This window comes from Papilio machaon, chromosome W (assembly GCF_912999745.1).
Source record: "Papilio machaon chromosome W, ilPapMach1.1, whole genome shotgun sequence".
Taxonomy (NCBI): domain Eukaryota; kingdom Metazoa; phylum Arthropoda; class Insecta; order Lepidoptera; family Papilionidae; genus Papilio; species Papilio machaon.
Window position 1 is genome coordinate 588,768 of NC_060015.1, and position 72,089 is coordinate 660,856.

The following is a 72,089-nucleotide window of genomic DNA, read 5'->3' on the forward strand; positions in this document are numbered from 1 at the left end:
AATTCGGAAAAAAGGAAAATCGATTTGTTACTTTCGATTCCGACATTGAAATATATATTTCAGAAAAAGTATTAACTCTCAAACGATTTCTCTTTTCTCTCAATCACTCTCTTACCATTCTCTACCTACATAATAAATTTGAAACGTCCAAGTGCATGATTGCCATATTTAATTAGGAAAAAAAAGAAAATCGATTTGTAACTTTCGATGCCCAGAATTAAAATATTTATTGCAGAAAAAGTAAAAACTCTCAAACGATATTTCTTTTCTCTTAATGTCTCTCAAACGACTCTCTAACGATTCGCATTGAAAAAAATAAAAAAAAGTAAAGTGAGGGGGCCAACTTAACACTAGAATTTGAAATTGTTTTTACGGAGAAAGTAGGAACTCTCAAACGATATTTCTTTTCTCTCAAACCCTCTCAAACGATTCTCAAACGATTTGCGTAAAAAAAAGTTAAAAAAATGAAAGTGAGGGGGCCAACTTCACGGAGCGGAGGTACATTCTCTTATGTCACACTCTCTTATGTCAAAGAGAAGAAAGGGATGTGTCAATGAAAATGTCACTGCAATGGAATTGTGCGGAGAATGTTCATTTTAACGGTCGTTTTTTTAACGCCGCGTTAAAACTTGTTCGTGTCGACGCTTTGAAAATCTTGGTCCTGTTCACCCAGAGCTCAAAATGAAACGCTGCGTGATAGTGTTGCGTTTTAAAAGCGCTGCGGTATAAACAGATAAACGCTTTTTTAACGCGCGTTAGAATAGCGCCTGTTAAATATTTAGGTTGAGTCAGGAAGTTATCTATTTTTTTTTATGACCACACATTGTATTATGTTTTTGATATCTGTTAACACTTTTTATATTTTTGATATCTGTAAACACTTTTTTTATCTGTCACTCTTGGGAAAACAGAAATAAAGAAAAGGCGAATTGTTGGAAATAATAATGGTGTTTTAATTAATAAAATCATCCAAACAAGAAAAGAGAAAGTCCTAGATAAACTCAGTTTTTTTACACGTGGCGACCCTGCTTAAAAAACCAGAAAAAAGGCTGAGATGGCGGAGGAAAAAGGAGATATCCCAGATCTAAAAGCCAAGGTGAGGACAGTCTCGAGACGCCATTTTTCTAAATCTGCAAATGTGTTAGAGTCTTTAATAAATGCTTGTCGCATGGACGTCAGCAAACAAGAAGAGATGCAAGCATGTCATAGAGTTGTGAAAGATAACTACATTCAACTCACGAATTACGACACCGAAATTCAGCATGCAATCATTTCATCGGAGCCTTTCGATGAGGTTCGGTTAGAAAATGAAATATCTGACGCTGGAAAATACCGTGCAAGGTGGAGCTTACTTGACACCAAGTACAGCAATTTATTAAAAACATTCACGAAATCGAACCACGAGGCAAATGAAAATAGACGCTTCAAACTACCAACGTTAGATGTCAAAAAATTCGACGGCCACATAAAGAATTGGTTACCATTCTGGGGTCAATTTAAGAAAATCGATGCTGATGATTCCATTGACGAATGTGACAAACTGCAATATCTGTGCCAGAGCATGGAACCCGGCACAGGTGTAAGGAAGTTTGTCGAAAATTTTCCCATTCAACAAAAAAGCTACATAAGTTGCTTGGAGGAACTAAAATCGAGGTATGCCAGAGAGGACTTACTTATACAGCTGTATGTTAGAGAGTTGTTAACACTGGTTTTGAAGAAGGAGAACAATTTAACCTATTTGTATGACAACATCTGCAGCCATCTTAGGTCCCTTGAAGTTCTAAATGTTACCAGCGACAAATATTCACCTTTCCTGCTGCCAATTGTGGAGTCAGCTCTACCCTCTGATATTTTAAGAGTTTGGGAGAGACAGAAGCCTGACAAGGTAGGTGATGAACTCAGCAGTCTGTTGGAATTTATTAAAAAGGAAGTAGAGACCAGCCAACGCATTACACTGGCTAATGATTTTGATGTAACTTCCACTAAAGCTGAACCAACAGCAGCATGCTTGACAGTTAATAATCAACCTATGGCCAAGAAGCAGGTTGAATCAAAATGTATTTTCTGTGATCGAGGACATCCAAGCACTGAATGTTTTAAAGTAGCAAATATGTCTGTGGAAGAACGGAGAGAATTATTAAGAAAGAAAAAAGCATGTGCATTGTGTTTAAAAATGGGACACCATGCGAAACAGTGCAGAAGCTTTGTAAAATGCTTCATTTGCAAGCAAAGACATTCAGCTTTACTGTGTACCGGCAGACAGAAACCTAATGAAGAGAAAGTTCCAGAGCCTGCAACTACAGTTCAGAATTACTCAGCTAACACTACTTCAGTGACTACACTTCTTCAGACAGTTGCTGTGAATATCTGCCAAGGAGAAGAGTCAGTGACTGTCAGAGCATTATTCGACAGCGGTTCACAACGGTCATACATCAAGGAGGAAGTGATGAAGAAGCTTGGAGTGCAACCAGTGGGAACTGAAGGACTGACACACTCTTTGTTTGGTGGTAATAGTATGTCATTTAAGAATTATAATAATTATGGTATAACAGTACAAAGCATTGATAAAACTTTTAATGTAAATTTAACGGCCTTAGGCCAAGAAACAATTTGTAAAAATGTACCTAAAGTCAATATGAATAATAAAACGTTATGTGAATTGTTGAAAAGAAACCAAATCATATTGACAGACATAAATGAGAGTTCAGACATAGGTCTTCTGATAGGTGCTGATTATTCAGGCTTGTTACTCACTAACAATTTTATACAGCTGGGGTCTGGTCTGACTGCAATTAAAACAAACCTTGGATGGACATTACAGGGTAAGATTCAGGATGCAATAATAAACACGAATATGGTTTCTTCTTTATTATGTTTGCAGAGTGTACCAGATTTTTGGAATCTTGAGATTTTAGGCATTCAAGACCCGGTACACATACAATCCAAGCAGAAAAAGGAAGAAGAGGTCCTGAAGAGTTTCGAAGACAGTGTCCGAAGAAATGAGGAGAACAGGTATGAGGTGCAGCTTCCATGGAAAGATGGACATGATTCTCTACTGGACAATCGTGAGATAGCCTTTCGACGTTTGGAATCTGCAACAAATAAATTAAAAACATGTGGTAAGTTCCAAGATTATAACGATATTTTACAGGAATGGGAACGTACTGCCATTATTGAACCTGTACCTCCTACAAGCAATAAGAAGAGTAATGTACACTACTTACCTCACAGAGCTGTATCAAAGGAGTCAAGTCTCACCACTAAGTTGAGACCAGTATATGATGCATCTGCAAAAGATAAAAATGGTAAGTCATTAAATGCTTGTTTAGAAAAAGGTATGAATTTTATTGATAAAATACCTGATTTGTTAATTGGATTCCGCAAGGGTTTGATAGGTGTTTCTGCTGACATAGCAAAGGCCTTTCTACAAATTTCAATAAACCCAGATGATAGAGACAACCTTAGATTCCTATGGTGGAAAGACTTCGAGAGACGTGAGATTATAGAGTACAGACATTGTAGAGTAGTTTTTGGTCTGACTTCGAGCCCATTCTTACTGTCAGCAACAATTCAACACCACCTGGAACAGATAAGAGGTAAGTATAAAGAGACAGCGGATATATTAGCTAGCTCCTTCTATGTTGATAATTTAGTAATAAGCCAAGACACAGAAGAAGCAACATTAAACTTCATTAATGAGGCAAAAGAGATAATGCAAGAAGCGAAGTTCGATTTGAGACAGTGGGTTACTTCTCCCCTGAAAATTAATGAAACTGAAAAAAGGGTAATTTCAGTTTTAGGTATAATGTGGGATACTGTCACTGATGAACTTTTATGCAACCTTCAAACATTACCCCATCCATCACAGATAGGTAAATTAACTAAACGAAGTATCCTATCATTAACACAAAGAATTTTCGACCCTATAGGAATTCTATGCCCTATAACACTAGTTCCACGATTAATATTGCAGGAGATATGGAACAAAAAATTAGCATGGGATGATGAGCTGCCCTCCAATATTGAAACTCAATTTCACGAATGGTATGATAATATGTATTTACTGGAAAATTGCAGAATACCAAGAAGTCTGTCAACCGAACCGCTACAGGAATGCAGTGATGTGAGTCTCCATTTGTTCGTTGATGCAAGCAAAGATGGATATGCTGCTTGTGTTTTCTTGAGAACTGTGGATAGCAAAGGTAATGTGACCATCCGTTTAGTATCTGCAAAGTCAAGGATATCAACACCAGAGAAAATTACTATACCACGTTTAGAGTTGCTTGCGGCTCTTATCGGCTCACGATTAATAAAAGGAGTGAGAGAAAAGTTAAAATTGAATAATAATTATAAAGAATATTGTTGGAGTGATAGTGGAGTAGCACTATGTTGGATAAAGAGACAATTACTGTGGAACAACTATGTAGGAAACCGGGTCAAAGAAATCCGTCAAAATACTGAGATTGATAATTGGCATCACATTCCAGGCCAAGCTAACTGGGCAGATCTGCCATCCAGAGGTTGCAACAGTCGCCAACTGCTCGAGAGCAGATGGTGGGAAGGCCCCCCATGGCTACGACAACAGGCCGAGCTATGGCCGCATTCTGCGCTGGTGGTGGACGAGAAGGAAGCCTGCAAAGAACTCAGGAAAACTGTACATGTTAATACATGTTGTAACGAGGGTATGACACAGGACTTATCATATTTTTCCAAATATTCAAAGATTGTCAGAGTGACAGCATGGATGTTACGATTTATTTACAATACTCACAACAAGAAAGATAAGAAAAAAGGAGAACTCACCTTTGACGAATATGAAGCTGCTGAAAAGAAATTATTACAGATTATACAAGCAGAAAGCAAAGATGATATACAAAAGCATATCAAGAAACTGACTACATTCAATGACAATGATAACATACTCAGGATAAAAACAAAATTGATACTTACAGATTTTCCAGAGGAGGTGAAAACTCCAGCTGTTCTACCAGCAGAAAATGTTATCACGCGAAGATTAGTTGAGCAGAGACATTTACAACTGCTACATGCTGGCACCAATATTATGATAACAGATCTGAGGAAACGATTTTGGATCGTAGGTATAAGGAGATTAGCAAAGGTGGGCATTAACTCGTTAATCCGTTAATCGTTAATTAACGAAGTTAACATTTTCCTTAACGGATTAACTTTTAAGTTAAATTCAAAAAGTGTTAACGCTCTTGTTAACTTCCGTTAAAATCTACTTCCGTTAATCTAGTCCGTTAATTGTTACAATAGACACTTATAGACGTGTTGTCATTTTATTTAAATTATGCATCAGGCTACATTCGTAAATTCGGCTATGTTCGGGGACCGTCGGCGAGTCGAATGGTGACCGAGAACGAGCGAGTGCGAGTGTTTTGCATGTTATACAATACACCGAGCGGCCGGGAAAGACGTGATCAAAAGAGTACCGCAGAATCCTTGTTAGAAAATAGTGACGATTTAACATAACTTACCTCTATCAAATATTGCGAAGTTTAGGCGCTAGACACCTTCAAAGTTTATTAATTATTTCACATTTACACAAATATCTCGAAAAGTCTATATTACATTTTATTCACATTAAAACTAGTTTTCATTTATTTAACATCACTTTTTTTAGAACAAGATTTTGTTAAAAAATCAACATAAGATTCGAAAGCACTTTATTCTAAATACAATAATTATACACTTTGTCTTATACGTGAAACGCAAAATCTAGTAAAAAAGATAAACACTGCTTTGAATTACAATCAAAATAATCAATTGTGCATTACTCTTCAACGTCGTAACTAAATTACAACTAAACTTTGTTGGCGACAAAAATGTTTATTTTAATATTGAAGTTTAAAGACAACAGAAAATATTTAAAAAATCGTTTATGGTTCATTTGAAAAAGCGTACAAATAGGATTTTTTTGCCATTGCGTAGATAAGAAACAAACAATGAAAAATAAATTTAAAAATACGAAAGACGAAATGTGCACGCAATAAACGTTCCTCAAAAACAAAAGGGATTTAGGTGTTTATTACCGTCGTTTGTTTTTTTGGGGCTTCTTCATAGTCAACGAAAAATAATTTTAACAACAACAAAAATATGAACAAAGGATCAAATGGACAGCCGCACAGAGAATGCGATAACGAACTCGATGGATTTATGACCCCAACCCTTCTAATGGTCGGGGATGCACGTGCGCTGCGCAAAGACAATAGCGAAGATAATTTGTTTGTTTACAAAAAAAGTATACGACAAAACGAGAAAGAATGAGGAAAAAGATAAAATAATTATGTTAGTGAAATAATGTTAAATTGTGTTATACTAAAATTAATATATGAAATGTCGGCACAAGTGACCTTTACAATAACATAAAAAACAATCTCAAACAAAATGCACTAAAAAGTAACAGAATAATGTCATGAAAACTCTCTAAACTCTAAAGAAAGTTCTCTTCTTTCTTGTAACATGTCTATATTGTATAATTATTGTTATTTCGCAGTCGGTGTCGGCCGAAGTAAATAGGTGACATTTTATATTTGAGATGTATTAGACGTACTAACGTTTATGTCCCTTCTTACTGCATTTTGTTTGAGATTGTTTTTTTACGAAGTCGACTATTTTTTATTTCTTATTTTTTTTTTATTTCTTGTTATTTAAGTGAATTTGAAGTTCGATTACAAATTTCCTTAATACGTATGAGGACGGAAATAAGACAAATAAAGAAAGGGATTTTCATATTTAATATGTGTGTACTTCAATTCAAAAACTAATTTAGAATGCAGCAGATAGCCTTATATCCTTTAACCAAAAAAATAATTATTAGCATCGGTATACAAATTGTCGCATTAGCATTTTTCGAATGCGCGTAGTTTTTAATCATTTAATATCTTCCAAACTATTGATCAGAATTACATAGTTTAAAGGCTAATGTAATCTGCATTTAATACTCTAGCCATCAAACATATTTATTTGGATAAGGATTCATATCGAATATAATATAATAGCGCTGTAAGCTTACGACGCTGTTTTTCGTGTGCGTTTTAATCGTCTTTTGTTCACAATAACATGGTTTTTGTGAGAAAACCATAGATGATAGATATATGCCGCCACAGACTTTTATTTAGCAAATTTAAGGATCTATAATTACTCCATACATCATTTTTATGTAGGTCATATAGTTTGACCTACGTAAGCCCAGAAAGCAAAATTGTGCTTTTCATTGTAACGCGATGTAGCATTTTTATCTCCGCGTTATTTCATTCTTTCGATATCTCCTAAACTATTAGACAGAATGATACATATTCAAAATCTACTAGACTTCTAGTTATTTAAAAAAATGGGACCCATTTGCAAGCACTTCCTTTCGATTAAAATAATTTTTATCAAAATCGGACCACCAGGGGCGGAGCATCGGTACACGGTAACACACATAAAAAAAATGCAGTCGAATTGATAACCTCCTTCTTTTTTAAGTCGGCTAAAAATAGCCTAAGTTCTATTGAAAGTCTCGACAAAATCAGTCCATATGATTCGGAGATTATTCGTATGGATATTTCCCGCTTGCGCCTTATACTCGTAATATAAACAAAAATTAACTTTAACTGTTAACTTTAACTTGCGTTAAATTTTCGTAAATTAAACGCTTTAACGATTAACGAAGTTAAATTTTTATTTAACGAATTAACGATTAACGAAGTTAACTTTTTGATTAACTGTGCCCACCTATGGAGATTAGTAAAATCGGTCATAGACAAATGTGTGATATGCAGAAGACATAGAGCAAAAGCTACTCAAGTATCCACGGCACCATTACCTATTGAGAGAATACAACCCCTAGCACCTTTTGAGGTAACAGGAGTAAATCTAGCAGGCCCGATATATCTGCGCGGCGATCTTAAGAGCTGGATTGTGATATATACATGTGCCGTATATAGAGCGATACATTTAGAACTGACACTATCATTGTCAACGGATGCCTTCATCAGAACTTTTCGCAGATTTATCGCTAGACGAGGCCGCCCTAATCTTATGATTTCAGACAATGGGACGAACTTTACGGGCACCAAGAATCTGCTGACTAACTTGGACTGGGATGAAGTGCAACGCGTGTCATCTATAATGCGTATAAAATGGAAGTTAAACAGTCCTACTGCTGCATGGTGGGGAGGATTTTTTGAACGCATGATAAAAATCGTAAAAAATATTTTGAGACGTGTTTTAGGTATGTCTACTGTCTCCTACGATGAAATGGAAACCCTTCTCTGCGACTGCGAGTCTGTGGTGAACGACCGACCGCTCACATATGTCGAGGCGGACGACGCTGACGCACTTGAGCCGTTGCGGCCGTCATGTTTCATACAACCTTTACCGCAATCGCAGGTAACCGATTTTGATATTTTAGATGCAAAAAGCATGAACCATCGCCTGAGATATCTGCACAAAATACGGGGTGAACTCCGTACAAGATTTAATAACGAGTACCTGACTGAACTCGTCCAAAGAGGAAGAGAGAAGTGCGGCGGTATAAAGGTTGGAGATGTAGTTTTGGTTGAGTCGGAAGAGAGGAGGGTAAAATGGCCACTTGGTTTAGTTGTCCAGGTTTACACAGGTAAGGATGGAGTGGACAGGACTGCTAAGGTTAAAACAATGGCTGGGTTTAAAGTACGCCCTTTCCAAAGGTTGTACCAATTGGAACTTTCTTCTTCTGAGGTGGAAGAGAGACAAGAAGTCGCAGACGGACACAACTCATTAGGTAAGCAATATTATATTGTTTTAAACCCTAGCAGCACAGTTAGCAACAAGAGAGCTGCGGTTGCAGAGCTGGATGACGGGCCGACCATCAGACAGAAGGCAGTCACGGCAACCAGACTTGGCCGAATTATTAAATTGCCAAGCAAGTATAGTATTTAATTTTTCCTTTACATATTTTACTGTCCATATTGTAATCTGTTGTGAAACAAATTTTGCTGTCTGTCAATATGATTTGGTTATATTTTAATACAATAAGGTTGTAACATGGTTAAGTAATTTGTCAGGTGACAAAGTTTGAATGAGGACTTGTTTTAAGTGTATAAGAATTCAGAGGCTGACTACAAAAAAAAAAAAAAATTGTAGACTTGTGTTTTTTTTCGCTGTAAGATTCTGGATGTTTGGATTTGTTATAGAACTATTAATATGATTACATTAATGCGACATGATTTAGTGTAAGTTATGCACAATGTTTGTTTCGATTGATATTGTACTTGATTATTAGTTTGAGTGATTTTGTAGATTGTTTAAGTTAAATTGTACTTAAGAAAAAGTTATTTTCTGATGTTTAAAAAAAAAAAAAAAAAAATTAAAAAAAAAATAGTTGTAACCTTTTGACAGTTTTCATTTTCTTGGTGTGGAGAATGTTAAATATTTAGGTTGAGTCAGGAAGTTATCTATTTTTTTTTATGACCACACATTGTATTATGTTTTTGATATCTGTTAACACTTTTTATATTTTTGATATCTGTAAACACTTTTTTTATCTGTCACTCTTGGGAAAACAGAAATAAAGAAAAGGCGAATTGTTGGAAATAATAATGGTGTTTTAATTAATAAAATCATCCAAACAAGAAAAGAGAAAGTCCTAGATAAACTCAGTTTTTTTACAGCGCCCGTACGAATAATGGCTAAGTGTGGAGTTGTCCGCCTCACACAATGTCCCCTTTGTCTAACATCAAATACGGTCCTCATTCTTGTATATTGTAAGTGTTTATTTTGTATTGGAAGTAAATGAATGTTTATGGTTTGCGTTTGTGTGTTGCGTATACGAGGCAGGCCGGGAGTCGCGCACTGTTTGTCTCTGCTGTGATATCTATTGCGTGCGTGACACCGACACCGACACCGACACCGACACCGACAGCTCGACAGTAAACAAAATAGCTACCCCACGCGCTCTACTAGACCATTTAGACGGGACAGTTTACAACAAGTAATGATAGTAAAGATTGTAGATATTGGTATTTTTATGGAAGAAATGTTTTACATATAAGAAAATCTTGAGAGAATAATAAAACTCATTTGTAAAACTTGTCACTGAGGTAAACATTCAAAAATGTTCATATTGCAGTTACGTATGATTTAATGAAAATGAAGGTTGAATAAAACTAATTTTACTTATTGTTGCGTTTTATTTAAACATTTTAATTCCTGACGCTCCGACAATGTTACGAGTGCGATTCAATGACACGACATTGTCACATGTCCTGGTTGATATTAGAGGTAGGTATATGAACGAATCTATTTAAGTAAAGGGTACTCTCGTCATAGGATTGTTCATCTCGTAACTCTTTCGCCATACTTTAACTACACCCCAGTTATTGTCTACAAAACAAAACTCATAAATAATAAAATATTCTACAATATAATCTTTCAGAACAAAATGTCATTATCTCAAATGTCCTAACGATGGGAGTTCAGTCTGAGGGTTGTGTGAGCAGTGCGGTGCCGCGCAGGATCCAAAAGTCCGAGGGATGATCTGCGGGCAGCAGTATGGCGATGACAAAGTTGGTGCTGTGTCCAGTGGTGGCGAGCACGCCAGCGCGCGCTGCCGTGCGGTACAGCGGCGCCTCGTACCTCCCGCCCGCCGGCGGTGCGCCCACTCGACAGCTCACCCGCACCGCCGGCAGCCACGACCATGTCTGACCTGCACACAAACGTGGTATACTAATACTGCGTCAACCTACTTCGCCTTATTTACAAAAAATGTATTTAATAAGGTAACAGACGAGGTCCAACAAGCTTACGATTGTTATGGTAGCCGAGCTTGTACTGTAGAACCAAGACATACATATTACTAACATCTACTAAAAGTAAATTATATCCGAAGACTTTAACCGAACGGAAATTAAAATATTGCGATTTATATTGACCCTATAGCCATCTTGTAACTGAAAATGTAAACACGAAAACAACAGTAAAAGCTGTAGTCATGGCGACTTTAAGTAAGCTGGTAGAGTCAATGTGAATGTGTACCTGGCAGAGCGTCTGCGAGGCAGGCGTTGGGTACGTCCCAGCGGCCCACCTCAATATACAGACCATGGATGATAATGCCCTCGTCCGGCGCCTCTAGCCCGCTGTACACGTCCACTTGCTCCTGCACAATGCACACGCATCCTCTGCAATCAATGCTGCCATATTTCATGTGCTTACATTGCATTGCTATGATCATTTTTTATTCTTCGAAAAATATATAAACAGTTGTGCAAACCTTAGGGTGCTTGTTAAAAGCATAAATATCGTCTTGGTATATAAAGACGGAGGTGGGTTGGAAATCGAAGGCGAGCACATCAATGGGCAAACGGTTGCGGCGTGCGTGAGTCTGCAGCGAACCCGTCAGTAGACCTTGCGGGAAGAACAGCCCCGGTAGCCAGCTGCTCGCGCCGCGCCCCTTGCGCCACCACGTCTGTACCACATCATTTAAAAACTCACGTCCCGTATTAAACTTAATGAAATAATATATAAGTCAAGCAAGAACACTGCCTACATCGAGAAATATCTAGCATCTAGAAAATATTTGATAGGCAAATGTAACTTACCTCTATAAAGTCAACGCGCAATGCGAGGTCGTGCAGCCAGCTGCCCAGAGACTTGAGCGAGTTGTAAGCGCGCGCGTGCCACATGGCCGGCACACGCCCGTTAGCCAGCGCATTGAACACTTCCTCCAGCGCCTCAGACATCACCACCACGCCCTGCGGCATACAACAATATTGATCAGGTTTATGTCGTGTCAATATTTTAGAAGTGTTAATCAGTATAAATTGCGGGTAGTCGGAAACGGGTACCTGTACAGCGCGCTGCAGCTCACGCAGGCTGGAGTGCAGCAGAGTGAGTAGCGTGTCATACTGCTTGCGCTCGTGGTGCAGCACTGTGGCCAGCGACAGCGGCTGCCCGCGCTCGTCCACCGCGAACACCGACTCGTGCGTTATCGACGTATCCACCTTACATCACCAGTACACATGCAATCAGACAGTATTACACATACGCAAGTCAAATATAGGCAGTCTACGTGTGGATACAGGTATTAGGTGTTGTTGGCGACGAATATGTTTATTTTGAAATATAGTAATTTAATACATCGATTAGAAATGCGAGATCAAGACATTTCTGGAATTTTTAAAAAGAACGGGCATCAAAAGGATTTTTTGTAGTTGAGCAATAAACCAGTAAAGCAAATTTAAAAATACGAGGAACGAAATGTGCCTTCCTTACAACAATGGAGCTGCAGATTAGCTATTTTATGACGGTCATTAGAGCAAGGATTTTTTGGCTTAAAAATATTAAACGAAAACAAATTCAACATTTCTGGAAATTAAACAATAGATTCAAAGGAACGGCCGCGCTGCGAGAGTCATAAAATATTTAAAGTTTATTGCACCTAATCCTTACAATGGCTTGCAATGTGCAAGAACCGTGAGACCAAATGTCGACGATCGAAAAAGGACGGAATGTCGATAAAGTAATTAATAAATATGTGATAACATTGTGAAATTAATATGTGATGTATGTGTCGCCACAATTTTCAACTTTAGTGCCAGTGTAGAATAGGAGTGCGTGTAACTCATATAAGTCGTAGTAGTAAGTGTTTGTACGTATAGGTTATAAGTTTTAAGTGTAACCGATTATTGTATCTAAATATTACCTCGATGTTTCTTTATACTCAGCAATACACATGTTACGTTTGATATTTCTGTATATGTTTATCTTTTACTTTCTGAAATGTGTCTAGTATAAGTTGTTTAATTAATCTATACTTGTAAAACGTATGTTTATAATGAATAGTGTTGCTGTTGATACTAAATTTGTAACGCATGTGTGAATTTTTTATTATTGTTTCGTTACGTGTAATATGTATGTGATTTGATAACATCGTTCTTTATGTGTATAACTGAGATTATGGATATTTGATAAATATATTATATTGTAATGTTTTATGAACCATAGTCTCATGTGTTTGTTGATGTGGTTAATATCGATGTGTCATGTTGTAATATAAATGTAAATTAGCGTTAAGATAATTGTTGTATTCCAACAACTTGTCTTAAAGGAACACATGCATGTTTGTAAGGACGTATTTCAATCTTTGTGTTTTTAATTATTATTGAAGTACGTATAATTTGTAAATATTTTTATATACTGTTTTTCAATAAATATAACACCAAAGGGTCAGTCTAAACAAGCCGTGCTCCGAGCGCTACCGAATTTCCATCGGCCTTAGCGCGCTTATAAATACGGCGCCGTCCGGCGCAATCGTCTCAGTCGCATCTCAACCTCTGTCGAGACCACACGCACGTATTAGACTGTCCCCGAGGAATTTCACATTTTATCAGTGTTTTTCTTGGAAGAGTTTTTCTGCTTGTTGGTCGTAATAATCATTTTGGCTAACCGCTTTTTTTGCGGGTCTTGGATCGGTGTTACCGGCGCAAGGTGGGGTCTGAGTTGCGTGCCGCGAGGCGCAAGGCGAGGTCCTCCCTTTGTTTTTATCACCGGTCACCCAATTGGGAGCTTGTCCCAGGCGGCGGTAGGTAGTACCTTTTTTAAAGTGCTACCGAGTCTTTTCCGCAGCCGAAACAGGTGTGTAGTTAGACAAGTTCACCTTGTGGGGCACGGAGGCGCGCGTGGACTCGCAAATACGCCACACGAGCCGCTCGGGGGGCTCCCCGCCCGCTCCTCCTGATCGTGGCTGCACCTCCGCTATCGTCTGCAGCAGCGCGGTCGTCTCTTGCCGCTACAACACATAAGTAGACAAACTTCAAGACTACCTTTTTTTGAATTCGGTTAAGAAAGAGAAATAAACTAAGACACAAAGTATGCGACACTGTTGAAGCTCCTGTAATTTGGTGCTGACCTCGTATGTAATATTGGCGTTGTCATGCAGGCCAAAGAGGCCGGGCGGCTCGTTGTCGGGCAGGCTGTCGACGTAGCGCTGGGCGTCGGCGAGCAGTGGGACACGCGGACATGCGTAGCGACCGCACGGCGAGTACGAATGTTCGGGGCTGAGCGCCGCGCGCGACACCACGCGCCGCAGCGCCGCTGCCAGGCACCGCTGATCCCACATATCCGTCACTCGACCGCCATATGTTATCTCACCTATACGTGTATACGTGTATACGCATATACGTGTTCACACCATAACGACTTTCATTTGCACTTATAACTATAATATAGCATTCATTAACAATTACAATCTTAAAAATGATGACATGTTTGTGATGTTTTTGTACGATTTCGTACTAACTGGTTATATACTCGAGCGCGTCCCAAGGTATCTCCCCGCCGGCACAGAACATCTGCAGCGTGAGTATGGCGCACTCGCGGTCGCTGTCGCTGAACTCGTACGAGATGTTCCAGCCGAGCGGCCCGAACTTCTTGCGTTCCTGCACCAACGCGTGGAAGATGCAGATGCCGAATACCAGCGTGCGCCAGTCCTGCTCCAGTACTGAAAATAATATTAACAGTAGAAGTTAGTAGAAAAAAAACAAGTGTACCTCCAGAAATATCCCTATTACAAGATATAATTTCTTACCGTGATTTTCATAGAAATCTGTATCCATTTCAATGAGGGCTCTCTTTACATTTGCTTTTAGACCTTTAGGTGGTTCGTTTGTGACTTTAACTGAGTTCTGTAGCACGGACACTGGGAATTTGGGCGTTGGCATAGAACTTAGATATAAACGAAATTCTTCATGGATCGGAGACTGGTCACTTGTAAAACTTTCTACAATCAACTCCAGATTTCGCATCCATGATGCTGCCAAGTGACAATTCTGTGGATTTCATTAAGAAACGCTTTAAAAGAGAAATCAAAGCTACTTAAATAAATAATTACGATTCCACAATAGATAATTATATTGAGAGATCACAAGTTATCTCGCCTGCAAAAACACCCAATCTCCTTTTGGCTTGGCATCGCTAATCATCTTTTCGGCGACCGGCCCTTGACCCTGACCCAGCGAAATGAAGTTAACTCGGTCGCGCATGCCCTTGTCCGTGGCAAACTTCTGGAACGCGCCAAACGGATCAGAACCAGTGCTCAGAACAAACACTTCAATTTTATCGAGTCCATTGATCATCAGTTGTAGATCTTCAACTCGAGTTTCCTTCAATGACTTACAGTGTAGGCAGTTGCACTGGCGGAGACTCGATGAAGGCGGGACCCAGCGTAAGCGATACGTATTGCGAACTCGCAAACACCAGCTTTTCTTCGCGCAAGCATTTGAGCAGCATCAGCTTCTCAAACGGCGATAGCCGCTTGTCCCAGTCCACCGTTGGCGTGCTCGTGTTCGTCTTGTCTACATGAATCTCCTGTTTTACATTTCACACATTCTGAATAGCATAGATATTTTTTGGTAAAATTGTTGATGTCTTTTCTGAACTCCTATTTCAAGTGACTATTTTTGACAAGTTTGAGATGGTAACAAGACAGCAGCAGTATTTCCACTAAGTTACATGAAACTTAAATGTAAGAGATCTGTGAAAAATGAGGAGTCTTACAACAAAATATTCTCCAACATTGAGCGGGATACACTTGAGACAGTCGTCAGGTAGGCCGGTGAATGCGGGCTCGTGCTCGTGTAGAAAATTCACAGCCGCCCACGTCTGCTCGGTTATAGCTTCCGTCGCAGGCTTCTTGGGCATTCCCTATAATCCGAACACAAATACCGTAACATTGGTTACATAAAACAATCGTCGTAATGTTAGGTCAGTATGAAAGAATGTCGGTACTGACGCCGGCGGGCGCGCCCGCTCCATGCATTAGGTAGTGCCAGTAGGAGTGCGGCAGCGCACCCGAGTGCAGCTGCACGGCGGCGGTGAGCAGCATAGAGAGTGCGAGCCTGTGTCGCGCGAACAAGGCACGTGACACCGCGCGCTGTGTCGCCAGCGTGGCGCTGTCCACCAGCGCCGCCACGCGCATTTCTAGCGTGTCGCCCTCCTTGGCCGGCTCCTCCACCACGCGCTTGAATATCTGCAACACATCGCAACTGATATTGTTCTTTTCTTTTCCAAGTTGAACCCATTTTCCCACATTGACTTATTCCTCGGTGGCTGACCTGTGTGAAGTACGACAGTGAAAACTGGTACATAGGGTCAAGGTCCGCGAGCTGTGCGATGGCGAAGTACAACAGTGCACCGCGCGCTGCTACCTCGCGGTACCGCTCACGCGCCGCACCTATGCTGCGTTCCGTAATCTCCGCCTCGGCCAAACGCGCCGAGATTATCTCCGAAGTTTCCTGTAGAATAACACCATGTTCTGTATTATTCTATCACTGGTGCCTTCAATATGTGGTGTTGAGTGCGATGGCGAAACTGAAGCGAAGATATTGGCGCTGCGCCGTGAGGTGTACCTTGCTCTCGTTGAGCGTCTCGATGAGGACCTCGTCGTCAAGAATGTTCCCAGTGGAGGCGTGCAGCAGGTGCAGGATGCGCTCCTCGATATCAAGTAGCAAGGTGCGGTCGGCGGCGATGCGCTGCGTCAGCTGCGTGCGCTGCAGCTCCAGCTCGGGACGCTCCAAGCTCACCACCTCACTTCACAACATAAACTAATTATTTTTACACTAACTATTTTACATTTTTTTTGCCATGTTTTTAAACTAAGGCAACTAAGTTTATTAATGCTCGGGCGATAAATACGATGATAGGAGTGTTGTTTTAAGTTTGACGATTTTTGTTTTAGATTTAAGAAAGACAAAGTATGGTAGTTACGCGAGCAGTTGTTCCTCCAGTCCGGAAAGCGTCACAGTAAAGTTGACCAAGGTAACTTGGATGCAGATCTCGGGCAAGTAATACGGGTTACCGAGCTTTGTGGTAAGGTACAGCCGGAAGTGCGGGTCATACTCTATGTCGCTGTCGCCGAGGTGAATCAGCAGATGACCACCCTGATATCGAAGTCATAACATTTTTGAGCTAGTTGCAAAATAAATGCGGTCAAAATAAAGATTTTATGAATATGAAGTCTATAGTAGTTTAGTTAATAAAATCCATGCTAGAATTTACCTCTATATTCCATTAAAACAACGTGTTATCATCGAAATGCATAGTACACGTAATGACCTGTATGAAGGTTTGTTTGAGCAGTAGCGGCGTAAGTGCGGCGTCCAGTTCCTCGCCCACGTCCTCCAGCAGCATCGGCCAGCCGAGACGCACGCAGCTCTCCAATATGCGCAGCAGATTCGGCGCCGTCGGTTTGGCCACGTGCAGCCCGTTCTCCCGTTCCATGTTCTTTATCCACCGATTCGCCTGTAAATCGCACAGCGACAATGTCAGTGGTAGTGATGCAACGGATGTCTGTTTCCGTTTCCGCAAGTGCGGAAGTTCCGCGTTCTTTTCAACATCCGTTTCTGCTTCTGTTTCCGCAACTTTTATAACGGAGATAAAACGGAACTTTACGACGGCTGAGATCCAAATGCGCGGCGCGAGACGCGCAGTTCGTGCGCGGCCTTTCGGCACTTGTCGCATTTGTTTGTTTACGTACTTTTTCGTGAATTTAAGCGCGTAATATTTTCTGCTGCTGTTTGAAACAATCAGTTTCTCTTGCTGGAGTAAACTGTCTAGTTGTTGTCCATATAAAATTTGACAACTGGCAAAATGTGACTATTTCATACTTACGAGTTTTTAAAAGTACTTTTGAATAAGTGATAACCATGTAATATATCATCATCATTATTATCATCAGCTCACTATACATCCCCACTGAGGGGCTCGGAGCCTACCCCAAATTAGGGGTGACTAGGCCATAGGCAACCACGCTGGCCCAGAGCGGGTTGACTTCACACATATCATTAAATTTTTTCTCAGCTATGTGTAGGCAGCATCACTATGTTTTCCTTCACCGTAGGAACGTCGGATAAATGTAAATATCTAAATCGAAAAACACATTGGTACATAGCGGGATTCGAACCCAGGCCCTGCAGATTGCAAGTCAAGTGCCTAATAATTATATCTTTTTCTAATCTAGATTTGGTGTTTTTGATACTTAACACATTCATTGTTTACAAAATAAAAAAAGGTAACAGCTGGGAGCCAAAACTTTTTATGGTGAATTTTTATTTAGTATATATCTGGGAGTGTTTGAACATATAGATAAATTAATAATGTTTTTTGTATTTGAGCGCTAGGGATCATCATTTTGAGCGCTAGGGATGGCAATGGTTTAGTTCACTAATATGTAGATATTTGTTCCACGATTGCATTTCTGTGTACTAATATGTTACAAGATTTTGACAAAGTCAAGTTTTTCATCAAATTCAAGAATATTGAGTAAAACATGTAAGGATACTAATCAAAACCAGCTTTTATCTTCTCGGTTCAAGATCTTGTAACATTTCATACACACCCACACATACACACACGTATACACACACACACATAAACATAAACGCATACACACACACACGTACACACACATACATATATTTAAAAATATACATACATAACACTAAGTTCAGCCTTAGCTTCATGTGATACAAGATATTTGTATGTTTGCCTCCGTACGAACGTGGTACAAATCACTACAACACTGTAAGAATGAAACTAATACTCTTTTTCGTTAGTTGACTATATTGCCAGAGTGGCCACACAAAGCAACATGGACTCGCTTCAAATGCCGGCGGCTTACTGGCTACTACAAAGTGAACGGGCCCCTCGCTCGGATCCGAGGGGGAGGCGCCGCTACTAATAGCTCTGCCCACTCGGATTCGAGTGGTCAGCAGTGAATGTATTAATAAAGAAATATATTTGTCGTTTATCAACACGAGTGGTTTGGCGAACATTAATTTGTAAATAGTGTAATTTTGTTTCCTGAAAATAAATTAAAAAAAAAAACGTATTTTAACTTATTGCAGCACAGTAAAAATACATAATATATTGAAGGCTAAAGGACACCGATATCCAATGCCTTAATAAATTAAAAACGAATACAAACTGTTCTTTCTTTCTTTTTCTTGATTATGGCTCTCCCTCAGCGGATTGGGCCAGTGTCGAGTGATTATAGTTTTATTCTTGTATTAAAGAGACTGGCAACACTCTACTTATGGATAAGTCTCGTGAGCATACAAGTGTTACAAACTCTAGAATTATCTACAAACGTTGATTTACCTAAAAAGGACGAACACAATAATATACATAGTATTGTTAGTAGGTTATGGGACAAACAACTTATAATCTAATATTATTTTTGTTAATATAATCACATAAAATATTTACAAACGGGGTATGTACGTGGGTTAAGAGGGTCTTAAAGTTAGTGGGGCGAGGGATATAATTGGGGAGGACATCAATTAGGGAAGAAAGTTCTGTTCGGGCAAGAGAAAAATATATGGTCCACCGTTCCTTCGTCTAATCCGCATTCACATAGCGAGCTATCCTTAACCCTGATTTTTGCTAAGAAAGTTGGAGTGCACGCATGGCCTAATCGTAGTCGACAGATCGTCGACGTGGTCTGCTTATTTGCATCAGGGAACCTAAAAAACCATGGCCTCACTGGTATGGATTCTTGTATGTCTGCAAAGTATTTTCCTTTGCTAATAGAAGTCTCGGACCACACAGATTTCCAACTAGACAAAAGATGTTCCTTAGCCAAGGACACCAGGTCATGAATGTATAGTTTGTGGTGACTCATTGAGCCACACGATGTGGCTTCTTTAGCTAAATGGTCAGCTGACTCATTGCCCTGGATCCCAGAATGACCCGGAATCCACGCAAGAGTGACCTGGAGACCTTGCAGAGAACATCTGTACAAAATGTTTTTAATTTCCATAATAAAAGGGAATCTTGATTTACTTCTAAATTGATTTGATAAAATTGCGTCTAAACAGCTTTTAGAATCCGAAAATATTATTGTCTTTCTAATCTTGTGTGATTCGATGTACATTAAGGCTTCTAAGATGGCAACCGACTCTCCAGTAAATACTAGTGATGCAACGGAAGTGTCTTTCCAGAACCAGAAACGGAAACAGATGTCAAAAATAAATTTTAGCAGAAACGGAAACGGAAACGGAAGCGGAAACAGAAGTGTAAATAATAAAAAAAAAAACATATTTACAAAAATTTTTTTTGGTAAGAACAGTTTGTATTCGTTTTTAATTTATTAAGGCATTGGATATCGGTGTCCTTTAGCCTTCAATATATTATGTATTTTTACTGTGCTGCAATAAGTTAAAATACGTTTTTTTTTTAATTTATTTTCAGGAAACAAAATTACACTATTTACAAATTAATGTTCGCCAAACCACTCGTGTTGATAAACGACAAATATATTTCTTTATTAATACATTCACTGCTGACCACTCGAATCCGAGTGGGCAGAGCTATTAGTAGCGGCGCCTCCCCCTCGGATCCGAGCGAGGGGCCCGTTCACTTTGTAGTAGCCAGTAAGCCGCCGGCATTTGAAGCGAGTCCATGTTGCTTTGTGTGGCCACTCTGGCAATATAGTCAACTAACGAAAAAGAGTATTAGTTTCATTCTTACAGTGTTAGTGATTTGTACCACGTTCGTACGGAGGCAAACATACAAATATCTTGTATCACATGAAGCTAAGGCTGAACTTAGTGTTATGTATGTATATTTTTAAATATATGTATGTGTGTGTACGTGTGTGTGTGTATGCGTTTATGTTTATGTGTGTGTGTGTATACGTGTGTGTATGTGTGGGTGTGTATGAAATGTTACAAGATCTTGAACCGAGAAGATAAAAGCTGGTTTTGATTAGTATCCTTACATGTTTTACTCAATATTCTGGAATTTGATGAAAAACTTGACTTTGTCAAAATCTTGTAACATATTAGTACACAGAAATGAAATCGTGGAACAAATATCTACATATTAGTGAACTAAACCATTGCCATCCCTAGCGCTCAAAATGATGATCCCTAGCGCTCAAATACAAAAAACATTATTAATTTATCTATATGTTCAAACACTCCCAGATATATACTAAATAAAAATTCACCATAAAAAGTTTTTGCTCCCAGCTGTTACCTTTTTTTATTTTGTAAACAATGAATGTGTTAAGTATCAAAAACACCAAATCTAGATTAGAAAAAGATATAATTATTAGGCACTTGACTTGCAATCTGCAGGGCCTGGGTTCGAATCCCGCTATGTACCAATGTGTTTTTCGATTTAGATATTTACATTTATCCGACGTTCCTACGGTGAAGGAAAACATAGTGATGCTGCCTACACATAGCTGAGAAAAAATTTAATGATATGTGTGAAGTCAACCCGCTCTGGGCCAGCGTGGTTGCCTATGGCCTAGTCACCCCTAATTTGGGGTAGGCTCCGAGCCCCTCAGTGGGGATGTATAGTGAGCTGATGATAATAATGATGATGATATATTACATGGTTATCACTTATTCAAAAGTACTTTTAAAAACTCGTAAGTATGAAATAGTCACATTTTGCCAGTTGTCAAATTTTATATGGACAACAACTAGACAGTTTACTCCAGCAAGAGAAACTGATTGTTTCAAACAGCAGCAGAAAATATTACGCGCTTAAATTCACGAAAAAGTACGTAAACAAACAAATGCGACAAGTGCCGAAAGGCCGCGCACGAACTGCGCGTCTCGCGCCGCGCATTTGGATCTCAGCCGTCGTAAAGTTCCGTTTTATCTCCGTTATAAAAGTTGCGGAAACAGAAGCAGAAACAGATGTTGAAAAGAACGCGGAACTTCCGCACTTGCGGAAACGGAAACAGACATCCGTTGCATCACTAGTAATTATAAGTACAAAAACAGATTTACTCGAAAGTGGGAGAAGCGGGTATCTTGAGTTCCGCGCAATGGGCCACCCACTTGTGCTCGAGCTCACGCCGATAGTGTGCAAGAAAGTCGCCGAAGTACGCAATGCAGCCGGCCGCCACCAGCACGTTGCCGGTAGCGTCGATTAACTGCAACGACCATTCCTGGAATACATCAGAGAAAAGTTAAATGTTAGTTTCAACTTGAGGGCTAACTTAAGAAGTCTGGATAATTTTACGCCGAGTGCCGAGATGTTACTTTATCAATATCGAAAATTATTAATATGATTGTATAGCTACAGGTACGGCTAGAACTCCCCCAATTAACTGAGCAAGGTGACCTTGACGCTGTTCTCCCAGCGCGACTGCTCATTGGCGAGCGCCTGCGTAAGGCTGCCTGCCCGCGCCAAGCGGGCGGCGGCCAACTGCACATCCGCCTGCAGCCGGTCACGTTCCTCCTCTACAATCTCCAGTTCGCGCTGCATGGCCGCCAGCTGCGCCTCCACCGCTTCCACCTGCTTCTGCTTGGCACGTAACTCCGCCATTACGCTACGCAGGATGCCCGCAGCCTCTTTATGTCTGTAAACGGCATCCAACATCCGTGTAACTCGCAATTAACGTCTTAATGATAATGATGAGATACAAAACTGTCTTCAAAATATTAAAATGGATAACTTACTTAAGGATCTTGGGCTCCACTACGCGAAACACCTTTGCTTACATGTCGATGGCCTGCACCCACAGCACCATGGAGCGGCAAACCTACGCAAAGCAAAACTTCCACTCACTTCTACAGCATGATACATCCATTCGAGTACTAAGTATTTGCACTTGGCATATTTAGTATATTCGACATCTGTTGGTTAGTATTTAATCTATGGGTTAGTAATAAGTCACCTTGGAGACTTTAACGACAGTATCGGGATTGAAATCCTTGTGCGTGAGATAAGTCTTGATCTTTTTAAGGGTGGCGTCGGGGATGTGGTCCTTATCGTACTCTTGCAGGTTTCGGATAAAGTTCACATCGGCCAGAAGCTTTTTTGTTGAATCCCAATCGGGCCTGCAAATAAGTTTCTTGTATCAGTCGTAGATTTTGGCCGACGTTTGGTTCAGTCAAATAAGTTTATTAATTAATTAGAAAAAACTTGTCGTAAACTAAACTGACTACGCTCCTAGCAAAATGCAAACTGGCTCCATGACGAAGCGCACGAGCGTGGGAGGCTTCTGAAATGCTTTCAATTCATTGATATCGGCTTTATTCAACGCCTTGAGCGCGTCCTGCGCAGCCTCCATGGCGGGCATGGCCAGCGCCAGGTCCGCCTTCGCTTCGTCTGCGATCTGCCTCACCTCGTCTGCTTTCATCTGTCGAGGTTGAAATCGATGTGTAACACAGAAAATTATAATATATTCACAGCATATAAGTTGTACTACTCGTATTTGCATAACATTTTGCGGCCAGAACCTAAACCTCGACTATTATGGTAAGTCTATAAATCCCACCTTGGCGTTAGCCTCATCGACGAGTAAGGCGCTCCGCACGAGATCGGCTGCGCGGCGCTCGTTTTGCAGGCGCGCCGCCAGCGCTGAGCCCTCCGCCGCCTTGCGCGCCAGCAGCGGCTCCATTTCTCGTACGGCTCGCTCCATCGCACCCACCGACTCATATGCGCTGTACAGCTTCTACAACATAAAAATGAGGTAAGTACAACCTACATTATGTCAAGACTGAAATGTTGTACAACCTGTATACATTACAGTCTCACAATGAAACACAAATTATATGTATAGGTCAACGAGATCTGAGAACAATATACCTCGAGGCCACAGGAGGCGCGGTCGCGGCCGGAGATGATCTCCTGTCGTTTGGCATCCAGCAGCGAAAGGTAGAGCAGTAGCAGGTCGAGGTAACTGCTGGGCGTCGAGTAGAAGTGTCGCCGAAGCTCCGTAAATAGGCGCTCCGACATTACGTCCACGTCCTGATACAAAACACACAGGAATATGTTATCAAGTAATACTATAGTGTTCAATGTCCTATTAAAGATTTATCGTAGACAAGGTAAAAGTTTGACTTCACGTACCTGATGCATGGATACGCAGACTGTGGATACGTCATTGATGAGCTTAGCGTCGCCGAGCGGTGCCAGTGACTGGCGTGCCACCGAGTGCAGCGCTCCCGGTGGCCACTTGGTCAGCCAGTCGATAGTACAACAGTTCACCAGAGAAGGAAACATGCGACAGCGCCGTCTGAATGCACCACACACCACCACATTGTAATTTAACATTAGTGAGCAAAAAAGGTTTTGCTTATTAACACACAAAAAAGCAATGCGAGGAACCTAAAACGTTTTTACTTTTACGGGACAATGTTACGGCTCATGCATTTCAACCTGAAACCTTCGCCAACGGGGCTCATACAAATGCAGAGGTGGAGCTTGGCGCGCACGCGGTTGATGAAAAATCGGTAGAGAGCGTCGCGGTCGGAAAGGTTGACCCCGGCCTTCGCAGCATCTTGTCCACATCCTGACTGCATCTGCTCGTACGCATCGCCTTCCAGCAGGTTGTTTACTTCACCTGCGAAAATCAACTTGCCAACGTACTACTTAAAAACCGTAAATGGCCAGTCGTCTGCATTAGTAAAACTAAAATACCCTATACTTTCGGTACTATGGAAGGTCTACTAATATTACCATAGACTGAAGTTTTCTCCAACGGTGAATAATATTGAATGGACGATTATTTAGTACCCGTATTGAGCATATTGTTGATATCTTCGAGAAAGTCGTCACGAGAGAGCTGCGAGTCGGTGCAGAGGAAGACGGTCTCCCGTAGAGCCACGCCTGCGCTCATGTACATCTTCACCAGGTCCTCATGGAACTCGGGCACGTCGTAGTTTCGCTTTAGCTCCATCCCCATGCATCTGCGGCGAAAACCATTCCATCAGTTTGGAGTTCATATAAACTTTTCCTTATTGAATTCTTTTTCGTTTTTGTCAACATTTTATAATATATAAGTTATCCATCGTCTACGATTCATAAAATCTGGTGCACATAATTTGCAAGACACGATCGTGACATTGTATGAATTGTTAGTTGTTTCATAAAGAAGCAGGTTGGTATGCCGTGCGGCCGTATCGTTACCGGCAGTCGTTGAGGTGAGCGGCGAGCGCGGCAACGCTGCGCCGGCCTGAGCCCGCTGGTCCCACGAGCAGCGCGTGCCCGCGCTCGGCACGCAGCACGCGCGCCACGCGCGTCACGTGCTCCGCCATCTCACTGAATACAACCAGTCGCATCTCCGTACGCGCACTAGCGTTATACTCGTCTAGGTATTCCTGAATATAGAGGAGTATTTTACTATGGCCGATAATAAATTTTTATAATTGTTGAACGTACATTTTTTTTAGACTAAAACAAACCTTGAGCACTGCCATGAGTTTTTCCATGTCTGGAAGTTCCCGGTACACCCTCATTTCTTTTGGCAATGAGGGATTTATGAAGTCTCCAAATAGGAGCATTGACGGCTCTTCAATAAGCTCTCCTTCAGGCAAATCCAACACCGGGTCTTTGAAGTTTTTCTCGCAAACATCACACATTAGCCTGTAGAAAAAGGTCTTGTCTTCTACGCAAATGAGCCTGTCATGAAATACTCGCAAGCATTCATGATAGAACAGCCAAAAAGAAAATAATAAGATTGATTATTCTTTCAATTTCTAAATAGATACTGATGTACTTCGGAGACGATTGAACATGTGTCACTTTTTTATGGATTAGCTAACATATAGAAATATATTAAAGTAAATACACACACCGTAGCATTTCGCGTGGGACGCGCATGTACGCCGCCCGCGCCTGGACAGATCTCGCAGATTAAAAACGTAGTGGGCGCGTGCAGGAGTCGGCAGCAACTGCGCGCACACACGTCCGTACACCTCCACCGCCGCGCGCACCAAGTTGTCCGCTAGCGATGACACCTCCGTCACGAAGTCCTCCATGTGCCCGCCCAAGATCGACTGCAACAAACACGCTTAAAGATTTCTGTCTAACTTTGTCTATTTATACCGGTAGATGCTGGCATCGAGCATATAAGGGTTTTTTTTATCAATGTTTTAACGGGTCAAAGGACGGTGAATGTTTACTTTAAATATAGTGATCATCGCGGAAGAGTCCGGTGCGGCGAAATGCAGCATGGCGAAGTGCCTTACGAAGCGCGCGGTGAGCGGATTGCGGCCGCCGCCGGGCGGGGCGCACGCCGCCACCACAACCACGTCGATGATCTCCTTCCAGTACAGTTTGTCGCGGTCGTGCCACCCGCCGAAATCAAGGAACTGTCTACAAATATAACCAGACAAAATAACTTAACAAATGCAGGTTGAGTACGGTAGCAGATCCATTGATAGCAATAGTTTACCTGAGCAGTTCGATGGTGGGCTGAGCTCCGAACACAACTATGCGGCGGCCTAGCGGCGCGCCTAGGGCACGCCGAGGTCGCTTTTCCCGCCGCTGTTCGATCGCCTCCTACCATCATAAGCATCATAGTAGACATCAAAGGTCTACTTGGTCAGAGGTGACATAACTCTAAATGAGTTGCTCTAAAAACAATTGTCAAACATTTCCATAACGTCTCGATTGACTAGGCTCTGAATTTAAAATTAGGTGTATTTATGTAAGTAAATTTGATGGAAATATGTTTCCGTAATTTCAAATTTATGGATAGACTAGCTGTCGACCATAACTCCGTTCGCGCGGAGTTAAAAAAAAAGCTTAATTTGTTGCCTATTTGTTCTTGCATACTATATTCTACATCTGTGCCAAATTTCATCAAGATTCGTAGACTCATTCCAGAGTTACCTTTAAACAAACATTCATTCATTCATCATTCCATCTAAACATTCGCATTTAAGTTCGCATTCGCAAGTAGCACAAGTAGTTCGCAGATCTCACAAAGTTTTATCTGAGAAGCAATATGGGTTTCAAGCTGGAAAAAGTACTACTCTCTTATTATCTAAATTCACCGATGATATTAATGCTTGCCTTAATTCAAAAAAACATGTCATATTAATATTTATTGACTATAGCAAAGCCTTCGATATGCTTAAACATGATCTGTTAATTGAGAAGCTAGATAATAATGGCATAAGAGGAAAACTGCTACAGTGGTGTAAAAATTATCTTAATGATCGCAGCTACCAAGTAAAAGTCGGAACGTCGTACAGCGATAGTGTACCTGTTACGTTAGGAACAGCACAAGGTTCTGTTATCGGTCCGCTTCATTATCTGACCTACGTCAACGACATCACCATGGTCATTAAACATTGCACTGTGTACCAGTTTGCGGATGATACATGTCTGATGGCTGCTGACAGAGACATCGCGGTGGCTGAACGCCAGATACAATCGGATTTTGAAGCGCTTTGTAAATGGTCGCATGATGCTGGTTTAGTACTCAATGCTGACAAAACTAAATTTATGCATGTGCATTCGAGCCACAATCGGTGCTCTCCGAATAAAATTATTAAAATTTTAGCACACAGTCACACGTGTCTCCACAGTGGAAAGTGCACATCTAATTGTGTGCCTCTTGAGCAGGTCCACGAGCATAAATATCTTGGCCTGGTTATAGATGATAGGTTTAGTTGGTCGCGACATATAAATAAGACATGTGATAAGCTAAGGGCAATCATGGCTAAATTTCATATAATAAAAGATAGAATACCTTACAATGTTCTAATCACTATGTATATGGCGTTTGTAGAAAGTATAATATCATACGGATTAAGTAGCTACGGACGAACTTATAAAACATACCTAAATCAAATATATAATATACAATATAAAATTTTAAAACTAATAACACCACCGAAAATAAAACAGAATTATTCTAAAGACCCTATAAAACTATTTAAACATTGTAAAGTAATTCCAGTACATAAAAAAGTAGAATATAACTTGTTAGTAGAACAATATTTTCGGACTGAAATTCAGCTTCCAATTAATCATACACTTACAACTAGGAGTATAACAAATAAAAAATTGTCAATTCCAGAACATGTCAATGTCTATGGTATGCGTACATCAGAATATATAATTCCAACATTAATAAATAATTTACCTTCTGAAATTAAAAATAACATAAACTACAAAAATTTAAAAAACATACTTAAAGACTACTATCTTAAATCCTGAGCGTTATATAATTATTACCCGTTGTGCACCCTGTATATGACGGTATGAGCGATCTCACTTAGTTGCTGTTTAAAAAATTAATCTAAACTTACCTTCAGTTATATTTCATAGCGTAGTACCAAAGTGTCTGGACAAACCCACGATGGGTTTATAGACACTTTTAATATAACTTTGTATTTTGTACCCTGTTTAATATAAATAAATAAAAAAAAAAAAAAAAAAAAAAAAAAAAGTAAGATTAATAACGTAGATTTATGAGTAGATTTATGAGTAGATTTATGGTAGATAGATATTATGAAAGTTGAAAGCTACTGAAGTATATGTTACAGCATGTTCAACCTGTGTTTTATTACTGCTGGTCTGTGCAGAGAAGTTGAGTGTGACCGGTATGAAAGAGTCTGTAGTCTGCATGTTGTTCAACACTTCCAGGATGATGCAGGTTTTGCCGACTCCTGGACACTGCTACGGGGTAAGCCCGTGCAAAAAAAAAAATATTCCGAAATTTTTAGGTAAATATCATAAAAAAAATAAAAAAAAAACAACAACAGTTACCATATTGTTAGATATTTGATGCAAAAGTATTTTAAAAGAAATAAATTAACAGCGAAATAGTGAATTTAACTCTACTTCTAAATAATCCTCGCAATAGGATAAACTCAAACCGAACGTAAATAAACAAAAATGTCAGACGTTCCGCAATGACGGATGGAAAGAGACTGCCTCGAGCAGCAGCGCATACTTCCTTATAAAGCCTTTTGTGAGACTACCCTCAACAGTCCTAACACCTAACACGGCTTCTCCTGACATGAGACCGTCCTCGGGCTCGTTCTTCCAGCATCGTCAACATTGGAATTCGTCTGTAACAATGGCATGGAGTCTTTCGATACCAGCTCGTTGGCAGGCGCGATGCGGGCGCGCTGCTCGTCGTCAGGCGCTGCACTGGCGCGCTGCTCGTCATCAGGCGCGGCTGTAGCGCGCTGATTGTAGACAGGCACTACTCAGGCGCGTGTTTCAGGGACCACACTGCCACAGGCCTTACAGATTAAACTTGCCTCAGTGTATTGGGTTACAGTGATCCAGTAGCATCTACATCGGATCATTACATAACACCGATCCAGTAACATCTACATCGGATCATCAAACAGCACAGATCCAGTAACAACTACATCGGATCATCAAACAGCCACAGATCCAGTAACAACTACATCGGATCATCAAACAGCCACAGATCCAGTAACAACTACATCGGATCATCAAACAGCCACAGATCCAGTAACAACTACATCGGATCATCAAACAGCACAGATCCAGTAACAACTACATCGGATCATCAAACGGCATAAATCCAGTAACAACTACATCGGATCATCAAACAGCCACAGATCCAGTAACAACTACATCGGATCATCAAACAGCCACAGATCCAGTAACAACTACATCGGATCATCAAACAGCCACAGATCCAGTAACAACTACATCGGATCATCAAACAGCCACAGATCCAGTAACAACTACATCGGATCATCAAACAGCCACAGATCCAGTAACAACTACATCGGATCATCAAACAGCCACAGATCCAGTAACAACTACATCGGATCATCAAACAGCCACAGATCCAGTAACAACTACATCGGATCGTCAAACAGCACAGATCCTCCTCACCCTGGCACCTTGTAGGACAAGCGTCCTGCAGTCCGTTGCCGATAGGAGCGTCCCGCAGTTTGTCCGTCCTGAAGATACCCAAGAAGCATCATCTCCTGATACAAAAACGTCTCACACTCATAAAGGGCATCAATGACTATTACGACATAATGACATCCATCTGACTCAGGCAAAGGTTTTTAATCTTATCACGACTCGGCCTTACCTGACCCTCACTAATAAACTGATCGAGGTATTCAATTTCAGTCTTAAGTAAAGAACACATTTTTACATTAATTAAAAAGTCTGATGTTGACTTATTTGGCATCAAAACTTGAAATATAAAAATATTGGTTCGATCTTACCGCAGTACAAATTGAATAGATCGCATCCATAATCCTGTCAGAGTGAAATACACAGACAACGCGTGAGCCTCACTACTCACATATTCCCATGCAGAATAAACGGCTTGGTCCACGCTAACCTTGCTTCGTGAACACTGGTACGATTCTGATTTCGACTCAACTTACTGCGACTACAAAGATTATCACAGTAACGATCTGACATTTTTCTCTTTGCATTTATTTTCACGAAAATGCAAACACAAACACAGAGTGAGCAAAGTGGATAGAATCACGCGGATCCTATCCCACTTCTGATGTTAGATATTTGATGCAAAAGTATTTTAAAAGAAATAAATTAACAGCGAAATAGTGAATTTAACTCTACTTCTAAATAATCCTCGCAATAGGATAAACTCAAACCGAACGTAAATAAACAAAAATGTCAGACGTTCCGCAATGACGGATGGAAAGAGACTGCCTCGAGCAGCAGCGCATACTTCCTTATAAAGCCTTTTGTGAGACTACCCTCAACAGTCCTAACACCTAACAATATTATGTATAATTAAAAAAAAAATAATAATAAACTGGTTACTAATATTACAACCTGCTGTTAATATTAGGTCCTTACATATGAAATTGGCGTTTTTCGTACTGGCCACTTTAATCACGAATTTCTCCTCTTTGGTAAGGAATTCCAAATTCAAATTTGTACAGCTATAGACTCATGTATTTGTGGTTCGATGACCGTCATTCAATTGTTTTTTTTCTTCTGTTTTTTTCTGTTTGCGTCACTCATTTTACAAAATGGAAAACTTAAAATATCGCATTATTTACGAGTACGAGTTCCGCCGTGGCACTAGTGCTGCGGAAACGACTCGAAGGGTGAATGATGTGTATGGCGGTCGTTTTGCAAAAGAAAACACAGTTCGTTTTTGGTTCCAACGTTTTCGTTCTGGAAATTTCGATCTGCAGAACGAGCCCCGTGGACGGCCTGAGACTCAAGTTGATAATGAAGAGTTGAAGGCTATTGTGGAAGCGGATCCATCGCAAACCACGTCCGAGTTAGCTGCAAGCTGCAATGTTAGTGATAATTGACTGTTTTAATTCATTTGAAGCAAATTGGAAAGATTAAAAAGCTTGAAAGGTGGGTACCTCACGAATTGACTGAAGCAAACCGGCAAACGCGCGTCGACTGTTGCGTTACATTACTAAACCGGCACAATAATGAAGGTATTTTAAACCGAATCATTACCTGTCATGAAAAATGGGTTCTTTACGATAATCGGAAGCGCTCAGCGCAATGGTTGGATCCTGGCCAGCCAGCCAAATCCTGCCCCAAGCGAAAATTAACCCCAAAAAAGTTACTTGTAAGCGTTTGGTGGACTAGTGCCGGTATTGTTCATTACAGTTTTCTCAAATCTGGCCAGACTATTACGGCTGATGTCTATTGTCAGCAATTGCAAACCATGATGGAAAAGCTAGCGGCTAAACAACCTAGGCTGGTCAATCGCTCCACGCCACTGCTGCTTCACGACAACGCTAGACCACACACTGCGCAACAGACGGCTACTAAATTAGAAGAGCTTCAATTGGAAAGTCTAAGACATCCTCCGTACTCCCCGGACCTTGCTCCAACAGATTACCATTTTTTTCGAAATTTGGATAACTTCTTGCAAGGAAAAAAATTCAACTCCGATTGGCCAGTCCAAATCGCCTTCAAAGATTTTATTGATTCCCGTCCGACTGGTTTTTTTAGTAAAGGGATCAATGAACTACCTATGAGATGGCAAAAGTGCATAGAAAATAATGGTTCAAACTTTGATTAGTTAAATATATTGTTAGGACTGTTGAGGGTAGCCACACAAAAAAAAAGGATTTATAAGGAAGCGTGCGCTGCTGCTCGAGGCAGTCTCTTTCCATCCGTCATTGCGGAACGTCTGACATTTTTGTTTATTTACGTTCGGTTTGAGTTTATCCTATTGCGAGGATTATTTAGAAGTAGAGTTAAATTCACTATTTCGCTGTTAATTTATTTCTTTTAAAACACTTTTGCATCAAATATCTAACAATATTATATTAAAAAATATTCGACTTTTTGTTCCTCCCATACAAAACGCCAATTTCATATGTAAGGACCTAATATAAATCATCGGAATAGTAAAAAACTTAAGACAGGCGTGGGTCCAACGCCTACTTGGTAGGTCTGTCACACGGACGTTACAAGTAATTAGTATGATATGGTCAGGGCTCCCAGGGTGCGGACTTAACTAAATGAAAACGGCGAGGTTAGGCTGCGTTGGCGGCTAGCGACCCCAATAAGAAAGAAGATGTCGGAGGTCGTGTTGCGCGTGGCTGCACCGCGACGGCGTGTAACGTTGCGGTTTTTTTCGCATCATTACTTTTACTTGATTCAGTTTTTTTCTTCTCTTCGGTTTCCGAACGCACACATCTGTCAATTATGTCAATGTCGTATAAAAGGGACATTGTCAAAATGAATTGCCGGTGGTAGTCTACCGTCCTCGGATTTATTATTTGTGCTGTTGTAATTCTACTTTTAGAGAGTTTAAATCATTCGTGATCGCACTTGATATTGAAAATATTATGGCAGGTTAGCCAAAATAAATAAAAATGGGAGAGGTGGGAAATCGCGAGCGGATTGATTTATAAGTCCTTTAGAACAAAATTAAATTTGTAGCAGCCGCCGTGATGGGTTTTCTTTATATTTCTTTCATATTCGTCTCCGTTTTCGATTTAATTGTTACTTCATAATAGAAATTATGGATTAAAGCATGTACATTACTAGTCATGCTTCTTTGAAGTCCGTTCCGCAGTCCATGCAAAGAGCTTAGGATGCAGTAAGGTACAAACTTCCTTACCATCACTACAAATCAACATCCAGGTCAGTGTCACCAAATTCCTGAGTAGGATCTGTCCAGTGGATGCTCGGACTGTTATCCGGAAGTTTCCCTCCGAGCCGCCACTGCACAGGTATATGGCTGATTGAGCATAGGGACTTGTTGTGTTGTTTGTAACTAATTTGTTTAAAATGGTATAATTTAAAGGCTCAATATTGTTTAAAAATAATAAGTGGGTAAAAGCAAAGTTGATCAAGACACGCGAACTAGTAACGCGACCCTGAGTATAAGTTTTATCCTTTACTATCTCCGATAAACATTTTTAATTAGAAAGCCTTAAGCTAGATAACCTCTTATAACATTTCTATAAAATTTAAATAAAACAACTATCATTTGGATGATTCTTATTGTATATATATATATATGTTTCTATTCTTACTGTAATATAATAATTTGTGAAAATTAAATGTGTTGGTAATATGATAAAAAAAGAATAAATAAATAATATTATTGTTGTGAGATCATATTGTCTTTTTATTCCCCTTATATCTATAGACTTGCGAATGTAAGTAAAATACCAGTTTTCAGGCGGTGTTGTTCGCATATTATTCAATGTTTGGCCTGGTCATGCCGGGTCGTCCGCTGACTCCGCAACCTCGTTTTTAAATCGTATCCAAGTTCCTGGAATCCGCCAAACGAAAGAAATATAGTCCAATGTAAACCCTATATGTCCCTGGACCACCGTACCATAATAAAAGCTAACACAAGGGCCCTACGGTCGGTGGTCTTTTACAAAAGGGTAAAATTAAAAAATAAAATTATCTCCAACATGAACTAGCAAAAGAATAATTCAAAAGAAAATTATAAATATTGGAGGTAATACCAAAATCACAAAACTCGTTGGCAAGAATCCAGATTAAATATTTCACATAAAAAAAAAAAACAAAAACAAAAATCGAAGTGAAAAATCTATGTTGGAAACTAAAGAATCTACTATTGAACCCTAAAAAAATATATTGTTAGGACTGTTGAGGGTAGTCACACAAAAGGTTGTTTTATAAGGAAGTATGCGCTGCTGCTCGAGGCAGTCTCTTTCCATCGGTCGTTGCGGAACGTCTGACATTTTTGTTTACGTTTGGTTTGAGGTTATACTACAGCGAGGATTATTATGAAGTAGAGTTAAATTCATTATTTCGCTGTTAGTTTAATTCTTTTAAAATACTTTTGCATCAAATATCTTACATCAGAAGTGGGATAGGATCCGCGTGATTCTATCCACTTTGCTCACTCTGTGTTTGTGTTTGCATTTTCGTGAAAATAAATGCAAAGTGAAAAATGTCAGATCGTTACCGTGATAATTGTTGTAGTCGTAGCAAGTTGAGTCGATATCAAAGTCGTACCAGTGTTTGCGAAACAAGGGTAGCGTGGACCAAGCCATGTATTCTGCATGGGAATATGTGAGTAGTGAGGCTCACGCGCTGTCTGTGTATTTCATAGCAGACAGGATTGTCGACGCGATCTATTCAATTTGTACTGCGGTAAGATTGAACCAATATTTTTATATTTCAAGTTTTGATGCCAAATAAGTCAACATTAGACTTTTCATTTAATTTAAAGATGTGTTCTTTACTAAAGACTGAAATTGAATACCCCGATCAGTTTATTAGCGAGGGTCAGGTAAGGCCGAGTCGTGGCAAGATTTAACACGTTACATGTCAACATAATTTTTTCATTTTAAAGTGAACTTGTAAGGCTAGTCGGTTGCGCTTAGCGTGTTAAGTCATTACCTGAGTCAGACGTATGTCATTATGTCGTAATAGTCATTGATGCCCTTTATTAGTTCAGTTTGTTTTGTCCATGTATTGTCGAGATGCTCTGCGTTGCGTAGACTGCGGGATACCCAACTGCAGAAGTGAGATTGTGAACGGAATATGAGACGTTCTGTATCAGGAGATGATGCTTCTAGGGTATTTTCAGGACTGACAAACTGCGGGTTGCCATTAATATCATGTAGAGGACGGACTGCGGGACGCTTGCCCTACATGGTGCCACGGTGAGGGGAGTGGACTCCCGAGACATGCTCTGCTTTTTTTTTAACGGTGAGACATCTTATGTTCGTATGACACGCAAACGTCGTGCCTATGTCATACGAACGATTGTGTGATACTACTTGCGTATAATAAGCGAACGTCGTGCCTATGTTATACGAGTAGTTATGTATCTGACATGTGTGTAATAAGCGAACGTCGTGCCTATGTTATGCACATGTAGATGACACATGATATGCGAACGTCGTGCCTATGTCATGTGCTGAAGTCATTTGTGTAGATGAACTATGCAAACGTCGTGCCTATGGTTCACTATGTTGTTGTAAACGAACTATGCAAACGTCGTGCCTATGGTTCACTATGTTGTTGTAAACGAACTATGCAAACGTCGTGCCTATGGTTCACTATGTTGTTGTAAACGAACTATGCAAACGTCGTGCCTATGGTTCACTATGTTGTTGTAAACGAACTATGCAAACGTCGTGCCTATGGTTCACTATGTTGTTGTAAACGAACTATGCAAACGTCGTGCCTATGGTTCGCAAAGTTGCAAAGAAGTACAGGAGGACGAGGACGTCCTCCAGTCAGGAGAGGCCGTGTTAGGACTGTTGAGGGTAGTCACACAAAAGGTTGTTTTATAAGGAAGTATGCGCTGCTGCTCGAGGCAGTCTCTTTCCATCGGTCGTTGCGGAACGTCTGACATTTTTGTTTACGTTCGGTTTGAGGTTATACTACAGCGAGGATTATTATGAAGTAGAGTTAAATTCATTATTTCGCTGTTAGTTTAATTCTTTTAAAATACTTTTGCATCAAATATCTTACAATATATATAATCAAATCATAGGCAGCACGGCCGAAATAAAATGTTAGTAGAACAAAGGAATTCAGTTCACATAATCAATCTGGCATATGATGACGTATTCAAAGTTAAAAAAAAAAATAAAAAAAGAACGGCTAGGTACTAACTTGGCAGTAATTTCACCTTTACAACAAGGGAAACAGTATTAAAAAATAGTCAGATTGTAATGCAAAACGAATTCATAAAAAACAAATTTAAATTTAAAGTAAATTATTAAGAAAAGGAAAAGTAACAATTAATATGCCGCAATACAAGGAATCATGAGTATTACTTAAAAAAAAATTAGAAAAGAAGAATTAAAATTATTGTCAAGAGCACGTGGTTCTTATAACACAATTCTTAATTTCTTAAATCTATTCGTTCCAATATAAATGAGCACTTGCACAGGTTGTAATATTAGTAACCAGTTTATTATTATTATTGACTTTAATTTAATTTTTTTTTTTAAATTTAAACATGGACCGGACTATTAAGTATTTAAATCTAACAAAACCCGAATTGTTGTATATATATAAATGTATTGTTAGATATTTGATGCAAAAGTATCTTAAAAGAAATAAATTAACAGCGAAATAGTGAATTTAACTCTACTTCTAAATAATCCTCGCAATAGGATAAACTCAAACCGAACGTAAATAAACAAAAATGTCAGACGTTCCGCAATGGCGGATGGAAAGAGACTGCCTCGAGCAGTTTTTTTTTTTTTGACTAAGTAGTCACTGTTTGCCTTGAGGAGGCATTTACAGTTTCACCGGGCTTGAGGTGGCCGGGCGCAGATGGCGCTTAGCCTAAACCTCGTTTAAGAGTAACTAGGCTCGAGGGCTCCCTCAGGAGCCTCGGCTCGGGCTGTTACTTCGTTATTATTACCGGATTGGAAGGTCACCGAGCTCTTAGGTCGCTTCGGTGGACGCTCCATGGAGTGACTGGGCGCAAGGGCCCCCGAGAGGGGACCTCGGCTTGGGCTGTCACTCATTACGCGTTCAGCATTCCGATTCAAGGGTGCCCGAGAGGGCCGAACCTCGGCTTGATCGGTTGCTATTATCTGATTGCTATTATTAATACAGCTAACATTACTACCACTTCGGAAAGCGTTAGCGCTGGGAGAAGAAGTGGCGGAAGAAACTCCAGCAACGCTTCTACAATTAATAGGTGAAAACCTGCCTGCTATGAGGCCGTATCGCGAGAATGATTGTCGCAGCCGACAGCGACTGCGGCGTGTGATCTGTTTGTGATGTTTGAGCTTAGCCTGGGCGATAGTAATTGCATCGTCTTGAAAGTCAAGAACGTGCCTAGGTCTACGATAATCCCGACGAAACTTACCGAGCGCGATTGGATTGTAGGTGGCGGCACCTACAACAAGCGGATTAGAGCCTCGAGCAGCAGCGCACGCTTCCTTATAAATCCTTTTTTTTTGTGTGGCTACCCTCAACAGTCCTAACACCTAACAATATATATTGTAAGATATTTGATGCAAAAGTATTTAAAAGAATTAAACTAACAGCGAAATAATGAATTTAACTCTACTTCATAATAATCCTCGCTGTAGTATCAAACTCAAATCGAACGTTAATAAACAAAAATGTCAGACGTTCCGCAATGAAGGATGGAAAGAGACTGCTTCGAGCAGCAGCGCACGCCTCCTTATAAAACCTTTTGTGAGACTACCCTCAACAGTCCTAACACGGCCTCTCCTGACTGGAGAACGTCCTCGTCCTCCTGTACTTCTTTGCAACTTTGCGAACCATAGGCACGATGTTTGCATAGTTCGTTTACAACAACATAGTGAACCATAGGCACGACGTTTGCATAGTTCGTTTACAACAACATAGTGAACCATAGGCACGACGTTTGCATAGTTCGTTTACAACAACATAGTGAACCATAGGCACGACGTTTGCATAGTTCATCTACACAAATGACTTCAGCACATGACATAGGCACGACGTTCGCATATCATGTGTCATCTACATGTGCATAACATAGGCACGACGTTCGCTTATTACACACATGTCAGATACATAACTACTCGTATAACATAGGCACGACGTTCGCTTATTATACGCAAGTAGTATCACACAATCGTTCGTATAACATAGGCACGACGTTTGCGTGTCATACGAACAAAAGATGTCTCACCGTTAAAAAAAAAAGCAGAGCATGTCTCGGGAGTCCACTCCCCTCACCGTGGCACCATGTAGGGCAAGCGTCCCGCAGTCCGTCCTCTACATGATATTAATGGCAACCCGCAGTTTGTCAGTCCTGAAAATACCCTAGAAGCATCTCCTGATACAGAACGTCTCACATTCCGTTCACAATCTCACTTCTGCAGTTGGGTATCCCGCAGTCTACGCTACGCAGAGCATCTCGACAATACATGGACAAAGCAAACTGAACTAATAAAGGGCATCAATGACTATTATGACATAATGACATACGTCTGACTCAGGTAATGGCTTAACACGCTCAGCGCAACCGACTAGCCTTACAAGTTCACTTTAAAATGAAAAAATCATGTTGGCATGTAACGTGTTAAATCTTGCCACGACTCGGCCTTACCTGACCCTCACTAATAAACTGATCGAGGTATTCAATTTCAGTCTTTAGTAAAGAACACATCTTTAAATTAATTTAAAAGTCTAATGTTGACTTATTTGGCATCAAAACTTGAAATATAAAAATATTGGTTCGATCTTACCGCAGTACAAATTGAATAGATCGTGTCCACAATCCTGTCTGCTGTGAAATACACAGACAGCGCGTGAGCCTCACTGCCCACACATTCCCATGCAGAATAAACAGCTTGGTCCACGCTACCCTTGTTTCGCGAACACTGGTACGACTTTGATATCGACTCAACTTGCTACGACTACAACAATTATCACGGTAACGACCTGACATTTTTCTCTTTGCATTTATTTTCACGAAAATGCAAACACAAACACAAAGTGAGCAAAGTGGATAGAATCACGCGGATCCTATCCCACTTCTGATGTAAGATATTTGATGCAAAAGTATTTAAAAGAATTAAACTAACAGCGAAATAATGAATTTAACTCTACTTCATAATAATCCTCGCTGTAGTATCAAACTCAAATCGAACGTTAATAAACAAAAATGTCAGACGTTCCGCAATGAAGGATGGAAAGAGACTGCTTCGAGCAGCAGCGCACGCCTCCTTATAAAACCTTTTGTGAGACTACCCTCAACAGTCCTAACAATATATTATATAAATATATATTTTATTTTGCTTGTTGTTAAAAAATTAATAGGTTGTTTTCTTCAAGCAATCTTACTTCATTTCATTTAATTCTTATTATAGTTTTTATTATTTAACCTGTATTTTGTATTTCTTTTTCTTTTCCAAACTTAATTCCAACTTACCTGGAAAAAAAAAACTTGGTTAGATTTCTTAAGTTTTGGTTTTTTTTACCAAGCTATTGTTCAGTCACTATTTTTTAACATCTTGCTGTGATCCCATAGTATCTGTAATTGTTTATGTACGTATCGGTATTTGTTGAGTAAGTAAGATTACACGAATTTGTGGGTTTTATCGTTTCCGTTACCTGATTTGTAGGTCCGGGAGTTTTGGGTTTTATGCGACGTCCCTATAGTTTTTATTCGTTTTGAGCGGTTTCAACTCGTTAAATAAGCCTCTAATGATATTTTGTTGGGGTTGGTTACATTTTATTTTGCGTCGAGCGGTTTCAACTCGTTCAATAAGCCTCTAATGATATTTTGTTGGGGTTCGTAGCATTTCATTTTGCGTTATGCGCGTCTTAGAGCGGGTCGTGTCTACTGCTTAACAAATATGGATAGTATCACTAAAGTTCGGATCATCCCTTAGTATCACAGGTTGCAAGTTTCCGCATAATTCCGTCGCTATATTCCATATCAGTTTCTGTATGGGTTATTAACGCCGCTAAATTACAAATTAAATTGTGCAAGTAACTTACCCTTTCAATAGGGAACCAACGTAAATTTTAATAATTTACAAAAAAAAAAATTAGTACAAGGAAACGACTATTTCAGACCGCTGACCTCCAACAAAATGGCCGAGTTTTAGCAACTCATCCTATAAATAACCTTCCTGTTGTTTTTAAAGATGGACCTCGGACACCTGTCTTTTTGCTATCTACCACCTAAAACCTTTGTTTCTTTTTTATAAAAAGTATATTTAATCATGCATAAAGCAACCAATATATATAATGAAATCAAAAAATAGAAAAAGAAAATTTAAATATTTAATACATTTTTAAGTTATTAATCAGCTAAAGCGCCACTACCACAATTTATTGACAACTGTCAGTTACCTGCCAGATGTCAGACGTCACGTTAGATTGCTATTGTTCATAAAAACTACATCGTTACAACACGATACTTTAGCGGTAAGTATGTTATTAAAAGAGGCTTTAAAAGTGTTCAATAAAACCATCTCAAACAAAATGCACTAAAAAGAAACAAAATAATGACATGAAAACTTCTTTCTTTCTTTCTTCTCTCTTTCAAAAACCCTCTAAACTCTAAAGAAAGTTCTCTTCTTTCTCTTCTGTCATTATTTTGTTTCTTTTTAGTGCATTTTGTTTGAGATGGTTTTTTATGGTACTTTTGAATGCATTTTGTTTGAAATTGTTTTTTTATGTTACTTTTGAGTGCATTTTGTTTGAGATTGTTTTTTTTGAAGTCGGCTATTTTTTTTTCTTAAAATTTTTGTTTTATTTCACAATTTTTAGTGAATTTGAAGTTCAATTACAAATTTCCTTAATACGTATGAGGAAAGAAATAAAGAAAAGGACTTTCCTATTTAATATGTGTGTACTTCAATTCAAAAACTAATTTAGAATGCAGCAGATAACCACTTATCCTTTAAACAGTGAAATAATTATCAAAATCGGTATACAAATTGAAAATTAACGAACTAATACATCGTAGCGTGCCTTTAATTTAGTCCAGCCGCGCGCCGCCGTAGAATTTTTCGAATGCGCGTAGTTTTTAATAATTTAATATCTTCCAAACTATTGATCAGAATTACATAGTTTAAAGGCTAATGTAATCTGCATTTAATACTCTAGCCATCAAACATATTTATTTGGATAAGGATTCATATCGAATATAATATAATAGCGCCGTAAGCTTACGACGCTGTTTTTCGTGTGCATTTTAATCGAAGTTTGTTCACAATAACATGGTTTTTGTGAGACATCCATAGATGATAGATATATGCCACCTAAGACTTTTATTTAGCAAATTTAAGGATCTATAATTACTCCATACATCATTTTAATGTAGGTCATATAGTTTGACCTACGTAAGCCCAGAAAGCAAATTTGTGCTATTCATTGTAACGCGATGTAGCATTTTTCGTTTCCGCGTAATTTTATTCTTACGATATCTCCTAAGCTATTAGACAGAATGATATAGTTTTAATTGCAAATATAATCTACATTAAATTCTCTTGATAATGAACATGTTTATTTACATAAGGGTTAATACTGAACTTGAATAATAGCGTCGGAAATAGGGCATGAATTTAATTAATGTTTCGTAAAGAAAAAAATGGTTATTGTGAGAAAACTATAAAAGATAGATATATGCTATCGCGGACTTTTATTTAGCACATTTAAAGAGCTACAATTCGCCATACATCATTTTGATGTAGGTCTTATAGTTTAGCCTACGTAAGCGCTGAAAGCAAAAATGTCCCTAATTTTCGCAACAAATTTTGAAACTATATTCAAAATCTACTAGTCTTCTAGTTATTTAAAAAAAAAAAAACAAAAAAATGGGACCCACCTGCACGCACTTCCTTTCGATTAAAATAATTTTTATCAAAATCGGACCACCAGGGACGGAGATTCGCGGTAACACACATAAAAAAAAAAAAAAATCAGTCGAATTGATAACCTCCTTCTTTTTGAAGTCGGCTAAAAATATCAATTTTGTAACAAAATAAACTAACTAAACAATAGAAGTTTAAAAACATCCTTTGCCTTGGTCCTTTGACCTAAAATATTTTATTAATCTTTACAATATTTTAGTACAAAGGTACAGCATAAAGTCAAAGTTTTATGCAATCATAATAAAATTAAAGCAAAAACATCCATGGAAAACTACTGCTAAGGTAAAGACTCAACGCCATGAAAAGATTTGAGTTGGAAATAGAGGTCTAGGTGTGCTTGTACCCGTGTCACCAGTGAAGATAGTGGGTCGGTTTGTGGCGAGCCAGCGACGCAGCAAATGGCCGTATCGCGCCGTGTCTGTGGTGGGTACGAGGGTCTCGAAGAACGGCCGGTCGGGATCGTAGGTGAAGGGCGGCGTGGACTCGGACCAGGGCCGCCCTCGCCGCAGCTTCGTATCCACGTAAACCTCGAACAGGTTCATGCCAGACGGCAGGCTGATACATGGAAATATATATACATACTAAGGACATACTAACATAACGAAGAACAAAGATTTTTGATCAATAAGTGAAATTGTTATTGTAATTTCTACAATACTTTCAGCATTATAAGCCACATTTTCAATTAATTATTCCGTATTCCTTTTACCTGTGTTGACCTATTATTGGTAAAAATAAATTATTTATAGCGCTCTAAAAGGAAAATTAGTGGCAGCACTTTGACTAAATTAATTGAATTTTACTTCAGCGTCGATATTGGAAGCCCGAGTCAATTAGCTCGGTAAAGGTCGGAACCTAACTTTGTTAATAAAATGTAACCGTATACTAGTTACAGGCCTGTTGGTCACGTCAAAGGGTACTTAATAGTATTAAATGTGGAAACTCTTCTAACGAACAACGATAATTTTTGAGTGCCGCTTGATATGGTTTTGAACAATTCCCCTTTACTAAATTGGCATTAAATAAATATGTTAACACAATAGTGCATCTATAAGTAAGGTGACACTTAGAATAAAACTAGAATACGCACTACTCTCCCTCCTCGAAGGTCTCGAACTGTCTCTTGATGAACTCATCGAATGGTCGTCGGAAGGATTTGAGCAGGTTTCCGCCGGCGGCCCAGGCGTAGCAGAACTGGTAGCAAAGTGCAAAGTAGCTGCGTGCCGCCGATTTGTCCGGAAACCGCTTGCCCGGCTCGGCTAACAGGCTGCCCAGCAGACTACACAGGGCCGCCACCTTGCTCGCATCCACCTACATACACAAAAATATGCACTCTACTCTTTGTTACACTCAGTTTAAGCCTTGTATGACGATTATGAACACTATCAACAAGGTTGATAACAAATTAGACTGTGTACCTGTTTTATCCCGACCGTGCACTTATCGGTGACGTAATCGAGTCCTTCGGGTAGCATCAGAAACATTTGATAGAGAAAGTCAGGGTGATCGCCGGTGAGCAGGCCCTGAGCTGCGGCGCCCGCGATCCAAGAGCGTGCGTACGGCAGCACGCCCATCTCGCGCGGGTCGACGTACACCATGCCACAGCGCGACACAGTCGCTGGAGATGCCTGCGCTAGGTCCCCCACCTACATGTATCTTACATTAATCTCTAACAAAAATAGCAAATAGAATGGTGCTAGGTAACTCGCGCACACTAACCTCAAACAGCATGTGCACGTGTGGCGTCAGCTTAATGCGTTCGGAGTTGGCGAGGCAGAGCATTTTGTTGTCGTCGAGCACGGTGTTCATGTTCTCGATCCAAACGGCGTCAACGGGGCCATCACAGATGATCCATTGGTGGTCGGTGGCGGTGCACTGAACGGCAATGCGCAAACTGAGCGGTAGCACACCGTCGTGCCACTCCAGCGTCTGCAGGTTCACTTCACCGTACAGCTCGCCGATGCTCAGGCTTTTGGGGTTCATCGTGTACATGTGCACCGGTTTGTTCTGGGGGCCCTCTATCTCCTGCTCATGCAGTCGAATGTACGTTTCTCCCAGTACCTACGTTTCAAATATCGATCATTTACTAATCTCCAACGAGCGCTATACCGTGAATCGAAGACTTTTATTGTACTCACGTGCAGCACGACCGTTTTCCCGCCGCCGGTGGGTCCCACCAGCATCACTCCCCAGCGCACGATCATCGTCTCGTGTAACTGAATCACCTTACGAATCTGGCACGCTTCAATTTGCAAGTTGCGCTCCAGCAGGCAGTACTCTAAGCAACAGTTGTTATAATAAATGTAGGTCTAGGTTTCATACAATTATTGTACATTAGAACTGTACCGGTTTTTTTAAGGACTTCGCTGAGAAAATGGAAAAAGTACAAAAAAGCAAGTGAAATTTCGTTTCGTAGAATGTAATAAAATATAAAATTAATTTAACGATGGCAGTGCCAGCTTTACCCTATTGCTTAAATCAGGCGAAGAAGTGGAACTCACTGATGGCCTCCTCCATTACGCCGTAATCGCGCACGGGTAGCTCGAGGCCCGGGAACAGATCGGAGAGAATGCCGGCAAACAGCAGCGCGTCCGCCGCCAGAAATTTAGGTAGGTTGCTGTCGTTGAGCGCGCACAGCAACGTCAGATCTTCGACTTGGTCAGGGTTCGCACGTTTTAGGGCGCCTTCCATCACCTGATATGAATCAAACAATTTTACGAAAGAAAGAAAATAATGAGCTATTTGTTGCTTCAAAATTTAATTAAAAAAATAGATATTTAAAGAAAAAACCATATTTTTTTTTTTTTTTTTAGTTTTATAGTTAAAAAAGTAACGTCCTAACCAGCACACTCTTGACCGCACGCATGCCGAAATCGTAGTGGTCCTGCTTGGAGAGTTGCTCGCTGGACAGCTTGTACATCTGCACCATCTTGCGCGCCAGAACCTTGGAGGACTCGAAGCCCTCGGAATATAAGATCACTTCCGCGATCAGCGCTATTACATACAACAGTGTTAAACTACCAGAATATTATTTTTGTATCGGTTCAATGTCAATCATATCATACTAATATTGTGAATGCGAATTTTTGGTTGTTATTACGCATCTCCGAATCAGCTTAACAGATACTACGAACTAAAAGGCACAGATGTAGAACATAATAAAAGAAGATATAGGCTACTTACTAAGATTTATTTAAATCCGCGCGTACGTAGCCGGAGTAAAAAAACTAGAAAATACATGTTAATGCTTCACTTGCATTTTTTTAGGCTGATTTTTGGAAAAAAAAACAATTGTAAGCTTCGCTTTTTTTATCTGAAGCCTATCTCCACGTTATGTTCATTTTTGTAAGATTTTGGTGACAACAATAAGAATAGACAGTGAACGTACCATAGTCAGGCACCATCATTGAGATGGGTCGGAAGAGCGCCTTCAGATTATCCGGCAGCTCGGTTCGGCCAGCGTAGCCCGGGTTCATGGTGATGAACGCCGCGCATGTGCGCACCAACTTTATCTCGCGACCCTCGAACATGAATCTATTGCATTATAACCATTGAAAACACCTGGCGCAGAAGTATCCACAAATGTGCAGATGGAGAAATCGACAATGCATCGAACCTGGAGAGTCTTGCAATCTTGGCGTTGCGGATGGTGATGAGCTGCTGAGCGATGACGGACAACACCTCGATGTCGATACGGTTGAACTCGTCGAAGCAGCACCACGCGCCGGAGGTCGCCAGCCCAGAGAAGAACCGGCCCATCATTTTGTAGTCCAGACCTGAATCCCAACAAACATAGTTACTAACTTATATAAGAACGGCTAAAACACTCACGTACATAGTAGATGAATAAAAAAGTATAAAATCTTAAAAGAATTCGTACCCTCGGAGCAATTAAATACGACGCACTGTACAGCGACGGCTTTGGCCAGATCCTTAGTGGTCTCTGTCTTGCCAGTGCCTGCGGGGCCGGCGGGCGCTCCGCCCAGGTCCAGTTGGAGTGCTCCCATGAGACACAAGTAGCAGCGGTCAGTCAGCGGAGTTATCACCAACACGCCTAATTTTATGTTTATTTCATTAATACAGATATCTATAGAAAACTTTTATTTTCTAAGATAATAGAAATTTAACAAAAAGCCATAATATATAGAAGTATAATACATAAGAGCTAAGGACTAAGGAAAAACCTGGACTCAGTGCTCTCTAGATGGGAAAGATTCGTAACACGGATGAGTTACAGCATCACCTCCAGCGCCAAGGTACTCGTGGCCGTAGATGTACATTGCACTAGACATGCGCGCCACGCAGTTGTCCAGCTCCTCCTCCCAGTAGTAGCGAATCATTTTCAGCCACTCGAAGTCCGTGCTGCAAATACAAACTGACATATGCTGGGTGCTAGCTATTACTATACATATTAAGATGTTCAAGTAAAGACCTAAAGAAAGTTTGAGTCTGGGGTATTTTTTCAAACTTTGCAGCTTGCACAAAAGTCCTTGGTCCGGAGAAGTATGTAACATACGTGAGGAAACAAATTAAATGCTATTTTATACTGACTCTTTCTGAACGCGCTTCTCGACCATATTGGAGACGGAATCACGCGCGTGCACGTCGACGGTGATGAGAGCGCAGAGCACGCGGCGGAAGAGCGCGCCGAGTGGCTGGCGCGTGAGGGCGGCGAGCGCGTTCAGGTCGCCCACACTGCGCCGCTCGAACTCAGCCAGACCTGTCGTTACGTCCTCACCCTCGGCGCCGCTCAGCACCTCGTGGATGCCCCGGGCCCACATTATCTGAGACACGGTCAGCACAACCTACAACAGAGATTGGCTTAACTTCTCAGAGATTGGCCCCCGAGAGACCCTAGAGAGAGACTCATCGAGAGGACTAGAGGTATAGGGTAGGTGGAGCAAGAATTGTACCCCTCTTGCTCCACATGAAAAAGGATGCTGAACTAAAAACTAATTTGACCTGGTTTGGATACAAGGCGGACCACTGAGGTCGGGGGCGCATCTCGTAATCGCGAAGAGCATACTTCATGCAGCGCTTTACTGAAGCGAACATGGCTGCCTCCACTTTGCCCAGCCACTCCTCCACGTTGCCGCGCGCCTTTAAACCCTGTACACACAGCGTTTTGATATGATACCCACCTAGCCACCTCCAGGATTTTTCTTTAATATGTACATCTAGCTCTACTGAAATTAGAATATTTGATTGGGTATCTAAAAAAACAAAAATAAACAAAAGCAAAAATAAAATGAAGAAAGACTATGTCCAGCAAGATTTGTGGACGTCAGAGAACAAAACACCATCACAGTACAATAAATGGTATAGACTATAGAATCTGATTAACATTTAATGTAAATTGGCACAGTTATTGATGTAACTAGATAACATTAAGAGTTGACGTAACCTTGCCGAGGTTGACGCGCTCGCTCTCGGGTGAGAGCATGGCGACGATATCTGTGGTGAGGTCCTCGGGGCGTGCGGTAAGCGCCAGAGCGGCCTGCAGGCGATCGCGCGAGCGCGGTGACATCTCGCGTTCCACCAATGTGCCGTCTTCCGCCACCTCCATCTCGCTCTCCGGCAACTTCACGCCGAACTCCAGCTTGGCAATCGCATCGAAGCACTTGCGCAAGTGTGGCTGTACCGCATGCGGATTGCGAGTCTGCAACACAAGTGCACAACTCACCTTGAAACTATTGAAAAAGTTTGTTTGCACACTAAAATACTTAAGAGTTGAAATTAATTAATTGATGAAATTATTGGTAAGGTTTGGTGGAAGACAGTAAGTTTACCTGCGCTAAGATCTCCAGCAGTTCATCGTTGGAGAGGAAGAAGAAGCGCGGGAAGGCAACTCGCTTGGTCTCGAGGTATGCCTCCAGACACTTCATGATCTGGTCCAGCATCTCGTTATTGCGCACCAGCTCCTCATATAGTTTGGGCTGCGTCGCCGCTGGCAACGCTAACGGTACCTGCAGCAACACAACATATTCAATTATAAATCTTTAACCAGTACGAAGTGTATGTGAACGAGTGCATCGTACAACATCTAATTTATTTCTAGATTAGACTTAGGCGGTGTTTTATTAAAATAATTTCTGATATAGCTGCTATATGCAGAAAATATAGATGATATTAAAAAAGAAAATAATATCGTTTATCGACCTTAGCGACTTTACGCATATTGTCCTTCCAAGACTTGTCGATGATGGTAAAGAGCCGGGTTTCATTGGGTAGCTGTCGCTGGATGTCAGGCGCGCTGAATATCGCCTCCAGATACATCCACGTCTGCTGGCATTGCTGCCACTCCTCCTGCTCACACATAACAAACGTTACCATCATACATACTTCACGTCATGATATTATAACCACTCCTAAGAAAGTGGCCTCGATAAATTGACCTCTAGTTAATGTACTGACAAGTGTTTTGCAAAAGAGCTCGAGGTTCCGCTGCCACTCCTCGACTCGGCTCTTGAGCGGGCCGCAGGTGCGGGAGCTGAGGATGGTGTTGACGTTGACGCAGCTTTCGTCCAGCGCCGCCTGAACCTCCTCCAGCCCTCCCAGCATGAACACGTCGCGTGAGTCCTTGTGCGGTAGCACCGGGAACTCCAGCGCCGCCCACGTCTCCTCCATCTGCACACAGCAGCGCACGCATATCACAAAATAAGAGACCTCGAACAAGTATAATGGACTTTCAGCGGAATTTTATCTAACTTACCTTTTTGAGCAGGGCCTCAAGACCGGCCTCGGAGTTGGCTTGTGCTGCGATTTCCATGAGCTCCTCGGCGTGCTGGAAGACACCGAGCTGCTCGAGATCGGCGAGTGTAAGCGACACACCGGGCACAAAGCGAGTGTGCAGCACTTCCTCTACGCGCACCCAGTGCCGCGCTTTCAACGCTGGACTCCGTAGGTACGAGATCACCGGCAGCTACAAACGAAAGACACGGTGAGGCTTCGCAACTCACAAGTGACTGCTGATTTTATGATTGACGGGAAGGCATGGAGAAACGTGTGGTTCCAATTCACTTAGACAAGGGAACAAGACAAGAAAATAAATAAAAATAGCATTCTATTCCATTTTTAAGACAACCGGAAGAAACAAAGTTTTTCTCCTAATAAAGATAGGACAGTCATCGAAAGTTCTACCTTATCCTTCATAACGTCAATAGATTGTTTGCATCTGGGTACAATCTTGTTCGGCGGCAGCGCCTTGTCAATCTGGTTGAACTGCTTGCCGTAATTGACGGCGGCAGTCTGTATCTCGTCTACATCCAGGGTGTTGAAAGGCGCTTCGTACCTGTGTATTAAGTGGCGCAGCAGTGAGACAAGTCTACTACACCACACCACCACCACAATACCAACTTTTGCTAGTAATCGCAAACTTTATTTTGATGTGTCCGAACTTTATAAACAAAAATATAGCCGAAGTTTTTTTTTTTTTTTTTTACCTCAAATAGTCTAGTTCCAATTTAGTTTTATAAATATGAGACCATTGTAGTTGTATTAATATAAAGCACTAACCAACTACGATAATGATCATCCCACTCCTTGGAAGATTTCCACAACATTTGTCTCAGTTTGACATCATTTATCGCCTCATCCAACTGGTCGAGTCGCGACGGCGGAATCTGAACACGGCATCATTATTGTAATTTACACATTTCAACCTTAAACTTTTTGAATTAGCAAAACTTGCGCTATTGTACACAACTTTACAAAAGAATATAGTAAGCGAAATATCACGTTAACAATAAGTATGTCACTCACTTTAAATATCTTCTGCCACTCGTGGATCTGTTTGTCTCTGGCGAAGCATACCATGAGCTTAGACATGAGGTCGTCCAACACTTCAATAACCTTGGCCATATCCGAACTGTCGTCGTAGAGCCAAGGTTGCTACAAGGAATAATGTATATAATTTATCGAAGGTTGTTTTAATATACTATCAACAGTCAAAGAAAGAATATTTTAGTAGAAAATATAAAACATAATATAGTAAATTTAAAAATTAATAAGCAGTTGCTCTTAGATTAGTCATTTGGTCGATAAGGGAGACCCTTAGGACTTAGGACATGTGGTGACTTTGAATGCGGCAATTAGAATGACACAAGAGAACACACGTCAAGATGTGTGTTATGTTAGGACTCACCGCCACTTGTGCGTGAAGCGTGTTGACCTCCTCCATGAGCTGCATCAGATCGCGGCCCACCTGCGAGGCGAACTGGCCAGCAAGCTTTCCGCGCGTTTCCAACCGCGCGTCCACGCTGGTACGTAGTGTGCCCAGTGCGACGCTCAGACCTACACCACAACTATTTATTTCCATGCACACTAAGCATAACAATACAAATTACTCCTACGCTGTAGGACATAAGTAACCATATACTAGTTTTTTACCATGACTACGTCCACGCGGAATCAAAAATCAAGTCTAGTAATAATGTAACTCAGTGATAAAACAATGCTCATGTAGCCTTCAAACTTCACCAAACAGATATATTTACCCAAGTAATCGGTCATATCTTCAGGTGAAATTGGGATATTGAATTCTCCCATGAAGTCATACAACTCGCGCAGGTACTCCATCCGTTCCTCGAGGAATGCGACGCGGCTCTCCAGGCCGTCTAGCAGGCTGTTGAACTCCACTAGCTCGGCCGCAGTCTCCGGTTCCCGGCTGATGTCCGCGCTGATGGACTCGATACCCTCCAGGATCTCGTCGATACAAGCACGACCCACGCTGAACAAAAGATTCATTAATTATGATACAAAAAATTAACATAACACAGTTTCAATCGTGAAGAGGCGAGCTTACTCCGGAGTGATGTTCAAAACCACATCGAACAGCCGCCTGGGCTGTGGCCTGAACAGCTCCTGGAACGGGCAGAGGTTGAGGAAGATGATGCCGAGCGGCTGGTAGCTGACCACGTCCTCAATCGTCTCCATCTGCTTCACGAGCTTGTCGCAGAGCAATTTGAATGCATTTACATCTCTTTCGTCCCTAATTAAGTTCAGATCCATTTCATGTGCCGCTTTAAATTCCACCATAAACGTTTTCATTCTGTTTAAAAATACATCCACCACCTCGAAAGCTTCTTTGATAGCGGTAGGAATATATGTAATATCTTCTAGCATTTTCTTATCTTGATTCATAAGGAAGTAAAGATTAGGAGAAACTCCAGCCGACCACTCGACCTGCTTGCCCATGATGGTGGGCTGCACGAACATCTGCAGATCGTCGTCGTTTAGAAAGTTGTGGAATGTCCGCACGACCTCGTCCCAATACTCCGTTACCTTGCTGATATACTCGGAGATTATCTTCTCGCTGAGATTCAACTCCACAGGGGAGCACATAGGCGTCCACTTGAAACAGAGCCCACTGCACCATGGAATTGGAATTGATGGAATTAACATTTTCAGATTATTTAAGTTACAATGTAGCTAGTGCTAAGATAAGGGTAGACATGTACAAAGAAAATAAATAGAAGAAAAAAATTTGAATATAACGCACCTTGCATATTTCAACGGGCCTGGGCACTACCTCCAGCACGGTATCGACGTCAAGCGAAGTGAGCAGTTCATGTGAGGGCGTGAACGAGGCGTGTGTGCGCAGCAGATTTGCCATGTGCGCGTTGGAGCGATTTGTCAGCCCGTGCAGCATATAGTTCGTCATATAATCGACCAGCTTGATGAAACTATAGAACAATTTTGGTGTTACCAACTCTGATTTTAACATTCGAAATCTATGTAACAAGTAGTGAACATATAGAAACAGCCAATGCAAGATCTAAATAACACCCGAAGTCAAAGTGCTTATGTAGATGCTTGCATGAAGTGGGACAAAAAGAGGTTTCATAGGATTATTAAGCTTCTAGTTTATGACTGAGTTGAGCAGTTAACAATTACCAAGCGAGTCGTTCATAGTACTTTCTCTTGTTCGCCTTCTGTGTGTAGGACATGCCGCCGACACGGCGACCACGCACGATGGCGGGTGGCGGCACCTCGTGGTCATCGACGGTGAAGCCGCGCAGGCGCAAAGCCTCGTGTCCCGCCACCGTCACCGCTTCGTGCGCCACCGATCGAAATTCCGTTATGCGCCGATGCACCATCTCCAAACGTATCATCTGACAACAAAAATACCATTGAATACCAAATTATTAAATCACATGAACGCGAGCGTCGCACGTTCTATTCTGTTTTAGTCACAATTACTTCTGTAGATGTACATAAATGTTGCTGTATTTTGTTAGTTTACTTTGATTTAGAGATTTTACTGTCGCATTTAGAATTTGTAATGCATATCAAACTCTAAGTGCGGTTTACCTGCGCCTCGTTAAAGTAGAAGAAAGGCGTATTCATATGTCGTGTTGTATCTGCGAGCGACACCTCCAACATCCGACAACACAGCGCCTGCACAGTCAGTAGAGCACGCGCTAGCGGCGGCGTCAGGAGGAACAGCTGGCGGGAGAGTACGCTACGCAGCCGACTGTACTTTCGGAACCGGACTGACTTGTGCCATACGTACAAAGCTTTCCAATATCGGTACACTTTGAAGAATGTTATCTGCATCCAAACGATTATAAATTCATAATTTTCCTGTTCTTATCCCCCTCTATGCGGAGTCAGAAAACCAGTATTCTTCGTCCAATACAATCTATCATTCATTTCAGTTATTGCAACAACAATATCAGAAAACTAATTATAATTTTATTTCCATAAATAGAAACAAACTTTATGGTATCTGCCGACCCACCTGTACAGAAATATAATTCTATGTTCAAATATTCAAAAAGACTGTAATGAGAAGATGACTTACATTTTGTTTTGTACAGGTGTTTCGTCGATGGAAATTGACAGATTAGGACAATCGTAATCTCTTTGAATATTACGCTCGCTCACCTCATGTAGCTGCACGAACACAGTGTACTCTTGTTCCCAGTCGTTGAGCTTTGTGAACACCATCTCGCTAGTGTAGTGCGTCACGCCGCACGGGCTTATTGTGAAATAATTCTTTCTATCCAGATCTTCATACTTAACAACTCTGTTACAAGAATACACTATATCAGTTATAGCATACAAAAAATCTTTAAAAACACATGCGTGCAATTAATATAACAATTTCTAGACCTTGCCACACATTACGGGGCACCCTATATAATTACTTTTATCTACCCAAAGTTCGAGACGTGTGCCAGGAGTACGCCAAATGGAACTGGGCTACGAGCGTGAGTTGTGTCGTTGTTGTCTTTACAAACTTACTTTAGGTAGTACGGTGTGAAGTATACATTCTGTGGATGTACAGCGTAAATCATGTATAGGAAGCCGCACTGGGGATAGGAGCGTACGTGGTCTATCACCTCCTTCTGCGAGGCCACCTGAGGTTTTAGCTAGAGAGGGTCTGCAGTCGGCTCTTCTTTCCTTTCATCGTCCATGCTGCTTCGCGACTCTCGTATCTTAATGGCTTTCTTTTTCTTGACTGAACAATACAACTTTAAATTGTCACTGATTCAGTTAAAAAGGGATTGCACAGTAGAGGCCATCCGCCCACAGCTCCCGGAGTGGTGCGGAAGGGGCCACGGGTCCCTCACCTTCCGACTCACGCAGGTGCTGTCCGGTCACGGTTGTTTCGGACAGTATCTGCGTCGGATCGGAAGGGAGGAGACGGCGTCGTGCCATGGGTGCGGCGATGAAGAAGATACGTCGCAGCACACACTAGAAGTGTGCTGCGCCTGGACAGAAGACCGCCGCACCCTGGTGGCGACGATAGGCGAGGACCTCTCACTTCCTGGCGTTATACGCGCTATGTTAGGAAGTGAGAGGTCCTGGGACGCCGTTGCCTCCTTCTGCGAAGAGGTGATTTCGCAGAAGGAGGCACAGGAGCGGGAGCGCGAGAACGACCCTCTGGCGCCCCCGCTCCGACGCCGTAGAGTGGGGAGAAGGAGGCGGCAATTCGCCGCCGCCCTTCCCTCCACAAACATGTGAGAGGGCGATAACGCAGGCGGTGTCACGGAAGTAAGCTCACGCTGTCGCGAACGCACGCGAACTAGTTCGGTAAAAAACTAAGTTTTTGAACTGGCAACTTTTTTCCTCTGGCAACTTTAGACTTCTTGCATTATGAAAGGTAACGCTTGGACGCATGTTTTGGCGCGATGCGAATGAACAAGGCAAACAGAAGTCCAGATTAAGTGTTGATCCAGAGAAGCAGTTGGTAAGCGATTATACAATTTCCATTAATATTTTTAGTGCTGTTATCTACTGTACCATGTATGTATCACTGCGGTGAGTTGTTTGTTGATATTTATAAGAGATATTTAGAGCGTGTGGACAGGGATGGCTGTAAGGCCAGCAGAGCAGGCCGGCAGTCGCAATCTAATGTCTAAGCTGACCGCACGCCTGTCAACCGTGCTCCCGCGCTGCGTAAACACTGTCCCAAAACGAACTAATCATTTTTGTATATTTTGTAACTTTTATTATTAAAATTTTGTGATTAAAAAGTGATGTGGAAGTTACGTTTTTTATTACTAAGACTCCCACACCACATATATATACCTCAGTATAGCTTGGCGACCCGTCGCCACGGCAAGCGTCGCCACGCCAACGATTCGATTTACAAGTGATCCTATAGATGTTTCACATCAATGATCCTATAGATGTTTCACATCAAAAAATGAAATAATGACTGACTTTAATATTGATGTCACTTCTGTTCAATCATTTAAAATATATGAAATTAACATATTTAAAGTCGAATTAAATGGAATTGACATATTATATTTTGTACATGTCACTGACTGACAATGTCATTTATTGTCTATGGATTTATTTTTGATATTTCCAGTATTTTAATTGATGATACAAACATTACAGTCTTTAATAAGACTGTGATTACAGCTTTATAAATGTAAAAACTATTAATGTGGGTTTCTGAGACCAAAATCTCTATATAAAACATATCCCTGTCATTATCTTTGACAAAATAGAGATAAAAATATACAATAGGGATTTTGGTCTCAGAAACTCATTATTAGACATGTTATAATTTATTGTTTCCATTAAATTCTATATATGTATATAAAAGAAAGTCGTGTTAGTTACACTATTTATAACTCAAGAACGGCTGAATCGATTTGACTGAAAATTGGTGGGCAGGTAGCTTAGAACCAGGAAACGGACATAGGATAATTTTTACCCCGTTTTCTATTTTTTATTCCGCACGGACGGAGTCGCGGGTAAAAGCTAGTATACTTATAAATAAAAGGATGAGAATTAGACTGTGATTTGTCGGAGAAAGGGATGCATAGTAAGGGGAAATATTTTCTTTCTGTGCATTCCCGTCAATTAAAGGTATACAATTGTGGATGTGTATGAGCAGTATTCACTTTCCTATTTCAACGAATCAGGTGTTCGCTTGCTCGTTTGTTCTTGTTTCTAGATTGAATATAGTAGAAGAAGAATAGAATAAACGTTTATTGGCACACAAAAGATAGTTATAAACTAATATTAACACTTGGCATGCGGGCAAAGTATTTTTACGTTTTTTGCAGTCTGTCACTAGAGCGAGGGTCACGTAAAAGAACGTATTTAGTAAAGAACAATGGCAGAAAAATAGTTGAAAAAAAATTAGCGTCTAGAAATGTCATAGATACAATTAATTTACAAGTTTTTTTTTAATAATCTACGTTAATAATTCTATTTTTGTTGAAGCCACAGAAACATTATAGTAATTTACAGAATGTATATTGATTAATCGAATTATCACCCATTAAAGTGTTCCCACCATTTAAATGATGCCGTATTTTCGGAATTATATTTAGCAAAGTGTACGAATTAGAAATCATTATTATGTATGATATTCCAATACTTACTTTCAAATAGATACTTATTATTTATATTAGGTGTATACTTAGTGAAAAAAGATAGTTCTTTGGGCCTCAGGCATTTTTAAATGAATGCTAACCGCACTATGTTGTAACTATTCGCTTTTATGGTTATGGCAACATTTAAAATGTCACGCACGTCACAAATACTCCGCCTTGTGTGGGTTGAGTTCGTGTGGCACTCGTAGCAAAGAGTACCAACATGGCGCGTGACAGCTAGTGGTACTCTTATATTTTTCAAAATCAGCCACATAACTACTCGTAACCACCATCTGCCTGATTTATAACGATACAGTTCTGATTTAATATACAAAATAAAATCACGTACTAGATATTTACTTAAATAACAACCTTCATTGCGAATTTTCTCAAGCTGTCATTATGACATAACCTTAAAAAACGAAAAATTAAAATCAAAATATCTATTTTTGCGGCTTCCTCGGGCCAAAATTCTTTCAGATATTTGCTCCGCAACTAATTCTTATCGTTTTAAGATATTTTTCATGCTTAGACGCTATCATTTAGCCTCAACTATTTTGATGTATAGGCGGCTGCCATTGTTCTTTATAGTGGATATCCTATAGAAACGCCTGTTGCACGCGTAATATGTCCGCATGCCAAGTGTTAAAACAAAAATGATTGAAAATATGGCAAAAATAGCCAGCTCAGGTGATACAGTGATCTCTCTGAGCTGGTTTTCAGTAGGCTCCATTGCTTTCACACCATTTGCATTTAGGTTGTAGGGTAATATTGATTTCATTTGTAAGTTTTAATTATGGGGTGTGTCAGATCTCATATGAGGGTGCATGGCATCGATGGGCGGAGTTCAACGACTTCGCTCTGTCTGTATTGTGGGCGCAGCTTCTCCTGTTCCTCAAATTTCATAGTCCACATGCGTCGACATACAGGAGAGAAACCTTACAAATGGGACTTGTGCGGTAAAGGTACATATAAAATACAATTTTATGTTATTCATGATTTTAAAAGATAACTGAGTTTTTTTTTGTGTGGAAATTAATATTAAATATTTTTAATGAAACAATTTGCAGGTTTCCCTAATTCATCAGATCTCCAGTGTCACAGGAGGTCGCATACTGGATAAAAGCCATACGTATGTCAGATTTGCGACAAAGGTATGTTATTATATATGACAATATTGATTTAATATGATGTTTGGATGGATGGATGGATTGATGTTTGAAAGTATCTCCGGAATTGGCTCAAAAGATCTTGATGAAATTTGTCACAGATGTAGAACATAGTCTGGAAGAACACATAGGCTACTTGACAAGTTTTTTTTTTCAATTCCGTGTGGACGGTGTTGAGCGACAGCTAGTATAGCAATATATTAGGTCCTTACATATGAAATTGGCGTTTTGTATGGGAGGAACAAAAAGTCGAATATTTTTTAATATAATATATTTAATTAATCAAAGTATGAACCATTATTTTCTATGCACTTTTGCCATCTCATAGGTAGTTCATTGATCCCTTTACTAAAAAAACCAGTCGGACGGGAATCAATAAAATCTTTGAAGGCGATTTGGACTGCCCCATCGGAATTGAATTTTTTCCCTTGCAAGAAGTTATCCAAATTTCGAAAAAAATGGTAATCTGTTGGAGCAAGGTCCGGGGAGTACGGAGGATGTCTTAGACTTTCCAATTGAAGCTCTTCTAATTTAGTAGCCGTCTGTTGCGCAGTGTGTGGTCTAGCGTTGTCGTGAAGCAGCAGTGGCGTGGAGCGATTGACCAGCCTAGGTTAATTAGCCGCTAGCTTTTCCATCATGGTTTGCAATTGCTGACAATAGACATCAGCCGTAATAGTCTGGCCAGATTTGAGAAAACTGTAATGAACAATACCGGCACTAGTCCACCAAACGCTTACAAGTAACTTTTTTGGGGTTAATTTTCGTTTGGGGCAGGATTTGGCTGGCCGGCCAGGATCCAACCATTGCGCTGAGCGCTTCCGATTATCGTAAAGAACCCATTTTTCATCACAGGTAATGATTCGGTTTAAAATACCTTCATTATTGTGCCGGTTCAGTAATGTAACGCAACAGTCGACGCGCGTTTGCCGGTTTGCTACAGTCAATTCGTGGGGTACCCACCTTTCAAGCTTTTTAATCTTCCCAATTTGCTTCAAGTGAATTAAAACAGTTTTATCACTAACATCGCAGCCTGCAGCTAACTCGGACGTGGTTTGCGATGGATCCGCTTCCACAATAGCCTTCAACTCTTCATTATCAACTTGAGTCTCAGGCCGTCCACGGGGCTTGTTCTGCAGATCGAAATTTCCAAACGTTGGAACCAAAAACGAACTGTGTTTTCTTTTGCAACACGACCGCCATACACATCATTCACCCTTCGAGTCGTTTCCGCAGCACTAGTGCCACGGCGGAACTCGTACTCGTAAATAATGCGATATTTTAAGTTTTCCATTTTGTAAAATGAGTGACGCAAACAGAAAAAAACAGAAGAAAAAAAACAAATGAATGACGGTCATCGAACCACAAATACATGAGTCTATAGCTGTACAAATTTGAATTTGGAATTCCTTACCAAAGAGGAGAAATTCGTGATTAAAGTGGCCAGTACGAAAAACGCCAATTTCATATGTAAGGACCTAATATTTACTAATGTTATAAATGCAAAAGATAGTTTAGATGGATGGATGTTCGTTAGAATGCCTCTATGACATGAAGGTTTATTGTCTAAATTGTTTAGTAACAGTTTTAATAGTAAAGAATTATGACACTCAGTTGCTTGCAGTAGCAACATGGACGAATTTCGATAGAAGTTAGGAAATAACCTCCCCCCCCCTCCATGTTAATGTCAAAAAACTGTCATAAGATCTTTTTTGTGTCAGCATTTTCGCGCAGCAACAAATTGACGCGTCACATGTGCGTACACACCGGTGCGAGGCCGTACAAGTGTACGTACTGTGAGAAGGCGTTCTCACAAAGTAACGATCTCAATCTTCACGTGCGCAGACATACCGGCGACAAGCCATATGTATGTGAAGTATGCGGCGACAGGTTCATACAGGTATGTAGATAAATTAATAAATTCTCCTTCCATCTTAATACCATATACTATACTATAATATTATAAATGCGAATGTTTGGATGGATGTTTGAAAGTATCTCCAAAACGGCTCAACAGATCTGGATGAAATTTAGCACAGATGTAGAAAAAAGGTGATGGATCACCAGCCCCCCCCCCCCCGCCCCACAGACCACAAAATATACAACTGAAATCAAACATACTACAATCAAATTTTACAAAGTGGTTATGATTTTAATTAGTTATCATAACAATAACAGAATATAATCTGGAAGAACACATAGGCTAATTATTATTATTATTTTTAATTCAGCGCGGACGAAGTCGCCGGCGACTGTTAGTAATTACATAAATTGAAACACACAAACTTTCCAAAATAAAAATCATTGTCAGTCTGTCGTGAACTACACCTCTGTTACTGTAGCCACGAAGTGTCTAACCTACACATGCATGTGCACACGTATCTGAATCGAGGTACCTACGCACCACGTCGCTATTTACTCTAAATCGGGCTGCACCCGTCACTTAATTGAGATACCTACGTATCCCGTCGATCTCTATGTAAGATGAACATTCTCAAGCAAGGGTTTTGCATCCCGCGAATCTCTATCTAAAATGAACATCCTAAAGCAAGGGTTTTAAACCCCGCCAATGGCCTCCACCACCCCTTACAGCCATCCCTGTCCACACGGTTTGAATTTCTCTGTTAAATATGAACAAACAACTCACCGCAGTGATACATACACGACACAGTAACATCGCATATAAACTGTACTTCTGATATTAATGGCAATTGTTTAATCGTTTACCAACTGGTTCTCTACTGTTTCTCTGAATCAAAACTGAATCTCAATCTCTGTGTGCCCTTTTATATTACTCAGCCAAAGCGAGTAACACTTTACCCTCCATAATTAAAATATTCTGAAGTTGACAGGAGTAAAAATGTTGCTAGTTCAAATACTTAGTTTTTTACCGAACTAATTCGCGTGCGTTCGCGACACTCCCGCCCCTAAGCAAGGGACAACATCATGAATTAATGTTAAAGCGTAATGAAACAATGTTCACAATACAAACAATGAAACAGGAGTAAGAAATTACTGACTTTCTAATTTGACTACTAACTTTGTTCATCAAGAACCAATTCTACTAAAATGCTTACACAACAGCTCACCCTCATGGCTGTTGTGTAAATAATTATACTAAAAATGTCCATACAACAGCACACTATGTCTTGAATTATCCAACACTTGTCAAGATTTGACCTTTGAACTTTGAATTCTTGTCTAACATTTTGAACATACAAATATTCAACATTATTATTCTGACATCTTAATGGATTTATTAGATTTTACATTTGTGTTAAATCTATTGGCCTGGTAAACATGTTTTCAATATCAACATAAAGTAGCAAATGATAAAGAAACACATTTCTTGAAAGCATCTTTATAATAATCTTGTCATAATAATGGCAAGGTTATCCCTGAACTGAAACCCTTTTATCAAGCAACCAATATTATGGGTACTGGCAACAAGTGTAACAACATAAATAATTATGTAAATCTTGATATTTATTCCCCAGTGCAAGATGTGCAACTGCACATTAAATGTAATGTAAACTACATTCTATAACCACACAGTTGACTTAACAACAGATTGATATAAAGCAGTACAAATTACCAAAGAATGCATTTTTGTCTGATAAGCTTTCATTACTTTTAGGAGCTGATGTATATTTTAACATACTTTTGAATGGTATTATTAAATTGTATAATGGCCCTGTCTTACAAAATACACTCTTGGATATGTGGTGGGAGACACTGTCTCTAATAACTCATCAAGTAAAATGAAGCTTAGTGTCAAATTTTGCTATTTGTAATCCTGAAAAACTAGAAAACATTACAATTACAATTTTATTGCTAATATATTAAAATGAAATTCCAATTCTATATTCTTATAAGTTCTTTATTACTAATCAACTTCCTCGTCATTAAACATTGAACCAACTTAAACAATATACAATATCTTTTATTTTTAAAAACCTCCTTCTCCGACCACATGGACGCCAATCTCCACTGACGTTTCTTTTTTTTAAACTTTTGACAATCAACTTTTAAGCAATGACAATTTCAGTCACATATTTTTTTTTGAAAACTTTTGACAAACAATTTATTAATCTAAGACACAATTAATCTAAGTTAATTTATAAATTATAATTACTAAGCCGAACATCTCAAAAATCACAACATTCGGCCATCCTACTGCGTGCTAACTCCGAAGCACGCAAAATCACAACATTTGGCTCATAGTAAAATAAGACATACAAAATTTTATAATAAAATTATAATTGACAATTTACATTATAATTGACAGATTATTTAACTGAATTAACTCTTGTTAAACATCGGCAAATACAAGGGTATTCTTCCACGATTCAATTAACAATTTCAAAAGAAGAAAAAAATAAGAAAGGAAATGTATATATCTAACTACTCCTTATCGGAACTAGAGTCAGAATCTGAAGTAATTGAAGGAGAACGAGAGGATCTGTCAATTTCTAATGATCGAATATTAATCCAAGGACGCATTCTATCCGCAGCTATAACGGTTACGTACTTTTTTGACTTAAAACCAGGTATATTCGAGATCTCATAACGGTCATTTCCCAAGCTTTTTGTCACCTTATAAGGACCACAGAACTTGGGCAAAAGTTTTTTGCTTTTACCATCATTTTTAAAATTCGTTTTGGTAATTTTTACTAAGTCACCTACCGAAAATGTAGTTGCTGGATATCTTTTGGAATCATAAATTCTTTTTTGGTTTTCTTGGCTCCGTTTAATATTTGTCGAAGCTTCTTGCCTAATTTTTACTATATCTGTCGGTGTAGTTAACAAAGTTGACGGTAACTGATCCACCGATTCATTGCTCAGAGCTTCATCAGAAGTAGTTAATGACGATTGACCGATTATAGGGATCTGAAGAATATTTGAATGCCTATTTGTTGCGAGATCTCCAACGACGGGCGAAGATCCACTGATTATCTCATTGATTGCGGATGGATTGCAATCTCCTTCAAGGTTTTCAGTTGTCAACATATTATCTTTGGGACCGTTGAATTTGATTCCAAATAATAGTTCCGAAGCACTTTTTTTTGTTGAAGCATTAACAGTATTGTTAATACCCCATTGCACTTTACCCAACTGCTCGTCCCAAATGCGTTCGTCTTTGCCAAAATTTTGCGTGGATAAGGCTTTGAGAATTGTTTGGTTAAATCTTTCGGCCTGACCATTTGCCCTGGGACAAGCAACTGCATTGAGTACATGCTTAATACCCTTGCTGTTGCAAAAACTCTTGAATTGAGAAGAGGTAAACGCAGTTCCACGATCCGAGATCAACCTACGCGGTACCCCGAAATCAGTAAATAAACCTTCGAGAACTTTGATGACGTTCTTGGTTTTAGTGTCCTTGACGGGTCTTGCAAACAGGTATTTCGTAAAACCATCGACAATCGTCAAAACATAGTTATTTTGCGACTTACTTCTTACAAAAGGTCCAACGTGATCTAAATGCAACGTGTCAAATGGCACTTCTACTTTAGGAATGGGGTGTAGAAGTCCACTATTAATTCGTGCTGCAGAATCTTTATTATATGCGCAGTCAATGCATGCAGCGACATATTTTTTTACATAGCGTCTCATCTTGGGAAACCAGTACCTACTCTGAATGACCTCCAATGTTTTGGCAAATCCAAAGTGGCCAATATCGTCGTGGTTTGCTTTACATATCTGCCATCTTGCGTCTTTGGGGATCACTAAACGATGGTTTTCTCCAACCCTCCTATGTAAGGAATGATTCTTAACGACGTAATTCTTTTTTATTTCTAAAACCTCTTCATTAAGATCAGGCTTTAGAATTTTAAAGATTCGTTCGAGTTCGGGGTCAGCCATCTGTAGTGTCAGTAACCAGTTTTCTGTATTAATGTTTAGCGTATTTAAAATCTCTAGAGAATTGTCCTTAATTGGAGGATTTCGGCTTAATGCGTCCACATGTCTCATTCCACAACCTGGACGGTATTCGATGGTGAAGTTATATTCACTAATTTGCAACCACCACCGTGCTATGCGGGGTATTAAATCTCTTTTTGTGAGGGTTGTTCTTAGAGCATTGCAGTCAGTGAAGACGCGAAAATTCAGCCCTAAAAGGTACGGTCGAAACTTCTTTAGTGAACATACCACAGCAAGAGTTTCCAACTCGTAAGAGTGGAAATATCGTTCCTCTGGTATGGTTTGTCTGCTAAAATATGCAACAGGCTTAAGCACTCTAGGAGAACTTTGCCATTGCATCAGTATTCCACCCAGTCCTAGCGAACTAGCATCTGTATGCACCTCTGTCTCCAACTCTGGGTTGTACAATGCCAATAAAGGTCGCTTAATTAAATGATTCTTTAAGCAAGCAAAAGACTCCGCCTCATCGGAATTCCACCGCCACTGTGAATCCTTTTTCAGCAGCGCCGTCAAGGGTCTGGCAATTTCCCCGAAACCTTTCACAAATCTACGAAAGTAACTTGCCAAACCGAGAAACTGCCGCACTTCATGAACGTTACATGGCACGGGAAATTCTTTGACAGCCATTATCTTTCTTTCACTTGGCTTAATGCCCTCCGATGAAATGTCGTAACCGAGATATTCAATCTGAGTGTCAAAGAAACTGCATTTTGATGGGTTTAACGTAAGTCCAGCCTCTTGAATCACTCGCAACACATCTTCAAGTCTTTCAAGGCCTTGATCAACTGAGGCAGAAGGAATGAGAAGGTCATCCATATAAGCGTTTGCCGATGTAAATCTACGAGGACCTAAGAGGCGATTCATCATCTTTTGAAACACTGAAGGCGCGTTTGCCAGCCCAAACGGCATACGCTTGAATTCGTAATGTCCGTCTGGGGTGACAAATGCAGTTAAATGACGACTCTCCTCTCCCATCGGTATCTGGTAATAACCAGATGCCATGTCCAGTGTGGTGAAAAATTTGTTACCACTCAAATTCGAAAGCTGGTCGTCTATTAGTGGTAAGGGATATTTGTCTTTTAAGGTTTTATTGTTGAGAGCTCGGTAATCAACACAAAGCCGAAGTTCACCATTTTTCTTTTTAACCAACAAGATGGGACTTGCATAATTTGAATCTGACTCTTGAACTATGTTGTTTTCAATTAAATCGTCAATTATTTCTCTAGCTTTCTCGCGTTCGTAGTGTGACAAACGATACGGTCTGTAAACAACTGGGGTTTTGTCATGTAACTCTATGTTCATAGTTGTGTTTTTTGCACAGCCCAACTCGCCGAGAGTGGTTGCGAAACAGTTTCTATACTTTTGTAAAAGATTATACAATCTGTCACGAGCATGTTGATCTACCTTTTCTCCTATCTTTAGGTCAGTGTCGTTTAAGGGTGGAAGTTCGATAGTCTTATCCTCGTTTGTTGTATCTAAACGAACCCGATTAACGACTTTAGATTCAGCTATAGGGCTACACCTGGCGACCAACTTGTTCGCCTTAAAATTTAGCGCACTATTTGTCAATGCTGTGATAAATATTGTAGTTCTATTGTCTTGGACATGAAAACAGCCTTGGTGCAAGTGGTGCTCTTGGTTTGGACTCATTCTAATACTTCCGTCTATGTAGACATCACCCGTATAAGGTATGTTAGTATAAACTTCTATCAAGCCCCCTTTTTTGATGACCACATCTTTAGCAACGTACAAATCGAGAGCATTAACAGTTTCGTCGGAAACACTAACGGGAGTATGATAGAAGACAAGACGATCTTTGTCTTTCATCGCGGTCACGGTTGCCATTTCAGTAAAGTTCTGCCCTATCAACAGAGGTGTGATTAAATAGACATCGTCGACGGCTAACTTTTAATTTAGTTTCGACGTCATCAACTCGAACTTGAATAAAGGATTGAAATTTCGGGAAGACTGTAGAATTTCCAAATCCCCTAATCGTTGGTAAACAAGTGTCATGTTGCACGAGACCGAGAGTTATTGCATCTGAATACCTAATCAGACTACATTCACTCCCAAAGTCTATGTAAGCGTTCATTGTTACTCCATTGACACTAACATTTTTGTAGAATTTATTGTTAGTGTCGTCCGAGATATTCGTGTTATTGACGTTAGAAGAACATTGATTCGCATAACAAGAGTCGCCCTTACCGCAATGACCGATAGGTTCTTTTGAGTTTAAGTCTGATAGTTCACTAGCAACAACCCGTAAAACCCTTTTGTCTAATGACTTGGAACTGTTTTGAGAGCTAGTTTCAAATGACTGCAGTGGCCTTCTATTACAAGCTTCTGAATTGTGACCTACTCTACCGCATTTCACACATTTAATCAATGGTTTACTACAAACGTTGTAGCTATGACCTCGTTCACTACAGTTAAAACACACTAGATCACACCCCTACTAGAGACTGAAGGTCTACTCTGATTGTTTTGCCGCAACTCCCTTCGTTTGAAAGAATTATTTAGCGTTCCCCGATAATCTTTTAAATGTATAGGCTGTTGTGAAGATAAATAATTAAGCAGATCCTCTGGTTCCTCACATTTTAATGCTTGAGCTCCGTTCCTAATAGAACCATCCGTAATTCCGTATATGATACAATCTACCGCCTTACGACCGACAATCTCGCACCTACTTAATAATGACAACTTTTCGTAAAAATAGTCTCTCAAGGTTTCCTCAGTGCGAGATTTTCGGTTTAACATATCTTCCAATAGCATAACGTAATTTATATCGCTCGGAAAAGCTCTCTTAAATTTTATTTGCCACTCCTCCCAGGTGTAATCGAGTGATGGTAAGGATTCGTACCAGATCTTCGCTAGCCCGTGTAATTTTTGTAACGCATAATGTGCCGTTTGTTTATCATTCCAATTATAAATAACTGAACACTCATTAACCTTCCGCAACCATCGCTCCACATCCTGAGACTTGTTGTTAGGATCGAACTCTGGTACCACGTTATTATTATTATTTTGAGTGTTTTTACTTGAATTTTCCTGTAGTAATGTTATGATCTTCACAAGGTCGTCCGCCGTCATACCTCCAGACATTCTCTTTCGTTTGCTGTTTGCTTCCTTCTCGGAATCATCGGAAGTCGACCTCTGATGTCCCCGACGAGTTCGCTTCGGTGTATAGCTTCCATCGCCATTTCCTGAAAATGCTTGCACTTAACGTTCTTGTCTTAACCCATTACCGCCCTCTGTACCTACACAGGTACAACTACTTAATCGATAAATTATGTATTTTATCTGTGGTAAGTGTTGAAAGTAGTTAGAAATTACAAATCTAGATGACACTAGTTACCATATAATAAATAAAAATAGGCGGTGGCGCGAAATCAAATGTCACTTATTTTGTAATAAAATACGGAGTCCAGACACGACATACAAGGTAAGATTATTTTGTTGGTTTTTATCAAAAATAGTGAAATATTTCAACTTCTTTTTTTATTTTTATGGAGTCTATTTATTTGTGTTGGATAATAACATAATGAATTAAAGTTTATTACAAAACTTGTAAAAGTAGGGTTTGTTTCATTTGTTGTACACAGGCGGGTACAGCGGGCAGATTCGTACTAAAATTTCGTTTTTTTACAGTATTACTTATAAGTTGAAATGGCCAATCGGAACGTATTTACCAGCTATAAGAGACTGGAGGAAGCCTTGGAATCAATTATGGCTGATGAAAGCAATGATGAAGAGTACGATATGGTATTAGTGCCACCAGATCCGGCTGTGGTGAGTGATGAGGAAGAAGGTAATGAAGATAATTTGGCGGCTTCAAGATTCCCTATGGATGTTCCAGGGACTATTGCGGTAGGTCGGCGTCATCCTGACTACGATGTTTCGGAATTGAGCGACAGTGATGATGAGCCGCTAAGACCTATTCCTGCAAAACGTGCCAAAAAATGTGATGTACATTTACCTGTATGGAGGAAAACTCAGCCAACCTATAGTTCTACTTATGAAATTACCGATATCATACAAAAGAGACAAAAATACGTTGTTGAAAGCTTAGCAGACTGCAATCCCGTAATGTTGTTTGAAAAAATATTTGATCATGACGTAATGGATTTGATAACAACTAACAGTGTCTTGTACGCTAATCAAAATAATAGGCATGGTTTTGAACTTGATAGTGCATGTTTGAAAAAATTTTTTGGTGTACTGATACTGACCGGTTACCATGAATTGCCATCTGAACGTGCTTACTGGAGTTTGGATGAAGACCTTGGTGTTCCATTGATTGCTAATTGTATGTCACGCAATAGGTTTTTGGAGATAAAAAGAAATCTTCATTTTGTGGATAACGGTCTAATAGATGGGTCGAAAGATAAAATGATCAAACTCAGATCATTATGCCATTTGATTCAGCGAAACTCTAGTCAGTGGGGTGTATTTCATGAAAGCTTGTCTGTGGACGAGTCCATGATCAAATATTTTGGGCGTCATCCATCAAAACAATTTATACAAGGAAAGCCTGTAAGATTTGGTTATCGCAATTGGGCTGCGACAAGTTCAGATGGTTATTGCTACGCGTTTGATGTTTATTGTGGAAAATCCACAGAACCTTCTAATGATACCCTTGGTGCGAGAGTCGTGAAATCTTTATTGGCTAAAATGCCTATAGTTCCTAAAGAGCATATCGTATATTTCGATAATTTTTTTACCAATCATCAATTGTTGCTCGATTTGGGTAGACTAGGTTTTAGAAGTACTGGAACCGTTCGAGAGAATCGGACGAAGAAATGTCCCCTGATCACAGTAAAAAATATGAAGAAGAAGCCTAGGGCGGAATATGATTATAGTTTTGATAAAAAGAATGAGATAACTATGGTACGTTGGAAGGACAATAATGTCGTTACAATGGGAACTAATTTTGATGACATAGAGCCTCTGGGCAAAGTCAAACGATGGTGTAACATCAGAAAGCAAAAGGTTGACGTAAATATACCTAAAATGTTTATCAACTATAATAAAGGAATGGGTGGAGTTGACCAAATGGATCAGTCTATCAGCCTTTATCGGATTTCAATAAAAGGAAAAAAGTGGTGGTGGGTTATATTAGGTCCTTACATATGAAATTGGCGTTTTGTATGGGAGGAACAAAAAGTCGAATATTTTTTAATATAATATATTTCATTAATCAAAGTATGAACCATTATTTTCTATGCACTTTTGCCATCTCATAGGTAGTTCATTGATCCCTTTACTAAAAAAAACAGTCGGACGGGAATCAATAAAATCTTTGAAGGCGATTTGGATTGCCCCATCGGAGTTGAATTTTTTCCCTTGCAAGAAGTTATCTAAATTTCGAAAAAAAAATGGTAATCTGTTGGAGCAAGGTCCGGGGAGTACGGAGGATGTCTTAGACTTTCCAATTGAAGCTCTTCTAATTTAGTAGCCGTCTGTTGCGCAGTGTGTGGTCTAGCGTTGTCGTGAAGCAGCAGAGGCGTGGAGCGATTGACCAGCCTAGGTTGTTTAGCCGCTAGCTTTTCCATCATGGTTTGCAATTGCTGACAATAGACATCAGCCGTAATAGTCTGGCCAGATTTGAGAAAACTGTAATGAACAATACCGGCACTAGTCCACCAAACGCTTACAAGTAACTTTTTTGGGGTTAATTTTCGCTTGGGGCAGGATTTGGCTGGCTGGCCAGGATCCAACCATTGCGCTGAGCGCTTCCGATTATCGTAAAGAACCCATTTTTCATCACAGGTAATGATTCGGTTTAAAATACCTTCATTATTGTGCCGGTTTAGTAATGTAACGCAACAGTCGACGCGCGTTTGCCGGTTTGCTTCAGTCAATTCGTGAGGTACCCACTTTTCAAGCTTTTTAATCTTCCCAATTTGCTTCAAGTGAATTAAAACAGTTTTATCACTAACATCACAGCCTGCAGCTAACTCGGACGTGGTTTGCGATGGATCCGCTTCCACAATAGCCTTCAACTCTTCATTACCAACTTGAGTCTCAGGCCGTCCACGGGGCTTGTTCTGCAGATAGAAATTTCCAGAACGAAAACGTTGGAACCAAAAACGAACTGTGTTTTCTTTTGCAACACGACCGCCATACACATCATTCACCCTTCGAGTCGTTTCCGCAGCACTAGTGCCACGGCGGAACTCGTACTCGTAAATAATGCGATATTTTAAGTTTTCCATTTTGTAAAATGAGTGACGCAAACAGAAAAAAACAGAAGAAAAAAAACAAATGAATGACGGTCATCGAACCACAAATACATGAGTCTATAGCTGTACAAATTTGAATTTGGAATTCCTTACCAAAGAGGAGAAATTCGTGATTAAAGTGGCCAGTACGAAAAACGCCAATTTCATATGTAAGGACCTAATATTTACCTATTTGTTAGATATGGCGATATCAAATGCTTGGCGACTACATGTTTTGCTCAGTAAAACTAAACAAGAGATAACTTACATGGACCAGTTATCTTTCAGACGAATTATTGCACGGACTTATTTACGTCCAACGAAAACTAAGAGCCGTCCGTCATCCTCAGCGGCACTAGGGGGTCGGAACAATAATGGTCATAATCCTGAACGGATGGAAAACCCATTGCGATGTGTTATCTGTCACCAAAGAATTCGCTGGCGTTGCGAAATATGTTTGAAAACGCTATGTGTTGAACGACCTTGTTTCAAACAATTTCACTCCTAAAGCGCCCATTGTACACGGCTGAGTACACCCCTAAAACTTGATATGTAAATATATTTTTTTCATTTTATTTTCTTATATAGCATATTTTATCCCTTATGGACTAATAAATAGAAAAACAATAGAAAAATATACTGCAGTTTCATTTTGGGCGTTAATGGGTTAATTTTAACGTTTTTTTTTTGTAATTGTAACTCAAATTATCTATGGCGAATTTGACTTGTAACGTTATATCCTGAGGCACAAATTTGTGGTCTGGCTAATTGTGACGCGTGTCACCTATTCATTATTCACATAACACCTCACCTATATGGCCATTAACTGCTCATACAACAGCACACCTGCATGGCTGTTGTGAGATTTATTCTACTAATGATATTCATATAACAGCTCACCTACATGGCCGTTAACTGTTCCTTCAACAGCACACCTACATGACTGTTGTGAGATTAATTCTATTAATAATATTCATATAACAGCACACCTACATGGCCGTTAACTGCTCCTACAACAGCACACCTACATGGCTGTTGTGAGATTAATTCTACTAATAATATTCAAATAACAGCACACCTACATGACTTTTGTGAGATTAATTCTACTAATAATATTCATATAACAGCACACCTACATGGCCGTTAACTGTTCCTACAACAGCACACCTACATGACTGTACATTAAACTACTTAGGGATTCACGAAAACACACACACTATCACAATTCACTTTATTTAAACACTTTGAAAGGCCAACTACAACGACATAAGAATTATAACAGGTAAGTAAATTTGCATTCACCCGGTCGCTAGCGCATTTTAATTTGCCCGCAGCGACATCTATTGATCGTTGGCGGAAACGATTGCGGAATACACTACAAATATTACAAACTAAACATTCCGCCCACCAAGGACTTGTCCTTTAAAAATCAAACAACAAAATATTCACTTACAAAAGACATAAAACTTTACTTAACCTAAAGAACTTAACATCTATAAGTAATATAAACTGGTAAAGAAACTAAGGATACAAAAATAATAAAAAAAATAAAACCGCCCACCGTGACAATGTAAATCATTTGTCAAGAACACAAATTTTACTCAACGGTCTTTTTAATAATCCATTTTTACAACGAATAGTTACTACTCGAGTTGCATTGTCAGGTCCAGTATGCTTACTTACAATTCTACCTAAAAGCCATTTAGTTGGTGGTAAGTTATCGTCTCTAACAATACAAACATCATTAACACTTGGTTCTGGTAATTTCGAATTCCACTTATATCTTTGATTTAAACAAACCAAATATTCTTTAGACCATCTTACCAAAAATTATCAACCATTTTTTGAACTAACTTCCATCTGTCAATACCAGTAATATTACAATCTGTATAATTATCATAAGAAACATTAAACATAGGTTCTCCGATTAAAAAATGACCTGGCGTCAGTGGGAGAGGGTCAATTGCGTCATTACTCAAAACCGATATGGGACGTGAATTTAAACACGCTTCAACCTGCGATAATACAGTAGACAACTCTTCATAAGTCAGCGTAGTATCCCCAATTACCTTTCGTAAATGTGCTTTAGCACAGCGTACGCCTGCTTCCCACAATCCACCGAAATTTGGCGATTGCGGAGGAATAAAATGCCATGTCGTAGACTCTAACGTTAACGCTTCAGCGATTTCCTGGGGCAGATTTGACTTGGCACAATCAAACATCTCACGTAATTGTTTGTCGGCTCCAACGAAATTCGTGCCATTGTCACTGTAAAGGTCTTGACAATGACCTCGCCTAGAGGTGAATCGTCTGAAAGCGGCAATAAAGCCCTTTGTTGATAAATCAGTTACCGCCTCAATATGTACTGCACGCGTGACCATACACACGAATAAACTGATGTATCCCTTGTAAGATTTGGCTCCACGGCCTGGTGAAAATCTGATATTAATAGGACCCGCATAGTCTACTCCTGTCGCTTTAAATGGTTTGCAAGGTTTCAATCTCGCGTCGGGAAGTTGTCCCATCAACTGAACTCTAGCTGCTTTGGAGTATCTCATACAAGTGATACATTGACGATAACACCGCTTGACTTGATCTCTAGCTCGTAATATCCAATACTTTGAACGAAGAAAGTTCAACATAATCTGCGGACCGCCATGCAGAGTCTTGTCATGCGCATCCGCGACCAAAAGCTGGGTAAGGTGACTTTTAGCTGGTAATATAATTGGATGTCTAGTGTCGTAACTCACATCAGCCTGTTCGATTCGTCCTCCCACTCTCAGCAACCGATTTTGATCCAAAACTGGGCAGAGAGTATGAAGTGCGCTTTTCTTCAAGACTTCTTTTCCTTCTAGTAACAACTTTATCTCTTCTCCAAATTCAACTCCTTGAACTTGTTTGATACACATCTCTAACGTTCGATTCATTTCTTTAACTGTCACATATCGTTTAACCCATACAGGTAATTGTTGTCTTTCTTCCTTTTTTGTCAACATTCTTCTACAAAATGACATTACTTTGAGCATTTTTGTTAAGTTTGAAAATTTCGTCCATTCAAAATTCTCTTCTTTTGATTGTGTCACCTTCATAGAAACTATTCTTTCTTCTTCATGTGTTTCATCTACATTACATTTCGACTCTTCTATTTTAGATTGTTTTAGCCAAACAGGTCCATGCCACCATAAAGATTCGGAATTCATTTCTGAGGGCTGTAAACCTCTTGACGCACAATCCGCAGGGTTTGTGTCAGTCGAAACATGTTGCCATTGTCTGTAGTCCATAATCGAGAGAATATCTGAGACACGATTGCTGACAAATGTAGTCCATTTGCTAGCTCCACCCTTCAGCCATGCCAATACGATTGTGGAGTCAGTCCACCCATGAAGATTTTCT

The 72,089-nt window shown here is 40.1% G+C and overlaps 3 protein-coding genes and 1 pseudogene across 4 annotated transcripts in view; 2 read left to right on the forward strand and 2 right to left on the reverse strand.

Moving 5' to 3' along the window:
* The first annotated feature begins 859 nt into the window (after positions 1 to 859).
* LOC106718201 lies at positions 860 to 9,110 on the forward strand. Of its 2 annotated transcripts, XM_045685735.1 has the most exons (3): positions 860 to 4,202; positions 4,488 to 5,109; positions 7,749 to 9,110. In XM_045685735.1, exons 1-3 carry the CDS (start codon positions 1,055 to 1,057, stop codon positions 8,926 to 8,928), a joined length of 4,950 nt encoding a protein of 1,649 aa, XP_045541691.1. In that variant the 5' UTR covers positions 860 to 1,054; the 3' UTR covers positions 8,929 to 9,110. The 2 variants fall into 2 exon arrangements, with proteins under 2 accessions (XP_045541691.1, XP_045541690.1); XM_045685734.1 differs by having other exon boundaries at positions 860 to 5,109.
* A 1,353-nt stretch (positions 9,111 to 10,463) lies between these two features.
* LOC123723321 lies at positions 10,464 to 53,210 on the reverse strand (annotated as a pseudogene).
* A 12,931-nt stretch (positions 53,211 to 66,141) lies between these two features.
* On the forward strand, positions 66,142 to 69,737 carry LOC123723322 (piggyBac transposable element-derived protein 2-like). Its single transcript, XM_045685903.1, has 2 exons — positions 66,142 to 67,362; positions 69,681 to 69,737. The coding sequence occupies exons 1-2, from the start codon at positions 66,142 to 66,144 to the stop codon at positions 69,735 to 69,737; spliced, it is 1,278 nt and encodes a 425-aa protein (XP_045541859.1).
* Positions 69,738 to 70,991: 1,254 nt separating this feature from the next.
* Positions 70,992 to 72,089, reverse strand: part of LOC123723323 — a 4,478-nt gene continuing 3,380 nt past the window's right edge. The window contains exons 1-2 of the mRNA XM_045685904.1: positions 71,447 to 72,089; positions 70,992 to 71,006 (exon numbers count right to left, since the gene is read on the reverse strand). The exon at positions 71,447 to 72,089 is cut by the window's right edge and continues 3,380 nt beyond it. Of these exons, the coding sequence (XP_045541860.1) occupies positions 70,992 to 71,006; positions 71,447 to 72,089 (658 nt within the window). The remainder of the gene's footprint in view (positions 71,007 to 71,446) is intronic.

Coding starts and splice junctions, on each gene's coding strand:
- LOC106718201 (XM_045685734.1), top strand. CDS start 1,055: ATGGCGGAGGAAAAAGGAGATATCCCAGATCTAAAAGCCAAGGTGAGG. Junction 5,110..7,748: donor TGGATCGTAGGTATAAGGAG/ATTAGCAAAGGT, acceptor CCACCTATGGAG/ATTAGTAAAATCGGTCATAG.
- LOC123723322 (XM_045685903.1), top strand. CDS start 66,142: ATGGCCAATCGGAACGTATTTACCAGCTATAAGAGACTGGAGGAAGCC. Junction 67,363..69,680: donor AAAAGAATGAGATAACTATG/GTACGTTGGAAG, acceptor TTCATATAACAG/CACACCTACATGGCCGTTAA.